Raw genomic sequence first — 72089 nt, forward strand, 5'->3', positions numbered from 1 at the left:
ACATTGATGAAGAATAGCCTCATAGTTGCGAGGACCTATTGATTGATAGATGGTGGAATAGTAGGTAACCAGCAAATGCTTTAAATCATTCTCATCGCGAACTCAGTTGTTGTCATCAGATTGTAGCATCCTTATTCTGTTTTGTTGGCGACATTGGAGTGTAGTTGTATGCAAAAATTTAGTATTCTTGTCGCCCCACTTTAGCCAATTGATACGAGATCTCATAGCCCAAAATCGTTCCTCTTGCTCCCATAACTTGTGAATCTCTGTCTTGAGGTGCTAAATTTGTTGTATAGCATTAATGCAATTGGGTTTATTAGTTAAAGACTGGAGCTGTTGCTGGAGATAGCAAATTTGCTGTTTGGGAGCTGAAAAGTGAGATTTACTCCATCTCGAGAGGGCTGCAGACACCTTAAGTAGCCGTTGAGGTAGCTTATGCCTTGGTAAGTGTGTTGAAGTCCAAGCCTTAGAAATAACCTCACGACATTCCGATTCCTGTAACCAGAACGCCTCAAAATAAAAGGATCGATGACGACGTTTAGAAGGTCCATCCGTAGATAAGACTAATGGACTGTGATCAGAGCCTAATGCGGGAAGTGCTACCACCTCAGTGTCTGGATAAATCTCTTGCCATTCCAAATTACATAGAGCTCGATCTAGTCTTTCCTTGATCAATTCCTCACCCTCCCTGTGATTCATCCAAGTATATGCACAGCCCTTACTAATAATATTCACCAGAGAGCAATCATAAAGTACCTCTCGAAATGCTTGCATTCTATTCGGAGTAGCTAGTCGTTTTCCATCTTTCTCCCAAGGGTATAGTACATCATTAAAGTCCCCGATGCAAAGCCAGGACAGAGTATTAGAGAGTGCAATCTGTTTAAGTTCATTCCAAAAAAGAAGACGGGCTTGATAAACTGAAGGGGCATGGAGACAAGTAACGTGCATAGACCGTCCAGAACAAGAATCAATACAAAGGAAATCAAACAAATGCTGATCTGAACAGTGGAAGGTAATACTAAGATGAGAATGCCAAAAAAGGGCCATACCTCCTGCAAGGCCAAGAGGATCAAGCACAAAAGAAAGCTGGAAGTTAAGACGAGTTTGAAGTCGCTGAAGAACATCGATCATGTTCTTAGTCTCCATCAAAAAGAGAAGGTCAGGCTCTTCTTTAGCCACTAGGGCCTTAAGGGCACGAACTGTCAGGGCTAAGCCCAAGCCCTAGCAGTTCCAACTTATGAGCTTCATTTGTCGATTGGTGGATGTTGAGGGCCAGCCACCAAAGCCCGTTGCTGTAATTCATCCACTAACATAACCGGCGTGTCCATCAACTGATGTTCATCCAAATTCTGCACTAAAGAAGACATCTGATAATGAGCATGGCGTTTCTGTTTCTTAGAAATAGTTGCCTTGGTTGATAGCTTGATATGTTTCTTCTTTTTTAGATTGATATCAGCTCCTGATGATGGTATAAGTGGTTGTTTCTGTGCACATTCAGATCTGAGAGTGTCCTGTGGTACGGGTAAGATGATATTTGCAGTGGACGGTGGAGGTATGGTAGGTGGTAGAGTATTAAAAGTTGAAATAGTTGCTATGTGATGCTGAGAACATGATCCTTGCTCGGCATACTGAATTGCCTGTAGCTGAGTATCCTTCTTTATTAACAAAGATTTATCTTGTGCAGTTTCTGAGATGGTTGCAGCTTGTATAGTGGGGATAGTAAGATGCTGCTCTGATGAGGATGTGCCCTCACAAGGTAGAAGCGCAGGGAGGACAGGAGAAGGAGATGGTGGTTCAGGAACTACCTCGTCATGCTGTACCCCAGAAGATTCATAAAAGGTAACCCAATAGGGGCTAGGAATTTTAACCTCTGGTTGCAACCAAGGCCCATATGCCATTTTCTCCTTACCTTCCATTTTTGCTTCTGTAAAGGGAATATCTTTGCAGTAGGTTGCACAATGGCCAATTTTGCCACAGGAAAAACAGAAATGGGGTAACCGTTCATACCTAAAGTCCAACCAAAGAAGTTTTCCTGCTATGCGTAGTAGTTGTCCTGATTTCAATGGCTCACTTAATCTGAATTCCACACGAGGCCTGCCTATTTTGATTGTAGGATTTTCTTTAAAGTCTAATTTCACCTCCAACACCTTGCCTACGTGCTTAACAGCCTTGCACAGCCTTTCCTCAGAGCACCATTCCACTAGCAGCCCATGAACTTGCACCCACAAATTACAAGTGGTAAACTCATAGCAATGAAGGGGTGTATTTGCTTGCCAAGGCCTAAAAAGTAGTAAATGACTAGAAAATACCCATGGTTCGCCTTCTAATATTATGTTTTTCTCACCCTCCGACTTAAACTTCACTACATAGAAACCATTATCCCATTGAGTAATCTCTACTTCCTCCGTTCACCATACTTGCTTCAAAAACTTCTGTAGAGCTGGAAAATTGACAGAGGGATTGGAAATAAGTTTACCTATCAGCATAAGTTGACACTCCTTTACTCTGTGCAGGGGCGGTGGTTCTTGCCACTCTTCAATTCCGTGGTCAATCCAAAGGCGGCCCATTCGATTGCATAAGGCCGCAAGTCGGGAAGCTTCAGCGTCGTCTTGGGTGTCCATTGACAAAATTCGCAGAAGTTAAGGCAATCAGATGAGAGAGTGCCACAGTATTGATGCCATGCAAGATACGAACTGGACCAGAGCAGACATAGAGTGAAGGTGAAACATGTGCATGACAAGAAAAGGTTAGTAAACAGAGCGATGGATGGTGGGAGCTGTTGTAGGGTGAAGTTGAAGCAAATGCATGGCTAGAACAATAGTTAGCAAACGGTATGATGGAGGGTTGGGTCTGTAGGATAAGCGATGGAAACGAAGACTGGGGGAATTCGACAGGAGAAAAAAAAACGGAGTGGAAATGAGGGCGGAGAAGACGAGGCTGATGAAATTGGCGGTAAGCAGAATGAAGAAGGATGATGATGAAGCAAATCTGGGTCTTTAGTACCGATAATTCAGTGGAGATGCACAATTAGGAAATTAGGGTTAAAAGATGCTGACGACCATTGAGGTCGGAAGGAACTCTGCATTTCGAGAGAAGATTATATGTTTACTCGTGATCCCTAATTGTCACAATGGGAACTCGATTTTATAATCAATGAATTTGAGTGATACTTTTTTACAGGCTATGATGAGATGCTTGACGTGGAAAGGTATTTGCTAAATAAGATAGCAAACCAAAAGAGCTATATGATTTTATATATCTGTTATGTTCTCTCTCTCTGACCTATTTTGCATGGTCAATGAATTATGCGGATCAATACAATCTCATACCAGTCATTATGTAAATCCCATAATGGGAATGGTAGCGCCTCGCCATTTACGACCTCGCAATGTACAATATTTTAAAAGAAACATCTTTTACTTTCGAGCAATCGACATCGAAATATGAAATGAATAATGCAATTTCGGAAATTTGTCCCATAGTCAAAGGTCTATAGAGTCTTTCCTTCAGGGTGCGCTTCTGGTATTCAAGTTGAATTTTTTAAAAATTTGCCACTAATCATTTCCTAGGTCAATTGACAACTTTTAATCCTAGGTGTTGGGAGGAAGTCGACTAATCATCTACAGATCAATGGGAAAAGTTCCAAAAAAGTTCTAAATCTATTGTATTTGTACGAATTCAGTCCTGAACTTTTCAATTGAATTAGTTTAGTCTTAAACATTCTCACATTAATACCTATTTAGTTCATCCGACCAATTTAGGTCGGAAATCGCCAACATGCATGTCGACCTTCCTACGTAATACGACCTGCTTTGATATGCACATCTTAAAATAATTCTTTAACATTTTTTATCCTTTAATCTTTTTTCTTTTTCTATTTTCCCTTTTTTTCTTTCCTTATTTCCTTTTTTTTCCTTTGGATTATAGCCGATACCGACCATTGCCAACAGCCGGCCACAAGCAAGGATCGCCCTCCTCGGCTCTAGCAAGGGCACAACTCACGGCCTAGGCGAGGGCAGCCCTTGCTGGATCTTGCGAGGGTCATCCTCGTTGCCCCCACCGAGTTTGGCAAGGGCCGCCCTCATGCCCAAGTGGCAAGGGTCAAGCCCTCATTAGACTCGACCCTCACTAAAGTCGACGAGGGCTGCCCTTGCCCAAGTCACGAGGGTCATATCCTCGCCAATGACTGGCAAGGGCTGCGACACCCTCACTGGCCATGGCCAATACCGGACACAATCTAAAGGAATTAAAAAAAAAAAAAAAAAAAGGAAAAAAAGGAAAAGACAAAAGTGAATTTTCAAAAAAAAATATTAAAAAAAAGATATTAAAATATTATTTAAAAATGTCCATGTCGGATGGCCGGTGTCCACATCAGCAATTTTTTACCTATATTGATCAGATTGACTGAATTGGTATTAATGTGAAAAAATAAAGGACTAAATAGGTATTGATACAATAGGTTTAGATTTATTTATTTTTAATACTTTCCCCATAGATCAATTGCTTTATGAAAATTAAATATCTTGGTTTGGATTTCGGTTACATGGGAAGAAGGGTTAGCGATAGAGGTGAGCATGATCCGGGTGGACGGTTTCCACCTTAGAACCGAAAACCACTCACTAAGGACTGGTTCCAAAAAAATTGGAATTAGGAATTGCTCGTTGGTTCCATAGACCCACTGAGAATCGGACCAATCTGGTTCCCAAGTGGGTCCATGGAACTAATCCCTAATCCCTACAAAATCGCATTCATCAATTAATATCATGTTGAACCTAGTTTCTACTTTAGAGCACCAAAACTTAGTCGACATTAAATTTGGGTTGAATTGTGAGCTATTGATTTTAATTAAGGATTGAAAACTATAGAGCGAAACGAATAGACAATACTTATTAACTAGAAACTTAATTTCTTTGAAGATCATGGTATGGTCCTCTTAGGATTTCCTGACACTAGGAACATGTGGAGATTTAGACTTTACGTTAAAAGTCATAACTTCCACATAAGTTAAAACATTAATCACTTGATCCATTTTTTTTTCAACGTCAACCTAATTTAATCATGGTAATAGCTAAAGAGAGATCTAATTATGCTCTTAAAATGAGCTGTTTGCTCTTAATTTCGTATCATGACGACATTTATGGACATCTCCAATCGGTCTTCTCCTTCCTCTTCATTTGTTTATTTTGTTTTGGTTCAGAAAGTAAGTAAATTGATTATTAGAATGAAAAAAAAAATAGTAAAGAGTTAATCCTGTCACACACCTAAGAGACAAAATTAGTCAATAATATCTAATAACTACAAATAAACATATATGTACATATATATATTTGGTTGAAAGCTACAAAATAATTAAGTAATTATGATAAAATTTCTTCTTCTTCTATTTTTTAAATATATATACTGGTCTAGTCCGGATTTCGTGGGTGGATGGGCGAGTCCACGTCTATAATCGGGAACTGAACCAATACTCACTGGTTCCACTAAATTGGAAACGCAACAGATAAATGTTATTCATATCAAAGAACAAGTCCAAAGAGACATGCATCTTGTTACCGATATTATATTAGAGATTTTTAAAATTTTCTATATAATATTGTTCTATATTAGAGACAATTATGACATTACCATTCATTATTTATATCAATCAAGATTGCACGAATATCTCCTTTGATTGTGCATATTTTAATTAATATATGTTATTTTAGATAGTTGTCTCATAAGGCCTATATATAGGTTAATGTAATGTTTATTATCATGGATCGAAATACAAAAAATTCCTCTTTTCGCATATCTTTGTTATTTTCTAACTTGGGATTAGAGCCTTCGTACCTGTGGAAATCTAAGTGCAACCCGTGCACATTCAAATAAATCCATCCCTGTCATTGACGCTCAACAGTGTTCATTTTGCGTGAACAAGTCTCATGCAAGGAAGCATTTAATTGAGTCCTTTCCATAATAGTCATGTTTTGACGTTAATTGCACTGACCACGTCTTCCAGTCAAGCCTTTTTCATGGAGGTAGCTTTCTTTCAATGCTAGTTGCAGAGGCGGCATCCTAATAACTATTTTCCAAACAAGCCGTATAGGCTGCTTGATGGTACGATGACAGGCTGCGTAGCTCACTTATTGTTCGCAAGCCAATCGCATCGACTGCTTTTGGTTTCCCCTTCGATTCTCGACCTTTCAAATGTCATTTCGAGAAGTCAACACCACCACCAAACTCACCACCCTCAAACAAGCTAAATCTAGAAAACACTACCTCACATATCGCCCCACCATGGATCAATAAGCTTGCCTCGCTATGTTGTTAAAGAAATAAGTTCTGGATCAATAAGCTTGCCTCGCTATGTTGTTAAAGAAATAAGTTCTTGCGACACCGTTTGACATTAATTCAAACTCTAGTTGACTACTTTAATGTCACCGTCAGCAAGGATGTTAGTGATATTATATTAGAGATTCTTAAGATTTTCAATAGAATATAATCTTATATTAGAGACAATTATGATATTATATTCGTGGCGCTGTTGATTGTGCGATCTTGATTAATATAGATAATCAATAGTATTGTTGCGATTGTCTCTAATATAGGATAATATTCTATAGAAAATCTTAAGAATCTCTAATATAATATCGCTAACATCCCCTCAAACTCAAGGTGACATCAAAATATTCACTTGGAGTTTGAATTAATGTCAAACAATGCCACAAAAACTTGTTTCTCCGACAACATCACGGGGCGGAATTGTTGATCCGTGGTGGGGCGACGTGTGAGGCAGCATCTTCCAAATTAAGCTCATCTGAGGGTGGTGAATCTAGTGATAGTGTCAGCTTCTCTTTTGATTGTGCATATCTTAATTAATATATGTTACTTTAGATAATTATCTCACAAAGCTCGTTTTTAGGCTAATGTAATACTCATCCAATGACAAACAATAGTCCATACACCCTGCATGTGCATGCAAGAACTATGTTCAAATGCAAAATGGCTAGCAGGAATGAATTCGATCCCTTCAACATAGTGTTCAATGGGAAAGAATCCAACGCCAATCCAATCAATACCCCTCATGTATGCAAATAACGGGTGAGTGTCGCGACCTACCCCTCGTAAGGGAAGGAAATATGTTTAGAGGTACTTATTTATAAAATGCGGCTCTCTCAAGTACATACCTCATGTGACATTGGCTTTCCTAATCCACTTGTTCAAAAGGAGTCGCTACTAATAGGGGTGAGTAGTTCCAGGTTCCATATAGATTCCACCGAAACCTAGAAGCTCCTCGTTAAAATAGGTTCCTCATTTTTTAGAACTTAGAATCTATCCTACATACCATAAAACCTGAAAACTACCATATCACAGGTTCCAAGGTTAGTTTCAAGATCTACCCAGGTTTCACTTGTATTTATACACTTATTATTGAACGGCATAAAATATCAGAGAATCACACGGAAACATGAATTAAGAAAAACATTAGAACTTGCTCCAAGTTCTAGTCTATAGATTCCAGATTTCATATTCTAAGTTCCTCCAACTAAGAATCTGAAACCTACCCGTTAAAACAGATTCCTCATTTTTTGGAATTTGGAACCTACCCTACATATCTTGGAACCTGAAACTTACAGGTTCCCACTGGTCCGATTCTCAGATTCCAAGTTCTACCCTAAAACCATGCTCACTCTTAGCCACTAGCCATCATTGAGGGTTGGCTAGAAACTTTACTCAAGATGCAAAAGTGTCGTCTTAATGCATACGCGATAAGAGATTTCGGAATCGAAGACTTGACTACCCTAGTTATTTAACTAAAGCCCTTTTGGTACCTAAACTCGACTATTTGCTAATCAAAGTGGCAGGGCAGCCTAGTGAAAATTATAAGATTCATCTGAACTATTCTAAAAATGAAAATAACAATCAATATATTAAAATTATGCAATCAAGTATAATTGAATTGAAATGCACAAATAAGGACCTAGCATAATCTCTAGAAAGAAAACAAAACAAAACAACCCATATTGTAAAAGCCCTAAAGGCTTGTTCAAATTTGGGTACAATTTTTTATAAAAGGATTTTCATTTTTTTTTCAATAGCTAAGCTAGTTCTAAAATAGAATTAACACTAAAAATCTAATATTTAATTTCTAAGTTTTTCCATTTTTTAAAATTTTCAATTTTTTTAATATTTTAATATTTTCTAATAAAATATAATATTGTTTTTTTAAATCTGAAAATGGGACCTAGGTCCAATCTTTAGCTGTTTGTTAACTATCCAAATAGTGCCTGATTCTGATTTTTTGTTCCCAGGAGTAGTTTTGAAACAGAATTGTGTTTGGTAAAATTTTTGTTCCCGGAAATAGATTTGGAATAGAATCAAGAATAATAATAATAAAAAAGTTGATTCTTATTCCCAGGAATAAATCTAAGAATCAAGTCATTTTCTTCTTCTTCATCAACTGCCACCGCTGCGATTGTCGTTCGTCACCCACCGCCACCGGTCACCAGCAACCGGTCCGACAAGCTCGCTGGAGGCTCGCCTGGCCATCAGCGAGGCTCGCCCAACTGCCGGTGAGGCTCGATCGACGAGGGCTGGCGACGCTCCGATGAGGTCATCGGCCCTTGTCTAGCCGTTCGCCGGACCGGCGACTAGCCACTTGAAGAAGAGAAAAAGAAAAAAATGAAAAAAAAAAAAAAAGAAGAAGGAAAAAGTAAAAAAACAATATTTAAAAATTAAAAGAAAATGATTTGGAATAGAAATTTTGAGCACGATACCAAACGCAATTCTATTCCAGAATCAAAAATTTTGGACAGTTACCAAATGGCTTAAAATGCTTAGAAATTGTTCCTGAGAGCAAAATAAAAAAGAATCATTTCTTATCAGAAATTGTTCCTGAGAGCAAAATAAAAAAGAATCATTTCTTATCAGAAATTGTTCCCGGAAATAAAATCGTTACCAAACGCGCCCTAGATTTAGTCCGATTCGATCTCATTGGTATTGGCCATGGACATTCATTAGACCCTAAAGTCAAGTCCAGTTAACCGAACCAACTTCACAAAATTCAAACCCAACCCCAAAAAAAAAAAATCCAAACCCATTTAATAAACCACGCCCAATTTGCCAAACTACAATCAAGGCACAATACTTAGAACTAAAAGAGAGAATGGGCTTATATGCTAAAGCCCAACCCAACAACTTAGCAACTTCAAAAGTTGAACGAAGCCCACCCATTTGGACCCAATTAAGCCAAGCCTTGCTCGAACTCACTAAACTTCAACTTAAGCCCAACTTCAAATCCCTTTCTCCCAAATGTGTGATATTGGGTGCGTTTGGTTCAACATTCTCAATGAGCCATTAGGGAAATACTGAACTGTTTGACAACCATTTTAAAGTAACTTTCAAGTGAAAGTCAGTGTTTGGAAGGCTGAAAGCTCAATACTAGTAGTAGTAGAGACTAGCTTTGAGCTTTGAGCATTTAGTTAAATGCTGAAATTTATTTTTTTCTTCCAAAACTATCTTCACTCATTCTTCAAATTTCTAATTTTGCCCCCATTATTATTTTTTTAATGACAAAATAATGCTAAAAAAATTAAATATATATTGGTCTTTTGAAAAAATATTTATATATTTGATTTTTTAGCATATATATTTGAATTTTTAGCAGTATTGTCAAAATTTATATTTAAAAAGTTGCATACATTATTTTTTCAATTTTAAACAAATAAAAATTAAAAAATTCCGACGAAGGGTTTAGTCTTTTTAAATATATATATATATATATATATATATATATATATTTTGATTTCTTAGCATTATTTTCATATTTATATTTAAAAAGTTGCATGCATTATTCTTTCAAATTAAAAAAAAATTAAAAATTAAAAAATTTCGGCGAAGGATTTGGTCTTTTTAAATACACACACACACACACACACACACACATACACATATATGTATTTGATTTTTTTAGTATTATTGTCAAAATTTATTTTCAAAAAGTTGCATACATTATTTCTTTTAATTTTAAACAATTAAAAATTTCAAAATTCTGATGAAGGGTTTGGTCTTTTTTTTTTTTTTAAATATATATATGTATTTTATTTTTAGCATAATTTTCAAATTTATATTTAAAAAGTTGCATACATTATTTTTCAATTTTAAACAAATAAAAATTAAAAAAATTTGACAAAGGATTTGATCTTTTTTTTAAATTATATATATTTTATTTTTTTAACATTATTGTGAAAAATTATATTTAAAAAGTTGCATACATCATTTTTTTTCAATTTTAAGCAAATAAAAATTTAAAAATTTCGATGAAGAATTTGGTCTTTTTAAAAATATATATATATAAATTTATTCGATTTTTTTAGTATTATTGTCAAAATTTATATTTAAAACGTTGCATACATTATTTTTTCAATTTAAACAAATAAATTAAAAAAACTAATATTAATCACTCAAAGAGCTTTTCGATATGTTTTTTTATCAAACGGCATTTATCTCAAAATTGCTTCTCAAAGTATAGTTTACCAAAGGGCATTTGCATTTGCCTAAAGTCGTTTAGGTTAAATTGCTTTGCATTTTCCTAATAGGTTTTCAAAATCCAGCCCATTTTAATTTTTTTCTGTTTTCTTTTACTATTTTTTTTTTATTATTATTTCTTCTCTCTGCCTCTTTTTGCAGGTCGACTTCTTCCTTGGGTGGTCTTCCTCGACAAGCTCCCGTCCTCACCGAAGCTCCTATGCTTTTTAGAGAAACCTCGTCCAAATCTCAAGCCGCCACCAAGCAGTAACCCTTCACCGGTCGCCCACTCCAACCACCACTCACCAGCCGACCTCCTTGTGATTTACTCTCGTCATCGGACGACCATTATCGGCCACAAAGCATGAAATACAAAACAATGTAAAAGATGGCGGTGGCGAGCGCAACAAAACGACCAAACGACTAATGTTGGGAATGCTAATCACAAAAACGACACCTCAACATAACGAATCAACACGTGGACACTCGGTTTTGGCCAAAAAGGACAAAAGGCAAAACTAGATGTTGGTGAAGCATTTCGTCGACCGAGTGGTGTGCGACATCGAGCGAGGGCTTTCTGGCTCGACCGAAACTCGAAACAGGACTGGGATTCTCAGCAAGCAACCAACAACGCTTAGCGACCTAGCTAAAGACCTACGGGCGCCGGAGTTCCCGTGAACCGGATAGCCACAAGCCCTGGCCCAATGTACACAAAAGGGCAGCGAACAAAGGAAAAAACGAAGGCTTAGGGCGCGCCCGACAAAATTTCTGTTTCTTGATTTCTCTGTTTCTCTATTTCCCGGAACAGGTTTGGAACAAATCCATTTGGTAACGCAATTTGATTTCTTTATTTCAAACAGATTTCTATTTCAGAAATAGAGAAACCAAGAAATCAAAAGCTGAAATTTTTAACTTCTCGCTTTCAAATAGAAATCGAAACTGAAATCAAACCATATAAAAGAACATTGCGCTTTCTTGCTAACTTAATTTACTCATAACCACAACTTCACAAATTATTGATAATTTTCTTTTTCTTATTTTGCTCGTGTTTTTTTTTTTTTTTTTTTGCATTTTTTTTCAATTTCTTTTGATAACTTCTTCTTTAGGATGAAAGGTAATCGAATGGGTCCCCAATTTTAAAAAACGACCAAAGCTCTTAAATGCTTACTTAAAAACAATTGGGCTCTTTCCTCCTAGAAAAGGCACGCGCGGCCAGTTAAAGAAAAAGTTCTTACGTAATAGATGAATAAAAAACGTGCCTAGAAATTTAACCTTATTTTTTTACGGATTCAAAATTCTTGCAAAATCATAATAATTAAATTGTTACACAATCTTGAATTTTAATTCGAAGGCAAGAGATTCAAGAGAATCTCTCTCTTTGCTATGCAAGGGCCATTAAAGGTTCATTGAGCAACAATAAAGAAATTAAGGATGAGCAACTAGACTGATTCAATTCGAGAATCAAAATAAACCAACCTTCCCTCGATCGGTTCCTAACCATAAACGTTACTTTAAGGTAGAATTCTCATATATTCCTTTACACAATTAATTTTATTTTGTTGATAATCTTGTATAATACTATTTTTTGATAAAATGACAAGGCTGTATAGGCGCCATTGATGGCACCCATATTCATGCTTCCGCAGTACTTGTCTGAACCTACGCAGGATGAGCTTGCAAACAATACATTGACCGAGGAGGTAAACCAAATAAATACGCTTAGGAAAACAATTTCTAATAAAATGGCAATGGATAATAATATACCGGAAATTCCATGAAATTGTATTTTCAACTTTTGTAATGTATTAGTATTATTTCGACTATTATTTTGTATTTGAGGATTTTCTATGTTATTTTAGTATTATTTCGACTATTATTTTGTATTTGAGGATTTCCTATGTTGTTATTTAATCAATTTCTATTCCTAGAAATAGAAATTTTGTTTTGTTATCAAACGGATTTCTGTTTCAAAAATAGAAATTTTTAGTCGTTATCAAACGGGTTCTTTTGCTCAGAAACTTATCCGGGGAATAGAAATTAAGAAATTAATTTCTGATCAGAAATCAATTTCTGTTTCATAAATTTTGTCATGCGCATCCTTAGCAGTTGAGCTTGAGGACGTCTACTAGGAGGGATAGTCGGATAGAGCTCACGCGCGGCCAAGGTATGAGCTTAGGCTCCCTCTCATTCCTTCGTTCAATCTTAGCTCTCACTCTCTCGGCTCCTCTCTGAACTGAGCCCTCCAAAAGAACCCCCTCAAAAACCAGCCCCCTCCTCTTGAACTCGCCCTCTCCTTTAAATGGTCAGCGGCAGGCGTGCATGGTCTCTGCCACCCATCGGCCTGCCGCGGCCGGCCTAATCCCGACCAAAGTAGCTCGTCGCGACGTCCTACTTTGCTTCCCTGTCTTTGTACCTTGCTCCTTTTCTTTTTATGTCGAGAGCATGAGGGAAAAGAAGGAGGGGAAGAGAAGGCTGGGCCAGTCTTAAGCGAAAATAATGGAAAAATGGGCTGCCCAATCGAAGAGAAATAAAAAAGAAAGAAAAAGAAAGAGGCCAGGCCGGCCTACCCCCGGCCCGGTGGCCCAACCTCGCTTTTTCCATTTTCTTTTCTCTTTTTAATTTTTAAAATAATTCATAATAATAATTTTTCAAAATTTTAATACTAGTAATGCAAATGCTCCTAATGTTTATATGCCGTGCAATTTAATGACAATTATTTTTTTAGGGGTTAAAAACTAATCCTTTAATTTTATGTGCGTTAATAACCGATTAAACGGGTTGCCTAAATTTAGGTATCAATAGTAAGTGCAATTTATTAACGAGGACGCATCAAATCCCAACAAAAAAGCATTCAATCAAATGGGCATGATTCAATGCCTAATGACTTCACCTAGCTTTCTTTTTTAATCTCTATGGAGGGGAGGGTTTAAACTAGATTCTCCCTCCCCTCCCTTTTTTTTTCTTGTTCTTTGGCTTATTTGGTTCTTTATTTTCTTTTTCTTGCTTTCCTCTTGTTTCAAGGAGCTTTCCTCTTTAATTCTAATCTAGATCTAGAAGTTTCTCTATCCAGTTTTGAGGAGTTTTCTATCCCGATATAATATGTATAAAATTTTGGGGTTTTGCTTTCCTTAGATTTTGTTGGCATATATAACTCCAGTTTTAGAGGATATCACAAGAGTTTCGTGAAGATTTCATACTCACAAGTGTTAAATTTCTATGCATTCAACCTTGAACCTTTGAACAACGATGGTGTTAGGGATGTTGAACACCACCAACAAATGAAGATCTCAACGTATACTCATTATTGAACATGGATTCAGTGATTAGGCATCGATTTTGATTTGAAGAAATCACAAATCTGCTTTTTGAGGGCTTAACTCCTAACCTTGTTATGATGATTCATCTTCTTATCTGGAGCTTGTTTTGTGTTGAATTTGTCTGGTATTTTTCTTGTTTTGTAGTTGGACTATGTTTCTTTATTGTATATCTATGGAAATGAATGAAATGTTTCTTTGATAAAAACGAAAAATACACCTTGTGTATGCAAACAATGTGCAAATACGAAAAAACTAAGGGGACAAATCCAATCTTATCAAAGTAGCGTTCAATTTCAGTACCAGTGCGCAATTTACAACAACATGCATGTCACACCTCAATTTATTTTTCACAACGACATGGGTTGTCACGACATGCTCCATTCCAATAATGAATTCATAATGCAGAGTTGCACAATCATCTAACTTCATGTCTCAAACCAACATTAAAAAAATTCAATCGATGGTTTTAAAGCATGTATGGTCAATTTTCGAAAGATGGAGTTGATTTCATAAGGAAAAAAAAAATCACATGTCAATAATTTCCAAAAATAAGTATTAAGAAATAACCACATGAACGAGTTTTTGGTTCTCGGACCAATAACCCTACTGGGTCTATAAACCTAAGATCGGCTAATTTGAGATGCAAACAATTCAATTATTCTCCTCAATCCCAATAACTTCATATTTCAGTTAATCGATGTAACATTACTTAAATAATCCATACAATAGCTACGCTTATTTTAGCAGCACAAGGACTTTTTTTTTTCTTTCCAAAATCTAATTTATAAGTTAAGAGAAGATTTTCAACTATATTATTCAAATGTCTAAGTTGATTTTGACATTTTTTTTTTTTTTTTGGTAAAGGTAAGTAATATATTGATTTTGCAAGAAAGAAGACAAGAGGGAGGTCTGGCACCAACAAAAACAGACACTCAAGAAGACAAAAGTCTAGAACGAGTGTAAGGGTACCATGGTTCCCAGAAAAAAGGAGAAACAACAACAAAAGGAAACAAAAGACAACAAAAACTAGAAAACCTCCATCAATCAAAAATAGAAGGATGGATGTTCCAGCTTCATTGAAGTCTTCTATTTTGACATTACGACTACTAATTTTAGAAAAAAAAAAAAGGAAATTAGGCCCTACCCGATCGCTCAACATGTACATACCCTCCTTGGACCTAACTTCATTGATCGAAATTCCCTTAAAAATAAAACCAAGCTTTGTTTATTTTGTAAAAAGTATCATTGACTAATTTAAAAAGTATTATTGAAATAATTAGTAATGAAAAATTTTCCATTACCAACAACAATTTATGTTTAAACATTTTTGTGAATAATGAAAATATTTTTCATTTATTCAATTTTTGTAAGCGATACAAACGATTCTTTTGAGTCATTTTTCGTGAAATAAATGAAGCCCAGGTGAGTCAAATATCTAAGATGATAGATGTCTATAGAGAGAGACAGAGAGCACTAACCTTGAGAGACAAATTGCAAATGAGAGCCCCTACTAGTGCATTTTTTAATCCTAGGCTTATTTAGCAAGGGCTTGCACCGGGCCGGACTTGTAGCGCTGGGCTAAGCTCCATGACTACACAGAATTTACAAATTAAAAAAATTTGCCATAGAATTTAATTTTTGCATTTAAATTTACTGTTATTCTCCTCGCATTCTTAGGTTAATTTTATCTAGTAAAAGCATCATAATTTCCTTTTTACTATTTTCCATACTTATGATGTTTAGCATCGTGACATTTTTTTTCCCTCTCATTGATCTTTGGACCACTAAAACTATGGTATTCTATTAAGTTACATTCATAATTGACATTTTAATTGAAAACTGGGAATGACATGTCTGGAAAAAGCATGGACAAAGTAACTAGTTTACTGGGTATTAGAACTTGATCACCAAGCAAATAATTTAAAAATAAATAAATAAAATTGCCAAAGTGATTTAGCTCAATTGATAAGTTTGAATGTCATTACTAGTAGCCCTGTTTGGTAGGCGATCTGTAAATCCATGATCTATAAATCCACTATGAGACCTTCTAGGTCTATGATATGTCCTGGCCTTGGCATGGGGTAATCTACCCTCCTCCTAAACTTTTTAATACAAAAAAGAATTTGTCAATTGCTAGATATTCCCCTAGATAATATTCCCAAAAATAAGATAATAAGCATATTGTAAAAATAACACTCCGAACCATGATATCTAACATAACAAACAAGATCACACCCAAAAAAATTAGGCTCCATTCATTTTGTAGAATATATTATGTTTCCGGAAAATATTTTTTAGGAAGTCATTTTCCAAGAAAATAATGATATTTTTCGATGTTCGGCTTTGAAACTTAAAAATAAAGTGGAAAATATTTTCACTATTCAATACTGATTTGATTTTATAGGAATAATTGTCAAAAAAATCAAATTTTAAATTTTTTATTGGACCAATTTTTTATATATATTTTTATTAAAAATTGAATGTTTAATTAATTTTTATTTTTAAAAAAATAGAATTTTATTTATTTTATTTTTTATTCTTTCTTTCTTTTTCTTTTCCTTCCTCCTCCTTTCTCTCGCCGCTGCATGCCTCGCCCACCTTGCCACAGGTCGACCAGCAAAAGCCTCGCTAGCTTGTGGCAAGGCTCAAGTTAGCCTATGGCTGACGATCGGTCAAGGAACAAGAAAAAGGAAAGGAAAGGAAAAGAAAAGAAATAATTAAACAATTGATTAAAAAATAAAATGAAAATGTGTTTGGTGAAAGAAAGTGAGTTGGAAGAACTTTTCCCCACTTTTGAACATGTTTTTTTTTTAAATAACGGAAAACGTTTTCCTTAACTTTATTTTTTTTTTTTGAAATGAATGTCGGAAAATCAAAACGTTTTTCTGGAAGTTATTTTCTATGAAATGAGCAGAGTCTTAATCTTAATCTATTTGGCAAGACCAATCTTTTCATGGAATTGTTCATAGGACATCCTACATCAATTCCCTTCGAAATCAAATCGTGAAAGCATAAATTCTTGCTGATTTTTTTAGAAATATCATGTGAAAAACTAATTTTGGAGCTTCTCCCTTTAACTTAACTGACAAGTAAGTAGGACCAATTTATCTGCTTTTCTACACTTGGACATGCCGTTGCGGAATGATAACTGCTCATGATCACTGGAGTCGCTTTTCCTTGTCATCTTTGATAATTATCTTGAAGTGTATCCCACATTGAATTGTCATTAAGTTGTGTCGCCGTTGGCACTATTAGCACCACTACAATCGTGGCTTGTCAACGTCAAATTGCTCACGAGGCCCCAATACCAATTGACGCTGATCAATTACACATTTCTCCTTGCATTATGCAGATTTAAGTTAAACTCAAAGTTGAAGGAACCTTTTTTCTGTAATGATTTTTATTCCTCTGGGTTTCACCAACAATTCTCAAAACTATAGATGGAAGATGTGCAATTATTTAATATAAATGAATTAAAAAAATAGTCTTAATTTTCCCTAAAGCGTATATTGCAGAATATTGCATGCATTACTGTTGTATTTTTCCATTTATAGCCTTGTTTGTATTGGTACGGATCCATCAAATAAATGCATCCTAATAAATACTTTCCTAAATTTATTTACTTTAGTAATGAGAATAATGTATTAGCACTTAGACAATGCTTAATTTATTACGTATTATTTAGAGTGGATACTTTCTTGTGGAACATCCAACATCACCCTTTTATATTAAAATATCAAGTTGTACTTAAACCATTAAGCAGTTATTTGTTAAAATTTTAAAGTTAATTTTTTTTGAACAAATTAAAGTTAATTAGATGGTACCTTTCCGTGCAGGATCAGAAGCACCCGCTCCACTTTTTTCGGGCCGGGCTTGAATTTAAGCCCGAACTTTCCGGCCCGTTCACAGTCTAACAAAGTCCAGTGAAATACTTTAACGCCAGCTAGAGTAGCGGCTCCCCCCCACCCCCAAAAAAATACAGAAAAAACCACCTCTTCCCCTGCAGTTCTGGTCAAATGTCTTCGGAAACCCGTCCGGACCGCCGCGATCAGGACCACCACCACCACCACCACCACGACGGCGACCACCACCACCACGGCCACCACCACGAGTAATCGACCCCATCCATATCCATGGACTTTTTCTATCTCGTTTCTCTTTTGTCCTTCGCCAATTTTATTCAGTCTTCTTGCGTACTCCCTTAATCCTTGCTGAACGATAACGTTGGCCCCTCCTCCTCCTCCTCCATCTGCAGTGAATCCGCAGGAGCAGCTTCGTGGGTGGGGCCGGACGGGAGGGTGTACCACAGCCACGACGGTCTCGCGCCTCACTCCCACGAGCCTATTTACTCGCCCGGCTTCTTCCCCAAGCGAGCCCCGCCGATCCTCTCCAGGGATTTCAACGAGCGGGCCTTCACTGTCGGCATTGGAGGACCTGTTGGTACTGGGTATGTTGCTGATTGACCGTCTTTTTTGTTTTCCTGGTCTAATTGCATTGGAACCGTGCTCTCAAATCGGCACTCCGGAAGAATTCAAACTCGGTTGTGAGTGCTAATTTACTGAAATTTCTTTTTTGGGTAGGAAAACGGCTTTGATGCTGGCTTTGTGTCAATTCTTGAGAGATAAATACAGTCTTGCCGCGGTAAGTATCCTTTCATCAAGAACGGTTTGAAAATTTGAAGTTCATGGCTTTGAGGATAAGCTCTGTTGTGCTAGAGGTTTGCCCCTTAAGAAAGTGAGAAGTGAATTCTTGGTACGGCAATTATGAGCCAAGAGAGCTCATTTTCACACACAAATAACCGAATTTGATCGACTACATCTCTTGTTTGACTTGTCATCATCTAATGTCTCTTGCTTGACCTATTGGACAGCATTAGGTCAATTTCGTGACTTTATATTGTGCTTCTTCGGCTTAATCATGATATGCTCAACCGCCCAACAACCTACTACACGCCCCAAATTATAACGGACCTCCTCTTCCTCAAAATACTATTATTCAATAATATAATTAAAACATCAAGATTTGGTGGTTGAAGAAACACTGAAATTTCAATGTACATCCGATCAACTAATGCTCTGGCCATAGCAGAGCACCCGTGATATTCATGAGTCGTCCAATTAATCTCTTTAGCATACTTGATATTCCTTAGTACTACATTCTGTCACAACATAAATTTTAAGATTTTTTTTTTCCCAAGCTCTCTTGATTTATTATGAGGTTTCTGGCTTTGCATATGCAATAACCATAAGCACGATGCGCTGGCCCCAATGGACTTCTTTCTCATTAAGACTCTTTCAGTCCCCCCAAAATTTAGCTATCTTGTCTTATGCATTGTTGCCAACAAACTTTGCCCTCCATTTAACATGAGAGCTGGACAACAATTCTCCCATTTCACAGTGCCCATTGAATAAGTCACAAACATGGAGCCTTTGCACTTACAGTGCTTTTCAATTCAATATTTTTTCAACAGTTGGGTCTGATTCTGACTTTTGCAAGAAGTTCAGACATTAGTCTCTGCCTCAACAGCCTGTAAGCTTTCCCTAAAAAGGACCACTAGATCACCCTCTTAGCAAAGAAAAGCAAATTCAACTTTCTTGCATTTTGGATGTAATGGAAGAAGTTCCTTCTACCATTGCCTTGTCATGAACTTGGTGAGGACCTCTTTGTGATTCATCCCAAAGAGGACCCGGAATGCATAAATATAAAGTTAGAGAGAAGAGAATGGGATCCTTTCAAACCTTTCTGATCAGTGAGTTACAAAATGAGCTCCATACAATAACACCTGGCAAACAAGGTGAGTTACAAAATGAGCTCTATCCAATAACACCTGGCAAAAAAGGTGTTATGGGAATTCAAGCAAAGCTTCTCATGAAGCTGCTGATCTAAAACCATGAAAACTAGTAATATAAAGTTAGAGAGAAGAGAATGGGATCCTATCAAACCTTTCTGATCAGTGAGTTACAAAATGAGCTCCATACAATACCACCTGGCAAACAAGGTGAGTTACAAAATGAGCTCTATCCAATAACAACTGGCAAACAGGGTGTTATGGAATTCAAAGCTGCTGACCTAAACCATGAAAACTAGTGATATGAGGAACTTTAGGAATCAATGAATTTGATGTTGCTTTACACAAGTTCAATGCTTTCCTACTAGCCATTGCTGACATGACATCCTCAGCGGATAGTTCTGGTGAATCATATAGAGCTGTATTCTCTATGAACAGATGTTTATCCATGATCATGGACTATGCTGTGTAACTGGGAGCCATTAGAACAACTTTGTTCTGTGGGCTGTTCATGCTGTACTACATTGTTGTTGTGATCTGCCACTTTACCCTGATCAATTTTATTACCTACTTATGGAAGATTTCTTATAGAATGATAACCTCTGTCAAAGTTGTTTCTCCAATGACAATTCGTTGAGCTTCAAGCAATGTCAGACCGTGACTTGAAGTTAAGGAGCAAGAAGAGACTGATCTTGTCCTTTTCCTGTTTAGTAATTGCTCAGAATTTCAGCTAGTTGGATTCTAGTGTTCTCTGGAATAAACTTCTTCGGCTGCTTTTAGTGCAAGATTAATAAAACAATGTTGTCTTTTAATTAGTCTCATATTAACATCTCTCTCTCCACCATCCAGCGGCCTTGGCCACCACTGCATTGCAATTGTTGTTCGTATTCTTGCACCCTTCAGATTTCACTTGCTGTCATTCGTCGCCCGTGACTCGTCAACCTTCAGCCCTTCATTCATTAACCTTCAGCCAGAGACAAAGTTTCCCACTGTCTCGCCCTCTATTAATAAAGACAAAGGTGCTGAGGTTGTGACCATTGAAAGGGATGTCTTAGCCTAGGGTGACATCATATCTTGGCTCACAACCTCAGATCCAATGTCGTAAGCCCAAGTATGAGGCTCGAAAAATTGATGGGGCTAGAGAGAGAGGGGGCACGGCTCGTGTCAACAGAGGCTTGGTGGCGTGGGTGGCAAAATTGTGGGTCTTAGAAGGAGTTGGGCCTGTGCTGGCAAGGCATGGCGACTACCGCGGGGGCGTTGCATGGCTTTGATTGAAGAAGACGAGGACTTCCGATGAAGCTCCGTTTCTTGTGAGCTCTATTCATGAACTAAGAGAAAGAGAGAGAAGAGAGAGTGAAGGCACAAAGGAGAGTCAAGAGAGTGCAGGCATAAATGGAAAAGTGAGGAGAAAAGAAAAGCAAATAGAAAAAGGATAGAAAAATGGAAATGATATTGTTTTATTTAATCATGGGTCACATCACCAAATTGCCATGATAAATTGGACCGACAAACGTGACTGGACTGTCACATAAGAAAATCCTGGTGATAATTTGAGGACTTAAATCGCATTTCTTTGCGAGTAGTACCACATTTGTTTAGTTGAAATGTTTAAAACTTGATTGCATTCCATACAAAAGGTTTAGGACAATGGAACAATTTTCCCATTACATTGTTATGCATGGACTCTATTGTCTCTGCTTGTCTGCTTTATCAAGACTGCACTAAAAGAATGACCAAAAGCAGTTTCTTTGTTTCAGGTGACAAATGATATCTTCACGAAAGAGGATGGTGAGTTCTTGGTAAAGCATGGGGCACTTCCCGAGGAAAGGATACGGGCAGTGGAAACAGGAGGATGCCCACATGCGGCAATTCGTGAGGACATTAGTATTAATTTGGGTCCTCTTGAGGAGCTTTCAAACTTGTACAAAGCAGACATATTGCTATGTGAATCCGGGGGAGGTAACTTAGCCTTGTTGCTTTCACTTCAAGCAAAAACAGAAACAAGATAACCCGTTTTTCTCTCACAAAGTAAAGTTGGCTATGCCTACATTGATTCTTTTGTGCCATCTTGCCTTAGTAAACACAATGATAACATGTGGCACTCTTGCAACAGTATACTATTTCATTTGTTGCACTCAATCTGGTTATTGGACCAAGCTCCAAGTGTTGGATAAATGACATGGCATGTTGGAAGATTTGGAAAAACAGGCTAACAATAAATATTTGTAGTCAAAGTTTGTTACAGTTGGGTTTGGAAGATTGCAAAGGCATGCGCATATGATGAACATGCGGTGTGTCTAAGAATGGTGCCTTAGACCTGGTCCTAAAAAAGGAAACGAATGGTGGCTACACTACTGTTTGATTAGACTTGCATCCTCTAAATTCAACTGATCAAAGCATAAAGATGGTTTTATACCGTTTATGCAGATAATTTAGCTGCGAACTTCAGCAGAGAACTGGCAGACTTCATCATATACATCATCGATGTTTCTGGAGGTGATAAAATTCCTCGCAAAGGAGGCCCAGGCATCACCCAAGCTGATCTCCTGGTACATTTTCTTCTCCTTTTTTTGGTGAAATATCTTTATTTCTGTGCAAGTAGCAATGGCATCTTGCTTTCACTCAGGTGATTTGTGTAATGGAAATGATTTTATTGCCATGTGTCTCTACTTCAATATTCCAGGTGATAAACAAAACTGACCTTGCGGCAGCTGTTGGAGCTGACTTGGCTGTGATGGAGCGAGATGCACTTCGGATGCGAGATGGAGGACCCTTTGTCTTTGCACAGGTGAGGGAAGTGTGGACTTCGCAACCCACATCTCACCCTAGTACTTTCCACCTCATTTTGCATTAGTTCCTTCTGTCTCTATATCCATCTGACTTTTTCTCCCACTCTCTCTCTCATGCACACGGATCGTTTCAGACCACTCGGAACAGAGAGCTTTGGGAAAATTTTTATGATGAGTGGTTTTCATCATCTAGACACATCCTTGTTTCTGGAGTTTCTTCTATGCACATTCTGTATATTCATGAGGGCATGCAAATTACTGAATTTGGACTTTCTTGAAAGAAATGATGGATCTATGAACTATATCTTTGCAGGTAAAGCATGGCCATGGAGTGGAGGAAATCGTTAATCACATCTTGCAGGCATGGGAGGTCGTGACGGGGAAAAAGCGGTACTGATCCTGCCATCTAGCGGTCCCAACTGGTCTTTCCTTCTTGCATGCTCTCTGACCGGTCAAATGTTGTGCCTTTGGCTGTTCACTGAAAGTTACTAAACGAGTCTGAAACTTAATAAATTGGTTTCAATAGTGCAGATAATAGACTCATGTTCAATTAGAGAATGGATGTATGCACGATTTATTTATTTATGACGATCATGTAGTTGCATGAATTGGGTAACACGGAGTTATCCGTGCTAGTGGGTATTGATTTACTTTGAATTTGCTATTTAACCCACGCAACACGCATAGAGATGGGCAGGGGATGCAGGGAATCCGTGCCTTGTTGAGTACCACCCTAGATGGGGCAAATTTTCCTGCCGAAATGCCCCAGGTGTTACTAGGCGGGGCAATCGGTGGTGACTGGCTGGTCTAGGTCCCGCCCCTGTCCCGTGTATATTCTTTGAAAAAATATGTTGTCTTTGATATTATTTATATATTTGTGGTAAATGAAAGTATGATAAAAATACCTTGCTTTTTATAAGAGATACAAAGTGAGAAAGTTCTTCAGGTAAGCAACTTGTTCACATTGTCCCGCAACATCTAACTTGTGAAAGTTGGAACTTGTTTAACTCTATGAAACCAACCATTCTTTCCTAAAGTCACCTAAGATGTCATTCTTGAAAAGCAAACATAAGAAAAATGTCAAATGACCATTGCGAACGTGATATTTAGTTCTTTTCTGGGCAGAAGCTTATAAGTCTAGAGTGGTGCTTCATCGTCTTAGTGAAGGCCGGGGCAAGATTTTCATCCACGGGGTCGGGAGGGGAATGTGATCCCCCAACTCCATTGCCGCCCCGTCTCATACCCATCCCTAAATTTAGCATCTGACCGGCTACTAATCTTTTCTGCAGAATCAAGAGCCTTTCATCTTTTTAGGTCAGTGAACCACTTATTTAGCCACCTTGAATTCGGCAGTTCATGCTTGTGTTTCGAAATGACATGATTCATTAATTTGTCACATGATATGTTCCTTCGTTAAGAATTGTCTGCGCCATGAAGGATCTCGTTGTCCACAACATAGGTGGGTCCGCCCTTGTCACTCAGTGCCTCAATGCCATCCACCTCCTTTTTGCCCCCTCACTATCCTAGATTGTTGGCTTCGACATCAAGTGGCACTTGAGCTTCGTGCATGGTGTCCACCACCCCATCGTCACCCTTCACCTCCATGCCAGTTTGGAGGTGGAGATGACGGTGGATCCGACGAAACTGGCGGTGAAGGAAGGGATCGGAAGAAAGTAGAGAGGGGATTTGAGATGCTATGGAGGGAGCTAAAGTGGTGAATTCTAGATAACGACGAAGATTTTATTGGACAAATAAAAATTTCTAATATTTTTATCATAAATTGGATTGTACCAAATATGAGATGGGATTTTTAACGATTCGTAACATATTTGGAGGATTTTTATTCATTCTTATCTTATTTTATCTTAATCCAAATCCGGACCATTAAATCCGAACGAGTATAAGAACCCCTTCTCCGTTGTTTCTCCTCCCTCTCTCTCTCTCTCTCTCTCTCTCTCTCTCAAATAGCAAAAGAAAGAGAGCAGACCTGGACTTTCCAAGGCAAGCCGAAAAAAGGAAAAGGAAATGACGACCGAGCTCATAGCGACGCATCGGGACAACGCCGAGGTCTACAAAGGGGACTCTCTGTGCAAGCTCAAGTCCCGCGAGCTCCTCTCCGAGATCAACCTCCCCAAGGACCCTCTCCCCCTGGATGACATCGTCGAGGTCGGCTACAACCGCTCCACCGGTTTCGTCTGGGTCCAGCAGCGCAAGCCCAAGGTCCATCGCTTCCACGCCATCTCCTGCAGCATCTCCTACGATGCTGAGATCACCGCCTTCGTCGGGGACCGCCAGATGATGCGGCTCACCGGGGTCAAGAGCAAGGAGCTCCTGTTCTAGCCAGGCGCCAGCGACCAGCTGGAGGAAGGAGGAGTAGAAAAAAAGAAAAAGAAAAAAATTCAAAAAAATTAAATATTATTAAAAGTTATTTACGTCAATGTTGATCAGGCCACATCAGTCTGCTAGTGTCCAGTCAACAAAATCCGACCAAAATTGACTAGGAAATGACTGAATTAGCACAATGTAAAAATATTTAGAACTAAAAAAGGTTTAGGCCTAAATTGGCACAAAAAAAAGTTTATGATTAAATTGGCACAAATACAAAAGGTTTGGGACTTTTTGACTAAAAAAGGTTTAAGACTAAATTGGCGCAAAAAAAAAAAAAAAAAGGTTTATGATTAAATTGGTATAAATACAAAAAGGTTTGGGACTTTTTTTATACTATTCCCGGTGAAATTTGGTCCGATTTCTTCTTTCAGTTGGCTTTGTTTTTTTGGCAAATACCACTGACTGGTATTTACTACATAATTTAGAAGTAATAATTTGACATAATCATATAGAAGTAGAAAACCTAAAGAAACGAGCAAAATTTAGATGATTATAAAATAAGGGTGATGTTCCTGTGTGTCATCACATCCCTGTTTCCTTTTCTATTTTTGCTGTAATTAGAATGTTTGTTCATTAGAATTTAACTCGGTTTCGTGTCATGTCTCAATTCCTTCTTTTTATAAATGAAAATTGATGAAAACCAATCAATTCACGACATTTTTGAGTCAAGCTTATAGTGTTTGTCATATTTAGTTCAAGTTCGGATTCCAACTTCTCTTCACAAGTTCATATTGCGTTTCAATAATATTCTTCTATCTGTCGGATCATGTTTCATATTTCTCTTAACAAATTCAAATCATATTTGCATTAGTATTCTCATGTTGTAATTCACTTTTAGTTTTTTTCGTTTTAAAATTTATATGAAATTTAATAGAGATTAATGAACTTCTTTTTTAAACTGCAGAAAAGTAAAAAGTGCGCAAATCAAAATATTATTTGGGCGTTCCAGAGTTAATTTTCTTCTTTCTTGAATTCATATAAATATAATATATCAATTTTACCAAACTAAGCTATTCTCAGGTAGTAACAAAAAGTTTATATGTCCATTGGCCAGTGAGAAATATGAGCAAATTCCATATCAACGACAGTAGACCAGCAATGAAATTTAGGAAGAACGCAAAAGGGTCACGAAATTCTCAGCTCTCCATTAGGTAATTTTTGCATGAATTTACACGAGATGAGGAACCACCACAAGAATCGTCATAAAAAAAAAGACCCTCTCGTCTACATAAGACCCCTCACTTTCCGGGGACGAAGTTGGTGGCGTAGGCCCAGGCGTTGTTGTTCACCGGGTCGGCGAGGTGGTCGGCCAGGTTCTCCAGCGGCCCCTTTCCGGTCACGATCGCCTGCACGAAGAACCCGAACATGGAGAACATGGCGAGCCGCCCGTTCTTGATCTCCTTCACCTTGAGCTCCGCGAAGGCCTCGGGGTCGTCCGCGAGGCCGAGCGGGTCGAAGCTGCCGCCGGGGTAGAGCGGGTCGGTCACCTCCCCGAGGGGCCCTCCGGCGACGCGGTAGCCCTCGACGGCGCCCATCAGGATGACCTGGCAGGCCCAGATGGCGAGGATGCTCTGGGCGTGGATCAGGCTGGGGTTGCCGAGGTAGTCGAGGCCGCCCTCGCTGAAGATCTGGGCGCCGGCCTTGAACCACACGGCCTCGCCGAACTTGACGCCGTTGCGGGCCAGGAGCTCCGGGAAGACGCACCCGAGGGCCCCGAGCATGGCCCACCTGCAGTGGATCACCTCGAGCTCCCGGTTCTTGGCGAAGGTCTCGGGGTCGGCCGAGAGCCCGGCGGTGTCCCACCCGTAGTCCCCGGGGAACTCGCCGGTCAAGTAGGACGGGGGCTCGCCGGAGAAGGGGCCGAGGTACTTGACGCGGTCGGGGCCGTACCACGGGCTGCCGGATGAGACCTGCTTGGTGACGGTCTTCCTCATGGTGACCCTCCCCTTGCCGAAGAGCTCAGGGGTCGACGGGGAGAGCTGCACGGCCTTGCCGGCGAGCGAAGGCGAGGAGAGGGCCATGGTGGAGGCTGCCATTTTCGCTTTGGATACGAAGGCTTGGTTAAGTGACTCAGAAATTGATATGAATTTGGCTAAGTTTCGTGGAATATATATACTGGGATTGGAGCGATATGAGGCTTATCTTGTGATATCTCTATCTCTCGTTTCATTGGCTGCTCAAGATTCCGAACTCGTCTTTGCTCTAATCCCACGTGGCTCTCTCTACTCCACCAGTTCGTGCGGTCCATATCAGTTGTTCCTAGATTTTTTTTCGATTTCTTTGATGGCTGTTGACTGCATGTGATGCCGTGATTGATTGGTCCGCTTGCATCGTCGAGGATTTTAACACTATCGATCGGTCAGACATTTTATTTGGAGCTTTCAGTAGCTACCGCATGATTTTTTAATGTCCATCGAATTTATCAATTGACTGGTGGCAAACGTGCCAAGTTTTATCTTATTTGTGTCCTTTATTCGCATCGTTTTGTATCATCATGGAAATAAATGGCCGTGATTACCGATTTAGATTTATTTCAAGTTAAGTTGTGTTGTGTTGTCTTTAAATCGCGTTTTCATTTGATGTTAGGAATTGTCTTGCAAAAATCCGCTAGCAGAAAAAGTCAGTGCATCTCTGGGTTATGCATTTCTGTGGTTCGTTTTCTTTTTTTGTTTCTTCTTTGTGGAAATAAAAGGATTAGAGTTTAAGCAGACAACTGTTATGGAGAAAAACAATCTAATCCAGCTGCCTCGTACTCATATCATATTCTTCTACTCTTCTGAAAGACAAACTGAGATTGAAAAAATGGTGCTAAAAATGATAAGATTTCCCTATCCAGCTTAGGCTCAGTCATGGGAGGGGGCTTCACTTATCAGTGAGATTAAGGTCACATAATCCTGAAAAAATAATTAAAAAGGACAACCCGGTATATTTCATTAGCTTAATTAGATGGAGTTACTAATTTGACAAGTTTGAAGACTTAATTACGCATTTTAAAAGTTTTGAAAGTTTAGTCTTACTTTGATTGGTAAGTTTTAGAATTTTCGACGTGGTTATTCGGCCAATAATGAATGTAAAGGTTTAGGAAAAGACCAGGTCCTCGAACAGGACAATTAGATAGGGCCATCCAACCGCAAGTGGCGTGCTCCAATGACAGCATGGGTGGGAGATTCTTGGTGAGAAAATAGTGGATATGAGGTTGCCAAGTAGACCAAGAAAATGCAAATCTAAGATTAAGACCTTTCAGATGTAACAGCCCTTTTTTTCTATATTATTATATTAAACCAACAATATCTCTTATTTTCAAGAGATCAGCTTTTTTTTTCCCAAAAAATCATCTATTGGTTATGTTATGAGTATTCTGTCAATGGTCAAGTGGGTAAATTCAATAATTATATCTTATCTCTAATGTACTTCCATTTTAAACTTTGAATTTTCTCTATCTAACAATTTAACAAACAACTTTACTAAGGAAATGTAAGTGTTAGAAATGTTTTTCTCTTTCTACTTATATGTGTAAAGTATCCTCAAATTATGACAACAATTTCTTCCTGTCAATTATAACAAGAATGATTCATCATCTTAACAAACTTTTTCATTTTAATTAGCATAAATATTTTCTATTTATCTCTTAGTTCCTTAGGCATCTGATTGGATATAGAGGTGGGTATTTTTTTTAACACTAATATAAGGATTGAAATAAGAATTTCAAATGTATATTTTATTGAACACATATATTGGAGATTTTTTAGGTAACTGTTTTTTTTCCTGGTCGAAAGGTAACTGTCCAAGTATATCGGATTATCTCTTAAATCTTTAATATTGAGAAGAAATGATACTTTTGTTATTTAAAGGGGATACCAATTTTGAAAGTTGGCTTTATTCCACGGTACATATTCAAATATTTCATACTGAAGCTCCACTTGTTTCACGAAATATGAATTATTTAAAAAATATTTTCCTAAAAAATATTACTTGTATTGCTAATAATTATTAGTTAATGAAAAACATTTTCATCATTAACAATAATTAATATTTAAATATTTTAGTAGAAAATGAAAAAAAAAATTTGTTCATATATTTTTGTAAGCGATGTAAGCAATCATCTTTAAAAAAATATTTTCAAATTTATTTATTTCTCGTTAAACAGAATCTTCAGCGGTTTTGCAAAGTCCTTTAAATTTTTAACTTGTTGACACACGTTTAATGTGACTCACGGTGATGCCACCACTGAGCACAAGGGCTTTTGCTTTTGCTTGATCAAGGCAAGCTCCCATGGCCCTCACGCGACCATTTGCGAGAGCTAGCCACCCCGTCGAGACACCGATGAAGTTCACGGGCCCTTGCCGGCAAAAGCGGGCCAAAAAAAAAATTAAATTCAGCTTCTATTCTCCTTTCCTTTTATATTTTTCAATTTTTGCTAAGGTGCCCGCGCATGTGTACGTACAATCAAATCTACAGAGAATATATTAGGAGGGACACGACTTCGCTTAGGCCATCCACGAGATGAAGATAGCATCACACCGACTTAACTCCCGCTCATTTCGTGGGAGGCCATTATCAGACAGCACCCATCCCGTAAGTGCTGGACCTCACAAGTTCATGCGCGTGTTTACGTGGTTTTTCATATCACTAGGTTCCTTTTGTTTCATACTTGTTTGCCTTTCGCACTCGAGTCCTTTCTCGTTTGAATTTGGCCAATGGATTCATCATTCATCCCGCATTTAGATTCTGTTCGTTTCGCGAAAAATAATTTCCGAAAAATGTATTTCGAATTTTCCTACGTTCGTTTCATGGAAAATTAATTTATTGGGGAAAATATTTTCCATGAAAAAAGAAAATCTCTTAGATTAGGGGCAAATGTTTTCCACTTTACTTTCTCTCTTATCTCATACATTTATAAATCTTCACTTCCTCCTCTCAGTTCTTCTTCTTCTTTTCTTTTTTCATTTGAATTATTTTTAATTTTCTTTTTCTTTTATTTTATTTTTCTTTGTTTCTCGTCTTCTTCTTTCTTGGCTAGTCGTCAACTGTTGCCAGGAAAATCTCGAGCTCGTCGATCTCAAGCCCATGCTTTGCACTCTTGCTTATCATTTTCTTTATTTACTTTACCCTGCAGTTGTACATTGTTCAAGCAAATAGCTCTACATGCTTTATTTTTTTATTTTTTTTATTAGAGCACAAAAGACACGGGGCGCGGGCCACTCAATTGGAAGATTCTCATTAGGGCTGTACATACTTTGCTTCTTTTCTCTTTTGCTTCTTTTTAAAATCCACTGAACATTTTTTAAAGTAGATAAGTGTTTGATAACAATAAGGAAACAAAGATATGAAACAAGTTTGTTTGGATTTAAATGTAAATTCATATTTGATGTATTTTTAGGTCGGTAAATGATACATGCATAAGTGGTGAAATCTTATAAAATATTTTCCTTACTGAATACCGGAAAATATTTTCCGAAACATTTTTAAATTTTAGCTGAACACTAGAAAATTGTCATTTTCCCTGACTTATAGGAAAATATTTTCCGGAAATGGCTAATTTTTCATGAAACGAACGTACCCTTAGTTTTATGAAATTGCATCGGGGCTCGTTATGAGACAAACGGCCATTTTCGGGTGGGAAAAACCGGTTTTCGAGATTGCATGCGTCCAATTAATGAAGAATTACTAAATGGGCCTTCCATTCAAAGCCTTAAAGCTGCCCGAGAAGAGACCTCTATTCATTACATCTCATTTGATGCAAGGCCCATTTTCTTAAAATTGTTGAGACCGCATCCCCAGCTTGGCCCAAGACAAGTGAATCGTGCTTTTCGAACTTGCATTGGGCCTTCATATTTTTGGTGTAGTTTTTACTAAAGGCCTTTAGGGCTCTAAAGTCCAGGCAAATGTAAGTACCGATTGACAGTTTTTTTGGAGAGTTTTGAGAACATGTAATGTATTTCCAAAGCCCTCTAAAATCCCTTAACAAACGGCAGATCTAGGGAATTTTGACTTTGCATTTTCGAAATGCTAATACTCTTTTTCTTCCAATTTTGACTTTAGCATTTTCTTTAATAGTTCCATATTCTTCGGAAAATTTTTATATACACTCGGAGCATGTGAGCCCACTCCATCTTAACCTTTAAATAAGTCATTTGATCGCCAATCAATACACAAATTTGTTGGATCACTTAATAATTGTTTGTGAAGTGTTTAGTGGATTCTAGTGAAATGATTACATAAAAGATGCGACATAGCCCTATGTAAAAGAAAAAAAAAGAAAGTTGTACAATATAGTGTAACACCCTAACTTCCCTCGTTTAAAATATTGTTCACCTCGGCTCATTCTATGTCATGACTTATGTTTTTGTCTTTTAGTGTACACGTAAGCACTTTTCTAAAACATATTCCATTCTAATAGTGTGCTTATCTAAATATGGTTATAATTAGAATTCCAACACTTAATGCTATACATAAAAAGGTCCCTCTTTTGAGTTAATTTCAATTTCATATAAATTAGCATTGATACTACAAAAACCCTAAACTACGCTTACTACACAAATACCCAATTTTTTTTTATATTACTAAAAACCATAAACTTCCCACGGCACAAATACTCCAAACTTCTTTTTCATATAAAAGTCATATTTATACCAATGTGACAAATGTAACCTGCATGAAATTGAAATAAGGAGTATATATAACACACATGTATAAGTTTGGATTTTTTTATGACATACAAAAAGTTGAGAGTATTAGTTTAAAGTTTTTGGTGGCATAAAAAAAATTAGGGTATTTTTATAGTGGATATAGTTTGGAGTTTTTTATAGGGAGTTAATATTATGAAAAACCCTAAATTGATATCTCTATAAAAAAATTGCTATAAACTAATTTTTTGACTATAAAAAATACAACCGATATATCTATGATAAATTTACACCACTAAAAATTCCAAACTAATACAGTTGATATAAATTTACTTTTCATTAGCTTCCATTAAATTGAATTAATATCTTGAAAAATAAAAAACTTGATACATCTGTGACAAACGGAGGATAAAGCCCCAAATTGATGCACTAGTCAATTATCACATATCATCTAAATTAGTAATTTGATAGTAAAATTTAATGAAAATTAGCGGATTATAAATTTAGTACATGTGCACTGGAGTTTTTGATGGTCAAAATATTAAACTGAAGTAAATTTATTATATTTGTATCATTTTTAGGTTTTTTATGATATTAATTTTTTTTAATGGTATTTGCCCTAAAAATTAATGAGGAATCCTTCGTCCCGTTCAGTGTGCGGTTGGAGCCAAGATGAGCTTTAGATGGAAATATTGGGCTAAGGCCATGTAGTTAGAAAGCCAAGCTTAGTCCTTCTAGGATCGGGCTGAACCCAGCCCTGTTTTGAAGGATCGCACATAAAGTTATAAGAAAGATGCGTGGGCTTGAATACCGATCTAAACCCGATCTTAGGGCCTGATTTGGTTTGAGTTTGCCCCATATGATCACTTCAAGAGCCGCCCCTCGCCCTTTCCTCGATCGGAGTATGATCGGGCACCCGACTCGCCCAAACTTTGATGAAACATAAACGGATTGTAGCCTTGTGGGTAGCAAGATGAACTCGAAGCCAATTGTTAAAAACCCATAGGCCGCATTTAGTGGTCATAATAAAATTCAAGATAAGATAAAATTTATCTTATTCCGCATTTGGTGCATATTTAAGATAGTATGAAGTCAGATATAAAAGGAATATAGACTATATAAAATTATTTCATAGGAAGATGAGGTAAAGGTGAATAAGATTTCTAATATCCATAATAAGAAAGTTTTTTTCTCAAATAACAAATTCCATAAATTAACAAATTAATATTATATTTAAATATAAATAATATTTGAAGTTTAATATAAGAATTTCATTGCATATTTTAGGTGTTTTAATATTTTAGGTATATTAGTACAATTTTCAATTTAATAAAATTTTATTAGAGAATGATGGAAGGGGAAGAAATTAAAAAAGAAATTAATTAAAAAAGAGAGGAAAATAAAGTAGATAAAAGTATCACGAGAGATTTTTACAATCTCTATTTGTAAAATTTGTGATTCGTATAAGTGTTTATACCAAACAATATATATAATATGTTATGAATTTATCTAACTTTATTATTGCAAATCACCGACTAATGGATTGGATATAGCAAAATTCCTTAATTTCATATCATATTCCATTTAGTTTTATCTTGATTAGAAATTTGGATAACCAAACGTAACCATATAGGTTGGAATGGGTGGATTAGTAATTTTATAGTATGAAAACTTGACATTCGACCTCGATACATATTTCGACAAATAAAAAAAAAAAACACTTGATACATATGAATACCGAAAACGTCCTTGTTTCCTTTATCGTCCTCAGGTTATTTAATAAACATACACACTTTGTTCAAACTCCACTGAGGTTTAGGACTTTTTAAAATTCACTCAGCGGATACAATGGAGACCTGAACTTAATAAATCGTTTATTAAACTTTTATGCAATTTTCTATCATTATAGTAAGAGAGATGCACAATGCATCAAGTTTAATTTGGTGTAATCTATTGCATGTTTAGTGCGGGAAATTTGCTTATTAAAAAGTATTGAGGCGGGTCGCAAGTACTCGGCGCTTCATGCTTGCCGATCACTTTAATGAGACGGGTTTGGAATTGTACATCAAATTCAATAACAAAGTTTGGGATGGGTCGAACTCTCATCTAACATTTACATTTGAGTCTAATATTTGGGGATGATCAATTCCTAGATTGGGCAGATTTCATCCTAAAATCAAGAATTGGACCTATTCGATCCTTAGATTGGTATGATTCTCGAACTAGAGTAGCCTGATTTAGGATTTCAATAATTTCCTTTTCTTTATTCTTGAAAAAACATACATTTGAAGAATGGGTGATTGGTTCCTAGTTTGATTCCCAAAATTGAGAACTGGACCAGACTAGCTCCTAGGGATCAAATTAGTTGGTCCTAGGACTAAGAATTGAATTAGACCGGTGGTGTGATTGTGTTTTGGTCCGATCCAACGAAATTGGATATTCTTTTTCATTATCTGATGCCACCTATTATAAGGAAATTAAAAAAAAAAGATAGCCAATTTCATATTTTTGAAGAATATTTTTTTTTTTTTATAAAATGTAGTCACTCCGATTTCCCTTTTGGAAGAAAGACTCGGTTTGTCCAAATATTAGTTTCAATTTTAGGAATTGGAAACCAAATGGTTCGACTCGATTGAGACGGTCCGTTTTGCAACCCTCTATGTATCAGCCAGTCTAATATGATCTCGATGGTTTAGTTCCATACTTGAAATTAGAAATAGCCCAAGATTGGTTGGTTCGAAATTACTAAGTTTGTCCCAGAGTCTACTTTTTTAACTTGAAAGTGGGAGGTGGGTTCGAATCCCTATTTTTTTAGGAGTTGAGGTAGGGATGATTTATTTTTTTGTAATGAGTTTTTTTTTTTTTTTTGTTGGTAAAGTTCTGTAATGAGTTTTGATTCTTATGTTTTATAAAGATGTTTTATAAAGAGGTAGAATAAAAATTAAAGAGTAAGTGTTAAAGTAGAAACAAAGTAAAATCGACAGAAAAAAAAAAAAATTAGTTGGTTCGGTCCAATCGAATTCCCGGATCGGTTAGAATCCCCGGCACCCCCTGCTGCTGCGTTCCCCACAAAGCTCCCCTCTTGCGTTGCTTGGAAGAATGAAAAAGGAAAACTCCACTCTCCCTCCTTTCCGACTTCGCCACTTCCCGGTGAGCGAGAGGGACCCCACGACCACCGCTCGCCGGCGATGAACAAGCCGAGAGCCCTCGGTCCGCCGCAACACCACCACCTCCGCAGCACTCCCTGCACCCGCACGCACCAGATCGGCGCTCTCCTCGTCGTCGTCGCCACCTTCTTCCTCACCAGGCTCTTCGACCACTCCTTCGCCCCCTGCTCCACCGCCACCGCCGCGATCGGCCGGGACGGCGCGCACGAATCCGCCGTCGCGCGGTTCGATGGCGGCGGAGCCTTCGCGTGGCCTCGCAGAGGCTACGGGGATCGCCTGTCGCTCAGGATCTACGTCTACGAGGAGGACGAGGTCGACGGGTTGAAGGCGTTGTTGTCCGGGAGAGACGGCCGGATCTCGCCGGAGAGCTGTGTTAAGGGTCAGTGGGGCTCCCAGGTACTTCAATTTCGGTTTTCAAATGTCATTTTAGTGCTCATCTGGCGATTCTGCTCCCTGATGGCCGTAATATGCGGTTACAATTGCGAAATGATGATGCTCAGGATTGGTCATATAGATTTCTTTAGATGGAAGAAGGCTGGTCCTGTAGCAGCAAGCATGTTTCTGTTGCTTCCTGTTCTTAATTTCCGTTTCGGTGCGATATTTGCGTGTCTGAGTGATTCTTAAAGATCATTGTGGGAACTTTTATCTGAAAGAGGAAATGGGATTCGTTAATGAGGTGTTTTTGGACCATGCCTCCAAGAGCGTTGATCATGAAAGGAAGGTAGCAGTCTTTCCAGAGAAATTATGACGGCGATGCAGTATTTGGAGCTATTGTGTTTGGTGTTCCTGTAGTTTACGGATGTCTATTTATCGGTTATGGGGCTTTGTGGTTTCTTCATCGTCAATGCTGGGGATACTAATTAGTAGAAGTTTCCAATAACAATGCAGGTGAAAATACATAAGCTCTTTCTAGAATCCAGATTTCGTACGAGAAAGAAAGAGGAAGCAGATCTTTTCTTCGTGCCAGCTTATGTTAAGTGTGTTCGGATGATGGGAGGCCTCAATGACAAAGAGATCAACCGGACATACGTGAAGGTGAAAACTCTGTCGGTGTTTGGAAGAGTTCTCTGTTGTTTATTCAGGAAAACATTTTTGAGAAGAAAAACAAAAATTAATTGCAGTTGTTTGTAGTGCTAAATAAGTATGAGATTTTGAGGATTTAAATTTTTTTTTGTCTCCTTGTTTGACGAGATAATTGGTTCTGCATCAGATGTTTAATGTTTTTTAGTTATCTAGGTGAAAATAATTTAAAGCAGCAGTTTATGTCTGAAAAGAACCTTTGTTTTCAGAGGCAGCAGTTGGAATTTATTGGCAAAGAACTAATTTCAAAGCAACTTTGATTTTCTTTTGCTGTTCTGAGGAAACTCATTTTGGTAAAGAATTCAAAAAAGGGTCCTTTGTTGCTTTTCAGTGGCTTTAAGTTGACATGGTTGTGTGGATGCATATTGCTCTTTTTGTTTAGTTGATCCTTGCCTCATTCAGTGCAGGTTCTGAGTCAGATGCCTTATTTCAGGTTATCGGGAGGTCGCAACCACATATTTGTCTTTCCCAGGTACCCATAGTTCTTAGCACTCTGTGTGAGGCAGCTGGTTGAGTTTGTAGCTCAAAGTTGTATAATGAATTGAGACTCACTTGTAGACTTGTAGTGTTTATCTTGCTTTCCTGATTCTTTACATTAAAGTTTGTGTTCTCGATGTTCAATTTGGCAGTGGTTCATGAATTTGCATTGAAACTTAAAAAAGATCTAGAGCTACTTTACCAATGATCCAGCCTTCACTGAAATTTGATGATAGTATTCACTTATTCAGCTTTGTCAGCTTCCTCATGTGGTGATCAATTGTCGTTCTTTTGTGCAAATGCAGCGGTGCTGGAGCTCACTTATTTCAATCTTGGGCGACATACATTAATAGGTCTATAATTCTCACCCCTGAGGTACATTACTTACTTTCCAGGACATGTTGCTCTGAAATGGTTTTTGTGATAGGATTCAGAAGCTACACGGTTGGCTTCTTGTACTTTCTTTATGTTTTAGACTTTACTAGTCGTGTGATGAAGTATGTTTTTCTCTTTCAAAATTTGTCTGGGTTAGAGACATGGATTTTGTTTCAAGTGTCTAGTGGACTTAGCTTTTGTCAAATGACATCCCTTATTGTTGCAAAGCATTCTCTTTATGCTCCCTATTCTTGACCAATGGTGTAATTTGGTTCTATTAGCGAGTTTAACTCTTTCTTCCTGGCGTATTATAAAGGCCCCAGAATTAGGGTTCTTATTTAGTGATCTCGGAATCAGACTAAGGCAAAAGATGTGAACCAGTGTGTAAACATGGATAATTGACTTTCTGCTGGTTGTGTCTTGTGGTTGACATTTTCTTGTGAGCATAGTGGACACGTGGACATGTGGTTTGCTCTCTTTGTTGTTCTTAAGGTAACTGAAAGAGACATGAGAACAATTTTTTGTTAAAGTTGAGCTCCACCTTTCAATTTTAATCTTTTGTGATTGCTTGGTACTGCCTTTGATGCTCTCCTTTGTAGTTTGTTGGATGAATTTTAGAATAAGCAATGCTGCATGTGCTAAGAAATCTTACTCTTTTTACTAAGTGATATGGCATTTTTTATTGGGTTAAGAAGCCAATGATTCAAAGCATGGGCCTCACTTATTTCAATTCCTAGTCTAAATTTGCCACATATTTTAGTGAAATTATTCGCGCATCTAGTATTTTCTTTTGGAATAAGTGCACAGCCTTTTTTTGTATTCAATGTACAAGGAGGACACAGAGTTGATAATAGTAACCGGATGTTTCGTCCATTTATACTTCTACATTCATCAATGTTCTGGGAAATTATCAGATGTTGGTTTTTTCTTCATGCCAGAACATGAACATCTTAATTCTTCTGTTTTCGTAATTGTCCTTGTTCTACCAAATTGAGTAGGTGACAGAAGGAAAGAAAATACAACTGTGTCCTGTTTGCTTTTAAGATGAGAATGCTTGAAGAGATTTATCTTAGTTAAAGTTTTTGAGGGACTGTGTATTTAGAAATACTAGAATTTGTGGTCGAGTGATTGGCTATCACACTCATACATAGGTGATTTCCTTCAAAGGAATTGCACTTTGACGATTCTAGTGATTCTAAAGTAATGTTACTTGAGATGAACCAACCAAATATTTGGCAGACCTGAGTTTTGACAATGGCAATTTTGAATTTTATCTGTTAGTGCAGGGTGATCGGACTGATAAGCGGGACTTGAGTGCTTTTAATACTTGGAAAGATATCATCATTCCTGGCAATGTTGATGACAAGATGACCAGTGATGCTGCGGTCCAGCCATTGCCTTTACGGAAAAGGAAATACTTGGCGAACTATCTTGGTCGTGCACAGAATAAGGTTGGCCGTCTTCGGCTGATAGAACTTGCAAAGCAGTTTCCAGAGAAGGTAATTCTTCTGCAATATCCCAGTTGGTAATTAATAGAATCTGGGTTAGGAAATCAATGTGATGGAAACCAAAATGGTTTATTCTCTGGATTGTCTCATGTCTTCTGTTTTCATCACTTCCATGTAGACTTCACAGTATAGTTTGAACCATGGGTGGTGGACTAAGATTATCTGTTAGGTAAAACATCATCATCATTAGGGAACTTGAAGCAGGACAGCCCCTCAGAAAATTGCTAAGGAGTTGGCAATTTCAGTGTATAATTATATTGCTGTCATAACATTCTGAGGATATGTATTTTAATATAGATGGATAATGTATAGCGTGATAAACCAAAAGAACCATATGAAGTGGCTTGCAGTTTTCTGGCTTGCAGTTTTCAGCTATATTATTGAGAAACAACTGAAAACATCTTTTGCTGTGTTCCATGTACATATGAAGTTGTCCAACACAGAGTAAAACTCCATATGCATAAAATGAATAGCAAAAGAGCTTCAATAAAAATAGTATGATAACGTAGAAATGTAAGTATATGTTGTATTATGACTATTAATTTCATAAACAGCTGGAATGTCCAGAGTTGAAGTTCAAAGGGCCAGATAAATTGGGCAGGCAAGAGTATTTTGAACACCTGCGGGATGCTAAGTTCTGCCTTGCTCCACGTGGGGAGTCATCCTGGACTCTTCGCTTTTATGAGGCTTTCTTTGTGGTAGGTGCTCTCTCTGTAAGCTCATGTCCAGTCCAACACTCTCACACTGGCACATGGCATAGATACTAGCATTTACTATGTGTAATGTAGAGAATCTCCATGATTTGGTTTATAGGAGTGCGTCCCAGTGCTCCTGTCAGATCAAGCAGAACTGCCTTTTCAAAATGTCATTGACTACAAGAAGATATCGATCAAGTGGCCATCTTCTCGAATAGGGCCTGAGTTGTTGGAGTATTTGGAATCCATACCAGGTTGGCATCTCACACCTTTTTTCAGGTCTCTCCCCTCATAATTGATCATCAGTTAAAATGTTGATTCTATTTCGTGTCAGATCAATCCATAGAAGAGATGATAGCCAATGGGAGGCAGGTAAGGTGCTTGTGGGTCTATGATCCTGAATCGAACCCGTGCTCTGCAACTAATGCAATTTTGTGGGAACTTCAAAGAAAAGTGAGATATTTCCACCAGTCTACCGAGACATTTTGGCTGCACAACGGATCATTTGTTAACAGAGACTTGGTTGAGTTCTCTAAGTGGAGACCTCCTATGCCTTTACCCTGAATTTTGTCCTCCAAAGTTTTTGCATTTCTCACGAGCCATTTATAGTGTTAGCCTACGTGAATACTAGTGGTGATTACTCATGAACCAAGAATTCTTTGTGCTCTAAAATCAAATAGCCATTGCTCTATTTTTGCTCTCTTGGCATTCTGGTTACTTTCCTCAATGATCGTGTGCACTTGCCAGTGACCTATTTGATGAAGTTAATGTTTGCTTAAGTTGTGTTCCGTCTTCCTAATCTACTTGCTGGTCTTTGTTTATCATGGTCACGCAACATCGGTGGATATGCTTGAATTTGATGCTGTCAATAGATGACTCCTTCAAGCTCACTTGGATAGAGAAGAACTTGGTGTCTGACATGAGTGTTGTCCAAAATAAATGGCAGCTAATGTAAGTTTATAAGCAAACACTCTTCTACAGTAAATAATCTGTCATGCAAAACAAATAATATTGTGGAAACACTAAAGAGCAGTAAAGCAAAAGTCTGCTCAAGTGACTTGTATGGTTTGAACTACTCCACTGCATTCTCCAAATTTGCTTGACAGGATCCTTAACAAATCCACTAAAGAGCAAATTTCTTATGTACATTCAAGTCACTTGATGACCACGAGCAAATTTGAGTATAAGAGGATTCAACAATTTGTAGATGCAACCTTCTTCATAGTTCAAACCCCCTGAGGACGGCTTCGTTTGGGAACCACTTCCCAAAGCCCTTTAGAGGCCTAGAGATCTTTGGGCAAATGCCAATATGTTTGGCATTAATTTTTGGGTTTGCATTCCCCAAATGCCAGCTTCACAAGGCTAAAAGTCCAAGGCAGGTTGGGGGGCTGCCTTGGGCTTTCAGCTTATCGAAAATGCTGACTTTGAGGGACTAAATTTTTTTTCTTCCCAAATTATCATCATTGATTTTTCGTTTGTCCGATTTTGCCCTTATTATTCATCGTCTTCTTTTGAGCGAACTTCTTCTTCTTTCGCGATCGGTTGTCGGCGAAGGGCGGCAGTTGCTGGCAACCGTCACCTAGACGACTGTCGTTAGGGGTGGCGTGATTGACATCGGGGGTGGGTCGCGGCGAGGTCCGGGTCGCCGGGACCCAGATTTGGGGTGGTGGGGTCGCGGGAGGACCTTGCCGCCCTTGATTTGGGTCGCGCGACCTTGCCGGCCCGGATCGGGTCGTGACGGCGTCGTGCGACCTCCCGTGACCTTGCCGCCCTAGATCTAGGGGTGGTGAGGTCGCGCGACCCCGCCGCGACCCAGATCTAAGGCGGCGAGGTCCTCCCACGACCTCGACGCCTCGGATCTAGGTTGCCGGAGGTTGAGGCGGCGTTGTGTGACCTCGCCGCCCCCGGATCCGAGGTCACTAGAGGTCGCGGGAGGTCGTGCGACGCCGCCACGACCCAGATTTAGGGTCGCCGGTGGCCGCTGCCCTTGTCGGTCAATCTTTTTTAATTTTTTTTTTGATTATTTTTTTTTACCACAAAGATGCTTTATAAATATAATTCTCCAAACATTATTTTGCTCAAAGTGCTTCCCAAAGGGCTTTAAAAGTACAATTTACCAAATACAATTGCATTTTGAAAAATACTTTTAACTCAAAGTTTTTGTATTTTTTTAAAGACTTTTCCCAAACAACAGGGCATGCTTTTGACAAGAAGATAGCAAAAACTAGGAGTTCGGACGGTCATACAGATTCTGGTGCATGAATAGAGGTCGAGCCTTACTATTCATCGATAGGGCACCCAATTCACCGAAGCACTATATTTTGTTCTGGGCAAGGACCGAACACTACATTCAATCGAATCGAGTTTCTGGTTCTAAATTTCTCGGCGCTTTTGAACAGTTGCTTAAGGCAAAGTCAATGCTGGTAAAACCACTTTTTGCAATATCTCCACAAGTGCCGCTAAAACCACTTTCTGGTTCATTATCTGTCATTATTTCAAGCCCAATTAAATTTCAACTCAATCTGGCTTGAACGCCTAAACCGAAATCATTAGCAAGTCATGATTTTGTACTCATCAAAGCCCGCAAGATTAGTAGTCAGTACATATTTGCATCTCAATTAAGCATGGTAAGTGAATGCAGCTCCTGAAGCGACCTGGCCGAGAGTGTTAAGGAATAGGATATACTGATGTTATACAATGCACATGCATCCATTTCATGTTATACACAAACTGCGAATCATGTTTGAAACCACACTTGCATCATACCATCTAGTATACCTAGCATTACTCGGAAAAAAAGAAAGAACTGCCTGTATAAATAAGCTTCTACGAAGAATGAATCAAACCAAACCTATACAGATAGAAAACGTACCCATTCGTCACCTATCTTACCAAAACTACTCCATAATCCAAGTAAAAGCAAAACTTTTGTCGGACCAACTCCATTCCTCCAACCCTACTCAGCAATATGATATACCAGTGTTATAAGAGCAACAAGCCCAGATAAACTTCAATGAGGGCGAAGCCAAACCGGTAACCTGTCAATAAGCATATGAACTGGGAACTCAAGCAGTATGATTGCAGCACCATCTTCTGTGACTTGATTAGGCCCCAAATATCGACTTCCCATGGATTAGGAATTCAAGATTCCTCTTGCCGTGTGTCTTGTCTTGTTCGATCAGCTGGTCAACTAGGAACAGCACGTCAATGGTGACTTTCCATGAGATCAGCAAGACTGATCTTCCCACAATTGCCAGTGTCCAGCATGTCAAACTTGTTGCAGATCTGCAGAATGTCTTTCTCTGATACCTTCCCCATTTCCTTAAGCTTGTATATGACATATTCAGATTTACTGCAGAACACAACAGAGACAAACTCACATTAACGCCAGCTCCATACAGGATCCATAACGAATACAGCGGAAAGGCACCCGGAAGATGTGAGAGGATTATGATGAAGACGAGGACTTAATCATTCAACAGTAAAGTGAAATTGGGTACTAGTACTTGGGTGGTGGACACAAAACATACTCACTACCCGAGAAGGAATTGTCTAGAGCTGGGGAGCGGGGAATGCCGGATCAGGTGCATCTGAACCATTTGATCATATGGGTTCCACGCAGGGCCCACATGACCAACGGCTCAAATAGACCTGGCCCAATGGAGAGCCGGGTGCAGGCAAGCTTTTCTGCACATTACTTGGATAGAATGAAATAGCGGCAACGTGGAAGCTGCCTCAAAAGCTGCCGGTGCAAATCTCAATCGATGAAAGTGAGAAACATATGAATTAATGGGGTTAGAAAAGTCCAAAGATTCTCCTGCGCTTATATATACTCTCTTCTAGAGAGCCATTCATGTTGAAAATCAGTTTTTCCTCTTACCATCAAAGATAAAGTGACGCACTTTTAGTAAAGAACTTATGATCTCTCTCTATGATCAAATTCAACACGTTCAAGAAACACTAATACTTTCTGTGGGGGAAATACTACTTCCATTGAATAATATCATCGATGACTTCCTCATCTATGAAGACAAAAAGCCATAAAAGGAAAGACAACAAATACACACACATAACTACGACCTGTCTAAAAGTAGCAATGGGAGTTCAATTTTCATAATCACAAACAAACAAAGAGATAATAGCCACGAACCAGAATAGCTGAAATTCTAAAAGCATCAATGTATTACCACATAGAGAACAGAAGTAACAAAAGACAAAGTGAGAACTCTAAAGTTATTCAACAATTCAAACAATCACGGACAAATTAATTGTACCAACTAAAGGTTAGTCAATTGGCATTAAACATGCTATGAGCATCTTATTTTGATCATCTTCAGTCAGTATGTTATTTACCAGAATTTTTTTTGCTAAAACTGCAAATTGTTTCAGATAAACAGTAGGCAGTTGTCAGAAAGAAAAGTGCAAACATATTGTTCAGTCATTTGAGATACTGTTCATTTTGATGTCGTATTAATTCTGCTCATGGTGAACTCATCTCAGATAACTGATCCAAGGAAGGGAAGTGGGGATGGAGTGAGGAGTGAGATTAAAAAATGTCAGCGGCACTCTGTTGGAAAAGATGCCAAAGAGTGAACTTGATTGGAAAAAAATTCTTAAACTGGATAATAGAAGAACTGAGGAACTTCTCCCCATGTTTGACTATGCATAAATCCCATGAATATAGCGCAGTAATCTGCAGTTTTCTTAAAGGACGAAAATATCGGAATTGGTGACACGAACTTCTAATTATTGATCGTGATATTAACAAAGAAATACAGTGTTCTAATAGAAATTCAATCTTTGTAAAGCATGAAAAAAATAGAAAAAAAGGAGATTTAAGGTAGCTAGTGCGACCAATTATCAAATAACTTTTCCCAGAAGATATATAGTGCCCACCCAGATGAAACTCAACTCAGAATGTGCATGAACTTGCAGAGCACTAAACCTTTTCATGCGTTACACATGCACACATAAACACAGTGTCAAGAATAATTTCCACAATCTAAACCAAGGTGAGCAGGACACAAATCTGTCATAGTACAATAACTTAATCAGCACTAATAAGCTATTCTCCATTGCCTTCTGAGAATGATCCTCAACGCTAGATAATGCTCAAAAGTGAAAGCAGACTTATGGACACGTTGTGTTGCTATTTAGTAAAGGAATTCATAATGTGCCATAAGGATTTATCGTGGTAAAGGGAACAAAGCATACCTAACAAAGCCATTGTTGTCAATGTCAGCTGCCAGGAACTCGGCTACGGTCATATCATGACTAAGCACCCACTTTGCAATCCTCCTTTGTCGCTTATCAACTCTTGCCTCGGCCAAATAGAGAAATGCACGCGCAACCGCCAGTGTCGATACTAATAACCAGATCGAAGCGAAAATACGACCAGGCATTGATGTGAATGCACGGTCCCCATACCCAACCGTGGTGACAGACATTACCGAGAAGTAAAAGGAATCTAACCAGCCAAGCCTCTCAACAAAATGCACCGCAGCCACACCAATTCCAATACAAAGAACCACAACACCTAAGGCCAATGCCACCTTCATCCTTATCCTCATCCTCCCCTTTTTCAAATCGACTAAATAGGATCCTCCGGAATGCTTCTTTTCCTTCCTATCCTGTGCCGCCCTCAACAGGTAACTCTCTTGCAAATCAAGAACATAACTAACCATCCCAGACAACAATATATCGATAAATCCAAACCCCACCAATACAAACATTATAGAAAACATCTTGGTTGCAGTGCTATTCGGCGTAATATCACCATACCCAATCGTGCACATAGTGACAATGCAAAAGTACAGAGCATCCACAACAGGGTGAGTCTCAATAGCTGTAAAGTTATCACGGTTGTACCAGTATATGGCCACACCGAACAACAAATAAGCAACTAAAAGTAACACCGCCTGACGGACAATCGATTGTGAATTGGACTGAGGCTTCGGCGGAGCAGGTTGGCAAGTAGCCTCATTCAAAACCACCATTGCCGGCGCCGTCTTGGCGCGGTGCAAATTGGATTTCCAGCCCACCACATTATAATCACCCAAGCGAGACTCCTGCGCAGAAAAAGGCAATGATGCGAACAGGTCTTGAGAAGAGGATGGTCTGGACGAACTCCCGGACAGAGTCAACGCATCGACGATCTGCGAAGCGTCCTCTGGAGACGGAGACGGCCCGAAAATGAGGCGGTCCTTCAGGTCCGACGGCGTGAGGGGAACAGGGATGGAGATCTCGCCATCCTCAGGGAGCGACGAGAGGGACGGCGGCCTCCTCCTGGGGCTCGAGAACGGAAGCAGAGGCTCCTTCTCCATGCTAATACACTATTATTACCACCACCCAAAATCACATCCGCAATACTTACCGATCGAATTACACCAAACCCATCAACCTAAAAGGATCGAGCTCGTCACACGGAGTGTGGAATCAGGGGAAGAAGAATAGGAAACAGAGTTCCAAGCAGAGGCTCCTTCTCCGTACTGATGTGTTATTACCACCACCCAAAATCACGTCCACAACACCAACTATGCCGATCGAATTACGCCAAAACCCATCAAACTAAAAGGATCGAGCTCATCACAGGGAGTGTGGAAACAGGGGAAGGAGACCAGGAAACAGAGTTCCCTCCCAAAAATAACGCCGAAAACGAAGCGAGGAGCCGAAAGGACGACTTGGGTCGATCGATATTCTCACTCTGTCACGAGAGATCCGATGTCGAGAGGGACTTTGGATTCATTCACGTTCTTCGACAAGAAGAGCGCGTGCACTCACAGGCATTGACATGAGAGAGAGAGAGAGAGATGGGGGGAGACAGAGTGGTTCGGTTGTGTAAACGTGCTGTTCGGGAGGAGAAATTCCAAGTGCGGTGATTGAGGGCGGTGATAGTCAAGCGCCGAATGATCCGCGAATTCAATACGAGTTGACGAGAGAGAGAGAGAGAGAGGGAGGGACTGCGATGATAGATGGTGATGACCAATCAAGCGCCGAATGGTCGCATTTAATGCGAGCGGATAGAGAGTGAGAGAGATCGGGCTTTTTGTCTGTTTGCTCGAGATGATGATTGATGAGAGGGAGATTCGGGCCTTTTGTCGGTTCGTGGGTTTCGGGGATTCATATGACACTTTTTAGGAATGATGAGCCATCGGTCCAGGTGGAATTGGGCACCGGGCCGGAACGACCCTAGATATTGGTCTGTTCAACCGGTATAATGCGATTATAATTTTGGTATTTGTGCCAGAATCGCATCTAATTGGATCGAGAATAAGAGAGAAATTTCATATTAGTAGTATTAAACTTTCAGAATTTGAAATATCGTTATTATCAATAGTACTCAATATGTTCTTTTATTACTACGACTAGTTTTAAACTTATTTTGGTGTAGGTCAATATGTATCCATTGGACTGCACCCGCAATATGTATATGTAGGGAAAATTCAGTATACCATGCACTTTGAAAGCCTCAAATTAATGAATTACCACCTTTTTATGCCTGTTTGTAGTTTGCTCTCGAATCAACCCTTTTCACTTACCCTACATGATGACATAATCCGACCTCTTTTGTTAGGTTTGGCATATTTCTTCACAAATAAATGATTTTGTTTGGCATGGGTAATCATGTTGGACTCTATCTATTAGAAGGGAGTTTTTATTTTTGCTCTAATTGGAAAAAGAACAAAAAACGAAACAAAAATAAAATAAAAAGAATTGGCCATTCCCAGAACTAATAGGGTAGCTTCATGTTTTGGGTGGAGTTTAGATTTACTTTAGAACCGCTCGCCTCTACTTTGTAATTTGGATTTGGGTGGAAGGCACGTGCTTGTTGTAGCGGGTGTACCGACCGTCGCTTGTAGGGCTCAGATTGGTTGGCCCAGCTATTTGGTCCGGTCAATGCATGCAAACCGAATTGGACAGAAAAGGAAGCTTTGAGAAAGCTGATCATATCTTCGGGTCGAGTCAAAGAGAAACGGATGTTTAAACACTAGATTGATTGGACAATTTTTGGAGGATCCTCAAATTGATTGGTTTATTTATTTATTTGTAAGGGATTGCGATGCGGTTGGATAATGTTGGGTACGATTTATTTGCCACGAATTGCATCCTCATCCTCTTCTTTCGTTTTTTGGGTCGTCTCTTTAGATGGAGAAAAAGCGAGGAATAGTTATTCCAAAACAAAAGGCTGTGAAAAATCCATTTCCTCCATTTCCTTTCGGTTTTGGAAGGAAATAATAGTGGTGAGTCCACAAAAAAATACTTCCCTCGTATTCAAATTCATTACTTCCACTTCCATTCTTTTTCTCAATGCAATGAAGAAAAGCACTTCCCTAAAGTTTGTATTTCACTTCACTTCCCGTCTTTTCCTTTCCAACCAAGCTTGTAAAGAGAAAATCATATATGAAAGCGATAAGATATGCTTTACTTAGTTTTGCTGAAAATAGCCCCATGCAACAAAATACCTTTCATTGAAGGTTGATCTTTGATTTTTATTGAATCGGATTCCGTGGTATTTTAACGAAGAACTAAAATTAATTACTCTAAATGAAAGTAAATGTATGAACTGGAAAAATAAAGTGATAAACTAAAAGATACTTAAGATGCCTTTGGGAAGACTTTTGGAAAAAGCTTTTAAAGAAATGCAAAGGCCTTTATTTAAAAGGTTTTTGAAGAAATGCAAAGTCTGTTTAGTAAACCATAATTGAAAAGTGCCTTAAAAAGCAATTTTGGGGAAATGCCGTTTGGTAAACACATATTTGGAAAGTCTTTTAGTATAGCCAATTTAAACTTTTTAATTTTATTTTTTAAATTTAAAAATAAAAACAATGACCGTTTTTTATATTTTCACACTGAGGTGTAATGTAAAAGAGATATATAAACAAATTCATAAGTAAAAACTCACATCAAAGCCAACTTTTTTTGCAATTGAAAAAAGAGTAATTTCATTATAATAAATATGGTTACATATACATTAAAGAAAGAAATAGGTTATCATTGAAAATTACAATTATCCTCGAGTATTTACTAAACTCATTGTTATTTGATCACGTAAACGTGCCATTTTAGAAAATAAATTATTATTTGAAGTACTAGCCTTGTCATTTGTATTATCAAGGTCAATTATATATCCATAATTGAGATTCAAATCTGTTCTTGCAAAATGTCTATCATTGACGGTGTTTCATCATATATAATTATGCAAAGTTATTACTGCTATTATTTGCTTTTCAAATGAAAAACTTAGAATATGCTTTAGAATCTTCCACTTCATTTTCAATACATCAAAGGCTCGCTCAATTTTAAATTGTAGTGAGGAATAAGCACGATTGAATATCTCCTAATAACCTACAGGTGTAGGATCTTGTTGAAATCCTGGTAAATGATATCTAACTTCTTTATATAATCCCAAATAATGTATTGGATTTGGATATCCAACATCTACTAAATAAATTTACCTACACAAATTAATATAAATTTGATCAATATAGACCATATTAATACATATTAACGTACAAAAACCACTAATTAACAAACCTGGAGGAGGATGAAGAAATTACACATCACGTCTCCCTAGGGCTTCACAAAAAATACAAGTATCATTGGCTTGTTCCTCCCAACTAGCCCAAATGTAAATGGATTCTATGTTAAAATTACACACCATTAAGACATTTTGAGTCGATGTACATTTTTGACCAATAAAAGGAATTTGATTTTTTGTAGATATTATCGCTAGGATATGTGTGCCATCAATAGTTTCAATGCAATCTTAAAACATAATGCAAATATTATTGTATAATCAAAATTTACATTTAGTTCTTTCTTTCTATTGTATAATTGAAATGTACCTTTAAAAAATTAATAAAATTTTTAACTATTTTTGATCTTCTCTAGAAAATTCCTAAATTGTCAATTAGTTGGTTGAATCAAATTTTTTCCTATTTCACATACTTTATCGAATACTAGGTTGTGGTTTCTCTAGAACGTTAAAAGTGCTCTTATGTTAAGTTATTACATATACCATGTCCTAAAATATAAAGACATATTCCAAACATTTCTATAACATCGATATTCCTAGATCTTTCAAGGCAAAAGCGTTCACTAAACATGCATTAAATTATTAAATATAATCTTATCCATTCTAAACATTTAATAACACTTTGTCAGATTAGTATTTTTGCTCTTGAACTCTCCTAACCAAGCATTTCTGTTTATGATGATGTTATACAAGGTTTTTTGTGATTGTATATTGCCTAATAAGCGATTACGGATTAAGTAATTTCCGCAAGTTGCTAATATTCATTGTCCTCTTTTTATTTTATTTTATGTATTTCTCTTTCAGGAGAATCGTCTATATTTATCTAAAGTAACAAAACAGTAAAAAAAATGATGAATAATTATCCATTAATCAAACAATCATCATCCATAATATATATGTAAACTCCACCCAATCAAAAGAATACAAACTAAGAACATAGGTCTCGCATTAGAACATAATTAGAAATAGAGTTCACAAGTAGTGCAAATCACTAATCGAAAATAAGTCTCACATTACAACATAGATTAATATGAAAGAGCTTAAACAAGTAACTAACATCCTAATGACGACTTTTATGCTCTTCCAACTTAAACTTAAGCCACTCCACTTTTTTTTCATTTCCATCCAAGTTCATAAAAATCTACCTATTATCTTTCTTTTTAGCAAAATGTGAGAGTGCAAAGAAGAGCAACTTTTTGTCGTAATTAATCTTAGGTGTAGCTTTCAATGTTTGCATAATTTCTTTATAAGGATCAAACTCCCTTGCAACTGATATTGCATTGCTCTTACTTTCAACAGCTAAACAAAATCTGTCAATTTGCGATGCTAACTTAGTAGGTCCAGTCAATTTTTTTCTCTCTTTCCTTGAGCTTGCTTCATTGAACTTTGTACTATTTTTTTTATGGCTCTTATTTTGACTTGGTTGAAAATTCATTTCACCTACATCACACTTTAAAGTATCATTCGTAGATCCTGCATGGCTACTAATATTAGCTTATGTGGCCTCAAGATTCTCATTATTGCATAAATTTTGTGTAGGATTCCAGTTAACACTTATAGCAGCAACCGCACCCTGGAATATTTTATCTAACAAAACTTCAATATTCGGATGTATGCCTTTTATTCAAAAGACTATAAAATATTTTCATGAGTTGTATCATAAAAGATGAATTTACAAAAAAAAGTGATAAAGGAATAGATAAATATTTGAACTTTTCTCTCTCATCATTTATCACTCGCATCCAAGTTTTTCTTCCTTAGATTCCATCCTTATCCTGTTTCCTTTTTGAACTAGTTGTTTCTATTTTTTCTATTCTTTCTTTAGATTATCCCACTTACTCTTCATTTATTTATTTATTTATTTTTTTTTTTTGTATTTTTTGCCCATTAGCTCCTCAAACTTGTTGATTATAATCGTCCATCCATCTCTTTTGTTGCTCGCAGGACGATTTCCTTTTTCAATTTGTTTAATGCACAATTGACAAAAAAAGTTTCTACATCTTCTACGCTCCAATTTACCTTTTGATGAGCTTTCTATCTTTCAATAAAAGGAACACAAACACATTTGAAAAATGAAAACAAATGAGATTAAAAGAAACATATCTCTATATGATTAGTCAATTAGTAAAAGCACACGAACCAAAAGGTAAAGCAAAACATGAATGAACACATACATATGTAGATTTTGACATAACATTAAGACAAACCTCAACCGAAAAGCAAAACATCCTCGAACTAAGATTAAAAGAAACATATCTCTATATGATTAGTCAATTAGTAAAAGCACACGAACCACTCGCAAACACAACTCTACAGGCACATGCATACTATGATTATTTAATCAAAGATTAATTTTTCCTAATATTCCAATCAAGTTCTAACTAAGCAAGAATTGCAAAAGGAGGAATCACAACCGAGGGCTTGTCTTGCTATGCCAGGATGACCTATTCTAACACAAGGCAAAGAAAATGAATGATCAAAGTAGCCAACAATACATAGCCAAAGATGCAAGAAGAGCACTCAAGAATTGACCAAAGCTAGCTAATGGGATTGCTCCATGAATGACACATGCACTGTGATATCCTCAATCCATCCTAATTTTCGAAGCGGGATTACAATGAGGATTGGTAGATCATCAAAACACTGAGAAGGCTACTTTGGGGGGAAAACTCGAATTTTCATCGATGGATCGCAAAAATTCGGAAAGGTAGAAATAGGCCGCAGATGAGGAGTGATGTTGGCCCAAGCCCACAAGTGGGCCCAATGGGCCCCACACCTAAGAATAGGTGGCCCAATGGGCCTCATGCCTAAGGAGCCCACGGACCCTCCAAGCCCATTTTGACCATTTTTGCAAGATTCTACATTGAATGCTCCATGTGCTTGAATAGTGCCATATATTGGTATATTGACCCTTTAACCTCTCTTTAAGTTTTGGACAAAAGGGCAAGAGTGGATATGCACTAGGGAAGGGGCGGCCACAGGGGTTGAGGAGAGAAGATGAGGTCACACCTAAACCTAGCCTATGCCCTATTTTTTCATGTGCATATCTAAGGCATTAATGGCATTGGATTTGTTGTCTTCATGAAGCCTTCTCCTCTAAGTAAATGCTAGGTTGAGAGAATTTTAGAGGATCGGAGGTACATTTCATCTCATTCTCTTTCTCCTCTTCTTCTTTCCCTTTTGAATCACACGCCCACTCTCTCTCTCTCTTCTCACTTGCCGCCTCTCTCTTCCTCTTTTCCTCTCATTTGGATCATCGCAAGCTCGGAGACTGTTCACCAATCCTTGTCGTTGCCGCTGTTCCTCAACCATGACGCCACCCACAGCCCCACCTAAGTTATTTGAGGGGCGACTAGCCTCCGCCGAGCACCATCACTGTTGTCTAGCCTTTGCCACTCCTTTGCTGTCGCTTATCGAGTTTAGAATTGGGAGCGGGTGGCTTTCTAACCCCTATTTAAGGTTGTGATTGCACTTTGGACTAGGATTAGTATTAGATTAAGGCTAAGTGATAATTTTGTTATGTAATAAGTAAGTTTAAGTGATAGGTTATTGTAGGTTTTCGATAGGTTATCGTAGGTTTCCAATAAGTCGTCGTGATAGGTTATTGTAAGTTTTCGATAGGTTATCGTAGTTTTTGATAGGTTATTGTGATTCTCGTTAGGTTATAAGCCATTTTATTATTCGATAAGTTATTGTGATATGATATGTTGATATGAGAAAAGTTATCGAATAGATTATATTGACACGTGATAGGTTGTCATAATAGTTATACTTAAATGCAATGACTTACCTTACCTTTAGTAAGTATTCTTTATGCTATGAATATTAGTGAATTTGTGCATTGTTGGATGCTAAATTTAGACATGGTGTATGCTCATGTAACTCTTATAATTGAAAATGGTAAATTTTTATGGCATTCAATGATTGTAGCCAATTAATATATATGTAAGGACATGTGGAAAGATAATATGTTGAAGTGTTTAAGTAATGTTATGATGTGATGTGATATTAGATACAAGTATGAAATGTTATCGCATATTATATGGGCATTACACACTCCTGCATCAACTAATGAAAAAGATATGAAATGAGCTTAAGTGATGGTATGCTTGTGTGATTACTTAAATACCTTGATGCATATGATTATGTGGGGTGATGGAACTATCCTGATGTGTATGATTATGTGGGATGATACCCAATTAAGTTCAGATGCCCCTATGTCAACGGGATGATGTTTGCGGATGGATTTTAGAATGAAACTCCTTAATTGGAAGGCCATCCTGAGGCGTATGCATATGCATGATGATGCCGTGTCCGATGGGACAGGATGATACCTGATTATGCCGGAAGATCATCAACCTTCGGGTTGGCTGTGGCCTTGAGCGGTCGTAATAATCTTGACATATATGTGTGAATCATGCATGGGAATGATATTTGATTATGTCTAGATTATTAATGGTATTTGTGTATGATTATGAGGCATTGTACGTTCTTATTTCTGCCTCATACGTATGTGATTTATTGTGAGAATTGTTTATTTACTTATGGGATGATGGCTTAGAGAAGGTTAGATAACTGTTCTTGTTAATAGTTAAGGCAAAGCAAGGGCTTTGCTATTGATTTTTCATTGATGGATAACTTGCACGTTTAGGCCGACTCCGAGGTAAATTACTTCTCTACACGAGGATTAGGGAGCTTATTTATAGAGGGTTATCTCATTGTTGTTTGTTTAAATGTTTTTAAGGCCCTAAGCATGTCTGAGTTCTATCGAAACATTCGATTTAGGGTCCTCATCGAGCAGAGTTAGGAGGTGACTGAGTATCTTATTGAAGGGATCCACTCCTCTTACGAACGCTACATAACCACAATCTAGGTAGATGAGGGGCTTTAGAGCTTAGTGCTCCACCACTTTTTGAAGTTGTCCTCATAGTACTAGAGGTACTAGGCTTACTTTCAAAATCTTTTGGAAGTGTGTAGTCGCGCTTTTGGATAGTGTTTATGAAGTGGCGTAGTGGGTGATACTGAAGTTTGTGTTACTTAGGTTGTATGAAATGATATTGCTTTGAATGTACATATATATAAGCGTGTTTTATGCTATCCCTATTAAATGGTTTGGTGATTGTATTTTCGCTTCCTCTTGTGTATAAGTAAACGATAACACGAATGGGTTGACGATGCCTCTTGGGACATCGCATTCAAATGGCCTAAGTGAACGAGGGTTGTCATGTACCCAAGGGTCGGGGCATGTCCTACACTGTCTCAACCACAACCAATTTTTTAATGTGAATAGTTCTGTGTAGCTTTCGTTCTTCACTTTTTTCTCATCCAGGTCATGCACGGATTGCCAACCTATTGAATCAGCAAAAAAAAGGGCCCTCCTCAAACCCAAAAGCTAGAAAGACCTTGGTTTCAATTTAAATGAGAGAAAAACGGGTTTTTCTAAAGATACACCCATTAGGACCATACTCCTATCTTCTTCACGTCTTGTAAGCGTTCTGCTTCAAAGAAGCCAAGTTTTGTTTTTTATATGTATACGGCAACAAAAGACACGATCCGTCTTCGGGTTTTATCTTCCATCTTCATGTTTCACTTGAAAGGTAAAACATTTATGTTTTTGCATGAAATCAACTACCATTCTAGTGTTTTTCATGCCACTTTTTACGATTGCACTATTTTGGAACCTTCCCTCAAACTCCCCCCTCCCCCACCCTCTTGTTAGATGCACCATCTTCCACATAGGTATGCCATATTTTCTTGATCGGAAGAATTGCAGCTTAAAATTTCTTCCTTTTTTGGAGAAAAATGCAAAAATTTCGATTTTCATGAAATTTCGCTCCATTCTCATCCCTCAAGTCCTTTCTCACTTTGTCTCAAAAAGTTTCCATTAGTCAAGCATCGATTTATACTCATCAAGCATGACATTGAAAGTATCGTTCATGAAATCACCATATGCTTACAATCACAACTAGAAAAAAGTATAATAAGAAGGAATCGAATCAAAAGAACCTGGGTTTAGGACAAGACAAGCATGTAGGTTCTCAGCAAAGAGGGAGGTGAGCACAAGAGAGCTGAGTGATTCAATTCAGTAAAGAGATAGGGCACCAAGATAGAGACGACCACAAGAGAAGCTGGAGATTGATGAGCGAAGACGGGAGACGACCAAAAAGTGGCAACTAGATAGAGCAACGAAACTAAACGCGTAGTGAAACCAGAGGAGAATTCCATATGAGCATAATGAGAAAATGGCTTTCATTTAAGGTTTTTAGCTAAATAAAGGTTAAACTTGGAATTTCATTAAGTTGTGAGGGCATCAATGACAATTACATAAAATTCATTAATGGGAGCCATTGGCTTGTTGAGAATGCTGAAATGCCCAATGCAAGCTCATACTTGCCTTGGGTTTTCAGTCTTCTAAATGCCTACTTTCCCTCAAGGATGTCTACAAATAATTCTCTCAAACACCTATTTTCAGCCCAAGAGGCTTTAGACGCCTAAGGTGGCTTGGGAAAGCCATTCCCAAACACACTATAAGTTCATAGCTATTTCATTATGTACATGTACTATGTTAGGGAATGCATTATAATTTGAAGTACTTGACCCCTCATTTATAACATCATGATAAATTGAAAATCCATACTCGATATTCAAATATGCTATTTCAAAATCCGTATCAATTAATTTTTCTTATAAAATTGTGTAATGCTATTGTAGTTATGACAATCTACACTTGCTTTTCATAAGAATAACTTGGCATAGTAGTTAGAATCTTCCACTTCATTTTTAATATGCCAAAGGCTTGCTCAGTTTCTGAGTGAAGCGAGAAATGGGCACGGTTGAATACTTCTTGATGACCCATAGGTGTAGGACCTTATTGAAACTCTGGCAAATAATATCTAACTTTTCTATATGGCACCAAATAACCCATGAGATTTAGATATCCAACATCTACTAAATAATATTTACCTACACAAATATAATATAAATATAATTAAAATATGCCATATAAATACATATGGATGTACATAAACCATTAATTAATGAACCTAGAAGAGGATGGGGAAATTGTGCTTTACGTCTTCCAATGGCATCATGGAAGATAAGAATATCATGAGCTTGTCTCTATTAATCGGCACAAACATAAATATATTCCATGTTAAAATTACATACAGTCAACACATTTTGAGTGTTCTTTTCTTTCCAACCAATAAAGCGAATTTACTTATACGTCGGTATCACTGTTAAGATATGTGTACCATTCTAGTTCAAATGCAATCCTAAAACAAATAATGCAAATATTTCATGATTTACGTTTAGTTTTTCATTTTTATTGTACAATTGTAACTTACCTTAAAATATGAATAAAATTGTAGACTTTTCTTGATCTTCTCCGGAACTTCCCAGAATTGTCAATCAATTAGTTGGATCATATCTTTTTCCGTATCACATACTTTATCTAAAACTAAACTAAAGTACCTACTTATGGTTTCCCCATAGCATTGAAAGCACTCTTGTGCTACCCTATTACCAATACCGTGTCCCAACATTCCAACTATTTCTACAACATTAATATTCCTAGATCCTTTAAAATCATAGCATATTACTAAATCACATGTTAAATTATAAAATACATCAATATGCATTCTAAACATATTATAACACCTTATCGGATTAGTATCTTTGACCATCAACTCTCTTATCTATGTATGACTCTTATATGATGTTATAGAAGATTGTTTGCAAAGGTACGTTGCCTAATAAACAATTAAAGCATTAGTGATTGAGAGAAAACCCAAGAATTCATCTTCCTCTTGCTCACAATTTTGCTTTTCTTGATAATTATCCATAATTGCCTAACTTAACAGAATATATAGTTAGAGTAAGAGAAACGATGAATAATCTTGAAAATCCATTAAGAGAAACAATAGTATAAATCAACATATATATGCAAACTTAACTACATAAAGAGGACCCCAATTGGAAACAATTTTCACATTAAAACATTAATAGAAATTAGGTTCATACATAATTTAAATAGAGTTCATACATAAAAATAAAAAAACATACTAAAGAATTCAAATAAAATACTATAACAACTTCCTAGTTATGACTAAGTTGTTCTATCTAAAGCTTGAGATACTTGACTCTTAGAGTATCACTATTCAAGCTCATGAAGACCTACCAATTGTGACATCCCGATTTTCCAATTCTATTTTCAATAAATTGAGACGGACATTTCGTTGGCATGCATATAGTTCTTTTCCTTGAGTCGGCCACTCATGTGAAAACTAGTCTATCGGGTGAAGCCGCTAAGAGTTTCTAATGCATCAGACTCGAGAATTTGATCAGGAAGCGATCTTTCGACAAAGCTAATCTGCAAGGGTCATTGCGACACAATTAAAAATCGATTAGAGATCGGAGATAGGTCGACTCGACAAAGGCTTGTAATCAGGTGTGGGTGATTCTACCAGATTGCACAATTCTTGTCGATCGGCACTGGACCGACTTTTCTATCGATTGGGTACCCTGTGTTCGTATTTGAAACCTTGAGATTATGCCGACAACCGAAAGTCGCCAATGTTTCAAAGATGTACATTGTGGCTTGAGATGATCAACCACAGGTCAAATGCATGAAAGTTTCTAAAGGCTACCCGGTAGGTTGGGCCGCGCTAGTATCGTGCCAAAGTGAAATTAACCGTGGAATTGAGATCGAATTCAGAAATTGGAAGTCTGGGTGTGTCACAAATCATTTTAGGATCATTGACTTATCTTTGGAAGATTTTTCATGCAATCAGAGTTTTTCAGCAATTAAATCAGAAAATGGCTAATTTGGCTCAAGAAATTAGTAGGCTCGTCTCTGGTTGCGCTTTTGGGACTTAAGTTGATTCTATGGACAAGTGAAGACGTGAATTGAAGTGTGGTGACATTGAATTTATTTTATGGACTTCAATTTGATTCAATTGGAAGAGAATTGATGAGAATTGAAGAAATTGGATGTACAAAGTTTCATGCCCCGTGAAAAAATAAAATGCACCCATTGGAAGAGGTTATGGGGAATTAAGTTAGTGGAGTATGACATCACTTGGTGATGTCATGGTGTGGGGGCAAGAGGGCATAAGATCATGACAAGTGGAGGGTAGGGTTTTATTCTTCAAAAGGTGGGATGTCACCTCCAACCCATCTCCATCATCTTCAACCTTGGGCTTCTTGGAAATAGGGAGGAGAGAGAGAATCGAACGGGAAGAAAACCAGCTGCTCGTCCGCCCGCCCGCTCGTCGCCGGCCGCACCTCCACTCGCTCGTCGCCGACCGCACCTCCGCCCGCTCGCCGTCGCAGCCCCCCGCGAGCTGCTCCGCCGCTCCCATCCCTGCTTCGTCCGCGCGCCAGCAGCCATCGCCCGTCGTCCCGAGCTGCCGGAGCTTGTCCCCGCCGCCGTGAGCTGCCGTTGACCTCGCCATCGGCCCGTCCAAGCCCTCGCCGGTCTCCTCCACCGTTACTCCGCCCGAACCGGTGCCGGATCCGCCTCTTCTCGGCCTCAACCGGAAGTTGCAGAAAATGGGTATGGCAGCCCATGTTTGGCCCGTTTTGGCCGTCTTCCCGAGCCCGGATGCTCGGCCCGCCTTGAGGAAAGTCGATCCTCGCGTCGTCCCCGTCGTTTTGGTCCGCTCGGCTCGCTAATCCGGTGAGTTTAACTCACTAAACCTCGCTTAGAGGGTTAATTATGCTTAGGGAGGTTTAGTTTATGTTAAGTATTATTAGGTTGTTAGTTTAGGTTAATTAAGAGTAGATTTGATTAAGGTTGTGGTTTAATTTAAAGTGTGCTTAATTAAGGGTAAGTAGGTTTATTTAAAAAAAGCCTTGGTTTGACTTAAATGAATTTACTTTTGATTTATTTAAATGTCTCGAAATTATTATATAATTTAATAATATATTTTATTCGAAATTAATAAAATATTATTATTTAATTATTTTCGGAATAAATTTAATTATTTATTAAATTCCGAAAATTTTGTCGGGACCCTAAATTCTCAGAATTTCGTGCCGGTCGCTGCTGTGTAGTCAGATTTTGAAATTGATCATTGTATATTATAAATTGAATGTGGATTGTGAAAAATATGAATATTATTATTAAATAAATTTTCGGAATAAATTTAATTATTTAATAAATTCCGAAAAACTATTTTGGGACCCTAAATTCTCAGAATTTCGTGCTGATCCCTGCTATGCATTTAGAATTTGAATTTGATGAATGTATGTGGCAAATTGAGTGTTGATTGTGGTAAATAGAGATTTTATTCATAAAAACCCAAGTGTCGGGTTTTGATGCAAAAATTGGTTTTAATTATTATATTCAATAGTGGGGTTTGAAAGAGTGAGATATTGGCTTTTTGATTCGAAATTAGCGTGTCCCCACACACGTAAGTAATTTATGGAATATTTTTAATATGGAGAAAAATGGCCGGGATCACTATTTTAAGTGGAAGCATTGATTGAAATATAAAGTGTCCTAGGGCCGAGTATGCTTTGACTGTGTGATAACTAAGAGGAATCGTCCTGGGCTGTTGAGCCGGACTTGCCCCTATATGGGATGCCCACGCGGTGGTTGCGGGTCGCAGTTGATTCTGGGACCATGCTCCTTCGGGAACGCCGTCGATGTACTGACGAAGCCGCGCTCCAAGGTGGGGAGGCGATGCCTGGCTATATGCCAGTAGATAGCCGAACTGCGAGTAGGCTATGCCCTTGTGTGGCAGTGAATAACAATTGGAATGCATGTTGAGTGAATTTGATGTGTCGGATTATGGGACGGAATTGTGTGGCATGGAATGGGACGTGTCATAACGATTTAGTCTTATAATCAGGACCCCGCAATTGTTAGTTATACGAAAGTGAATGCGTTCCGGTTGTTTAAGTTCCTATTATTATTTGTGATTGAGTGATTTGAATTGCGCTAACCTGCAGGAAGAAATTGAGGCGAGGTAAGTTCTCTGTGTGATGTGGCTAGGCCACCCGGGGCGTATTTTCTTTCTAATAGGGGTTTAGGGGGTTGAACTTGCTGAGACATCGTCTCATCTCGGTTGTGGGATCAAAATTTCAGGTCCCTGGTGGACGGAGCAACCAGATAGCTTTGGTTGGCTTTGAGGAGTTGCAGACGTGAAGTCATAAGGGTTGGAGAGCGTGTCCTGCTATCCCGGTTGTAGGATAGTTCCCCTTTTGTCGAGCTGGTCTATTTTGTAGAAAGTCCAGTGTTGTATTTAAACCCTTTGTGTTTGTAAATGAGTGTTTGGTATTGTGATTGATTGCCTGCTTTTCTATCCCAAGTTAAATGTTGTCAGGGGATTTGTTTCGCTTCCGCATGCGTAAAGAAATGAATGGGTCGGCGACATATCCTGGGATGTTGCATTTTTGATCGACCGTAGTGGGATGTGCGAGCGCTCGGGGTTCGGGGCATGACACCAATTGTCTATCATTTCTTTAAAATGTTTGATTTAAAAAACGTACAACTTTTCATCTTGTACAATCTTCGATATGCCATCCAACATAGATATGAGGTCCTTGTAAGGAACAAATCCCTCATATGTGATGCTTGATGGGGTGAGTGATTCAAGAACGGAAATTTTTATAAGGGGATTTTTGTGGTTAAGTGTATGGAGTAGTGTATATGATAAACACACAAAAAGGAATAAGAAAAGATAAAAGCAATCTCCTTCCAAGGTATAAAGGCAGCGCCACCAACCGAGGATGAGGATCGAGATCTACGAAGTTCACCACCAAGGCCTAAAGCTTCCACCAGCCAAGGATAAAGGACTTTGGGATAGGAGAAGCTCACCACCAAGGCCTAAAGCTTCCACCAGCCAAGGATAAAGGACTTTGGGATAGGAGAAGCTCACCACCAAGGCCTAAAGATTCCACCAGCCAAGGATAAAGGGCTTCTTGGCTCACCACCAAGGAGTGATCTACGCTCCAAGGATAAAGAAACCGAAAGGAGCTATCCGCCCTCCAAAGGAGTTCACTCAAGTTGAGGAAATCTCATCACTCTCATTCATCAAATTCGTATCTCCCCTACATTGGAAAGTTTCCTCTATTTATAGGAGGATTTCAGCATTAGGAAATATTAAAAACAAATTTTAATGACCTAGGAACTTAAACGTTCGACTCTTCAGCTACATAAAATAAAAACACCTAGGAACTTAATAAAAAGCCATTATTAGCACGGGAACTAAATGCCTTTAATCGTTGGCCTTCCACATTCTCGAACCGTTAGCTTTTCGTGTTCTTGAACCTTTGGCTTTCCATATTCTTGAACCGCATTCGTGAACCTTTAGCCTTCCCAGAATTCGAGCTCCTCCCTTGACCAGAAAATAATCCTCCTGAAACTTCATCAATTGGTCATAGAAGACATCTAAAGTGACCTCCCATTGATACCTATCGATATACCACAAAGTACCGATAAGAAATTTAACATTATTCATTCAAAATGATCCATTCGAAGAACATAATGCCCAACTTCTTTATTGGCTTGGATAAGCATCGATGGTTCTGAGTTGGTCGATGGAGCTACGTTGGATGCACCCGCATCATCCTCCTGGGGTTGTTTGAGATTTGTCCTCAAATCAAGAAGGTTTTCATCCTCTAAGTAAGGAGAAAGGTCTCCCACGTTGAATGTTGCTGAAACTCCAAACTCTCCCGGAAGGTCAATCTTGTAAGCATTGTCGCCAATTCGCTGGATAACTTTAAAGGGACCGTCAGCTCTAGGCATGAGCTTGTTCTTTCGACGAAATGGAAATCTCTCCTTCCTCAAGTGAAGCCATACAAGATCGCCTGGTTGAAATTGAGTCTTCTTGCGATGTTGATTAGCTTTCTTCTTGTAAGATTCGTTGGCCTTTTGAATGTTGGATCGAATCTGCTCATGGAGCTTCTTCATTGATTCAGCTCTTTTCTTGCCATCAAAGCTCACTTGAGAGTTAGACGGAATTGGAATCAAATCAATGGGTGTGAGAGGATTAATTCCATACACAACTTCAAATGGCGATCGACCAAGAGTATAACTTGGTGATCGATTGTAAGCAAATTCAGCATGCGCAAGCTTTAAATCCCAATCTTTCAACGATTTACTCACCATACCACGAAGAAGAAGAGTGGTTAGAGTACGATTTGTTACCTCCGTTTGACCATCCGTTTGGGGATGACAAGCTGTGCTGAATAAGAGTCTTGTACCAAGCATTCTCCATAGAGTCCTCCAGAAGTGGCTTAAGAACTTGGAATCACGATCCGACACAATGGTCTTTGGTACTCCATGAATGCGAATAATCTCTTTGAAATATAATTCAGCAATATGAGATGCATCATTAGTCTTGTGACATGGCACGAAATGAGCCATTTTAGAAAACCGATCGACGACCACCATGATAGCATCTTTTCCTCTTTGAGTTCTTGGTAGAGCCACAATGAAATCCATGCTAACATCCTCCCGGGCTGCAATGGTACCGGAAGTGGAGTATACAAACCTTGATGGAAATGGCTTTTTGATCTTTGACAAGTTGCACACCTTGAGATGATAGCATGCACATCTCCACTCATCTTTGGCCAATAGAAATGCTCTTGAAGAACCTCAAGAGTTTTGTTAATACCAAAATGACCGGCCAATCCTCCACCATGCGCTTCTCGAATTAGCAATTCGCGAAAAGAACTCTTCAGCACACATAATTGATTTCCTTTAAAAAGAAACCCATCTTGCAAAGAATATATACCTTGAACTCCCTGCTTGCAATTGTTGATGATAGAGGAGAATTCCGCATCTTCAGAATAAAGTTCTTTAATTGATTGAAATCCAAGAATCCTAGAGTCCAGAACCGCAAGCATAGAATATCTTCTCGATAAAGCATCTGCTACAACATTAGTGTGCCCTGGTTTATATTTTGAGACGAAAGAAAAGGATTGAAGAAATTCTACCCATTTTGCATGTCTCGAATTAAGCTTGCGTTGGCCACTAATAAACTTAAGCGCCTCATGATCAGAATGAAGGACAAATTGCTTTGGCCTCAAATAATGACTCCAATGATCAAGAGCTCGGACAATGGCATAGAACTCTTTGTCATAAGTTGAATAATTCCTCTTGGAATCAGATAACTTCTCGCTGAAATATGCCAATGGTTTTTGTGCTTGCACTAGAACAGCACCAATACCAACTCCGCTTGCATCACACTCAACTTCAAATACTTTATCAAAATCAGGAAGTGCAAGAATAGGGGACTCACAAAGTTTCTGCTTGATTATGTCAAAAGCGTTTTGAGCAGCCTTTGTCCATTCAAAAGCACCATTCTTCATGCATTCAGTTATAGGAGCCATGACGGTACTAAAGTTTTTGACAAAACGTCGATAGAAAGAAACAAGTCCATGAAAACTTCTTACATCAGAAATTGACTTCAGAACCGGCCAAGTCTTCATAGCTTCCACCTTGGTTTGATCAACAGAGATTCCATCTTTGGAAACCACATAACCAAGAAACACAATGCTTGGAGAGAAGAACTCACATTTCTCCATTTTAGCATATAGTTTTCGTTCTCTCAAGACATTAAAGACCTGTTTTAAATGAGAGATATATTCCTCCTCGTTCCTGCTATAAACAAGAATATCGTCGAAATAAACAATGACAAATCGACCAATAAAAGAACGAAGAACCTCGTTCATAAGTCTCATGAAGGTACTCGGAGCATTAGATAATCCGAATGGCATAACCAAACCACTCATAAAGGCCTCCCTTGGTTTTGAAAGCCGTCTTCCATTCATCTCCTTCTCGCATTCTGATTTGATGATAACCACTCCGCAAATCTATCTTTGAAAACACAGAAGAACCATATAATTCGTCAAGCATATCATCAAGTCTAGGTATAGGGTACCTATACTTAATGGTAATGTTGTTGATGGCCCGACTATCAACACACATGCGATATGTACCATCCTTCTTAGGCACAAGTAGAGCCGGAATAGAACAAGGACTCATGCTTTCTCGAATGTATCCTTTGAGGATAAGTTCATCGACTTGTCTTTGCAACTCCTTTGTATCCTCCGGATTGCATCGATAAGCTGGCTTGTTTGGTAGCGGAGCACCGGGGATCAAATCAATTTGATGCTCAATACCTCTTATGGGAGGTAATCCAAGTGGCAAATCCTCCGGAAACACAACTGCAAATTCTTTCAACAAGCAATGCATTTTTGGATTTATGGGTCGCTCTATCTCACTCTTTTTCTCGACCACAAGCAAAGCAAATACATTCTTTTGTTTGCTAATGGCTCTCTCAACCCGTGTCTCACTCAAGAACAGATTTTCCTTACAAGTGTTTCCCTCCCGGGTTGATTATTATGTATCGAATAAGGACTCAATGGTAAAAGAGTAATGCCTTTTTGTTCCTTATGAAAAGAGTATGTGTTTTTTCGACCATCATGCATAGCATTTATATCAAATTGCCACGGTCTACCCAATAACAAGTGGCATGCCTCCATAGGAATCACATCACATACAACCTCATCTCGATAGTTCTTCCTAATCGAAAATGATATAAGAACGCGTTTGGTTACCTTGAGTTCATTCCCTTGATTGAGCCATTGGAGCTTGTATGGTTGAGGATGTTTCGTTGTTGGAAGCTTCAACTTGTCGACAAGAGTTGTCGAAGCAACATTGGTGCAGCTCCCACCATCGATGATCACCGAACACGCCTTTTCGTTAATAGTGCAACGCGTGTGAAATATATTCTCCCTTTGCTCTTTATTAGGAGAAACTTCAACATGCAAGGCTCTTTGGATGATCAACAGCTCACCATCATCGGCTTTCTCCAAAACTTCTTCCCGATTAGATTCGGAAATATTTTGGTCTTCATTGTCAGCCTCTTGAAGTGCCGAATTGATCTCCTCAATTTCTTGAAGAGTCATAACTCTCCGATTTGGACAATTTGCTTGTAAATGCCCAAAACCATGGCACTTAAAGCATTTCCTTGCATCACCTTCAAACTTCTTTTGGACTTCTTTGGAAGGCTCTGCATTCTTTCCCTTGCCTTTGTCTTTTGTCGACGTACTCTCGCCCTTGCTTGACAAAGCACCCTTAAAATAGGATGTCGCCTTTGTTGAGGTTCTGGAGGAAAACCTCTTGCTCTTCAATTGTTTTTCGACTTTTATGGCTAACTTGCATACATCCTCAAAGGACCAATATGGTTGAAGTTCAACCATATCAGCGATTTCTCGATTCATGCCGCCAAGGAAACGAGCGATGGTCTGGAACTTCACTCCTCATTTTGAGTTGTTCAAACTCACGAATGTATTCTTCAACGCTCATCCCATGTTGCCTTAGGGAGTTCAGTTTGAGGAAGAGATCTTGCTTATAGTTGTCGGGCAAGAACCTCTTCTTCATCAACTTCTTGAGTTTTTCCCAAGACTTGATTCGGCCTTTTCCTTCCCTTGCTCGTTGATGCTTTATATTCTCCCACCATAGAGAAGCATATTTGGTCAGCTTTAGGACAACAACCTTACATTTCTTCTCATCCGAATAGGATTTGAAGTCAAAAATTTGTTCGGTTTTGTGTAGCCAATCCACAAAGTTGTCGGGATTAAGATTACCGTCAAACTCAGGGACCTCCACTTTAATGTCTCTTTCATCCTCCTTATGCCTCTCTCTCCGTCTTCGTCTTCGAATTGGAGATTCAGAATCACTAGAGTGCAGAATCGTTCGGTTGTCTCCAGTGGACTCGGAATCGCCATCAGAATTTTGACGAGATTCAGAATCGTCACGCCGGTTTCGTTCATTGGGACGCCTTGCTGGTTGTCCTTGTCTCGCCGGATTCTCTAGAAGATTGAGAACTTGCTCCATTTGTTGTTGAAGATTTTGGATTGCACGATCTCGCCTTTCGTTGTGCGCTTGCTCCAGAGTCAAGCCCCTAGGAACTTGTTCATCCATAAGGAATTTGTAACAAAAGAAATAAAGGAATCACTCAAATGAGTTGAACCTTGAGCTTTGATACCAATATTTTGATGCGTGATGGGGTGAGTGATTCAAGAACGGAAATTTTTATAAGGGGATTTTTGTGGTTAAGTGTATGGAGTAGTGTATATGATAAACACACAAAAAGGAATAAGAAAAGATAAAAGCAATCTCCTTCGAAGGTATAAAGGCAGCGCCACCAACCGAGGATGAGGATCGAGATCTACGAAGTTCACCACTAAGGCCTAAAGCTTCCACCAGCCAAGGATAAAGGACTTCGGGATAGGAGAAGCTCACCACCAAGGCCTAAAGATTCCACCAGCCAAGGATAAAGGGCTTCTTGGCTCACCACCAAGGAGTGATCTACGCTCCAAGGATAAAGAAACCGAAAGGAGCTATCCGCTCTCCAAAGGAGTTCACTCAAGTTGAGGAAATCTCATCATTCTCATTCATCAAATTCGTATCTCCCCTACATTGGATAGTTTCCTCTATTTTATAGGAGGATTTCAGCATTAGGAAATATTAAAAACAAATTTTAATGACCTAGGAACTTAAATGTTCGACTCTTCAGCTACATAAAATAAAAACACCTAGGAACTTAATAAAAAACCATTATTAGCACGGGAACTAAATGCCTTTAATCGTCGGCCTTCTACATTCTCGAACCATTAGCTTTCCGTGTTCATGAACCTTTGGCTTTCCATATTCTTGAACCGCATTCGTGAACCTTTAGCCTTCCCAGAATTCGAGCTCCTCCCTTGACTAGAAAATAATCCTCCTGAAACTTCATTAATTGGTCATAGAAGACATCTAAAGTGACCTCCCATTGATACCTATCGATATACCACAAAGTACCGATAAGAAATTTAACATTATTCATTCAAAATGATCCATTCGAAGAACATAATGCCCAACTTCTTTATTGGCTTTGATAAGCATCGATGGTTCTGAGTTGGTCGATGGAGCTACGTTGGATGCACCCGCATCAATATGCTAGAAATGCAGCGGCGATGGCACTCTTACTTTCAATAGTGGAACAAAACTTGTTAATTTGGTTTCCAAGCAATTGTGTTGAGTTCAAATTCTTGTCTTTTTTTTTTTTTTGGTTGAACTTGCTTCGTTGAAGTTTGCATTGCTCTTTCACTGGCCTGAGTTTGAATTGGTTCATCAATATTTTCACCCATATGACACTCTAAATTATGATTAGTAGATCCTGCAACATCACTAATATCAGATTGTGTGACCTCAACATTCTTATCAACACATAAACCTTGTGCAGGATTCCAAGTAATTCCTCCTTTAGCAACTGTATCCTTGAATATTCTATTGTAAAGATCAGGAGGTATGCATTTCATCCTAAAAACCTTAACCTTAGAATCGGCCTATCATAAAAAGCATTTGAGTAAGTTGTATAATTGAAAATGAGAACTTAATCAAAAAGTAAAAGAATAAATGATAAACACCTGAATATTACTATAGCTGATTTTGTATGATTTTTTTATCTCTTCAGATTATACATATGTAGTTTGACCAAATCATACTTAAGCTAATCTAATTACCTATTAAACGTCATTGACTCTTTAAGTAGAGTTTAGCAAGTAAACTCACCAGTTTTGCGGGCCGATGAGTTCACGGCGATGGCGACATGGAGGTGAGTGGAAAACAAGCCTGCGGCGACACCAAGCGAGATCCGAACGGGGCCTAAAACGGGCCTTGAAGTCTCAGCTGGGCTGAAGCTTCAGGTTCTAGTTGTGGCTGAAGGGGGCTGTCCGAGGGGTTGCTTGGCACGGAAACGGCGAGGAGGCGAACCAGGTGGCTACAGCAGGCGATGATGGTGGCTCCGGCAGCTGAACGGCGACGGATGGTGGCTGGAATAGCCTAGCAGATGGTGATAGGCATGGGATGACGGCTGGGCTCACGAGGACGTGCAGATGCGCGAGCGAGGAAGCAGGACAGTGCGATGGCTCCGGGTGGCAGCGACGGCTCATGATGGGCGCGGTGGAGCTCAGGTGGGTGTGCAGCTTGGCGCTGGTCTCTCTCTGGATTTCTTGAGCTCAAATAACCTCAACAATGGAGAAAGCAACGCTGAAGAAGAAGAAGAAGACAACTGCTGAAGAGGGGGGCCACATGAGATAGCTAGTATAAGCATCTAGAGGGGGGGGTGAATAGGTACACAAATAAATTCTCGAGATACGGAAGCAATTTTAGGCAATTGATAGAAAAGAAAATTCGATCAAAGCGAAGTAAAGGTTAGGGAAGAAAGAAATGAACACAAGATTTATAGTGGTTCGGCTTATTCCAAGCTTACGCCCATTCTTCCGCATTGACAGCCCACCAGCTGGATTTCACTATGAATAAAAGAGAAGTTACAGCATAGCTTTTCCTTGATTCTACAGTGTAGATGATCTACCACACTTCCTCAAGGTTTCTCACGAATATAGACTCTCTTTTGTTTACACGATTTTGCTCAACAAATGAATTGACAAGGAACAAGGAGCTTCAGACTTTGGAATTCTTCTATCATGCACACTCTCGAACACCTGGAACATCTTCCTTATATACTCCTTCATGCCATCATACCCGTTGTCACTTACCAAAGGAATTCCTCCAATCTACTCGTTGGACGGAATCAATTAGGAAGATCATTCGAGCTATTAAAGGAACATGTCGATAGCCCATCAATCCTGTTTGCCCATACAATCAGGATCTCGGTTTCCATAAGTAGAACCTTCCAAGTATACTTTGCAAATCATCGGATCCTTAATCTTCAAATCAATTATGATCAAACAAATGATTCCGTTATGTCATATCTAGCCAAGAGATCTTCTCCAGTCGATAAGGCTACATCCTTAATGAAACATCCGGTTACGGATAGCCTTTCTTCAACAGTTAGAAACTGTCAATGAGGATAGACTTTGAGTCTTAAGTCTCGGCTGTCCGGAGGTCTTCGGACTTTAAATAGCGAGTCTCGCAAGCCTTCGAACTAGATCGATGAAAACGTTTTGTCAACTTCAAAACACTTCAAGAGGATTTCTCCAACAATCTCCCCCTTTTTGATGGTGACAAAACTTTCCTGCAGATTTGGAAAACTTTGACCTGCAAAACATTTCTCAAACACATATGCATATCTTATAGATAAATGGCTAATGAATAACACTAGAATCTGCAACCACAGAAGATAGGTTAGTCCAGTATGCAGTAACGCCATCCATAAGATATCAATAGTTAATAATAAACAGTCAAATCCAAATCCCAAATTTAGTCCATATCCAGACACACAAGTCAAGTCAAAACAAACCACAAACCAAACAAGCCAAAAGTTTGACAAATTTAAGTTCAAAGTTTTTCAAGTCTCACAACTCTCCCCCTTTTTGTCAGCATAAAAATTTTGAGATAAAAATGAAGTCAAGGATTCTTGGGAACACGAACAAGCTGAAAATCTCCCATCGACTGAACGATGCCTTCCAGCCTTTTAAAGTCTTCCTTCAGCTGAGCAACATCCTCACCCTTAGCATTAGCCTGAATCTGAAGAGAAAGGGCTTGGATTTGATCATTTAATGAACCCGAAGAGACTTGTCCTACATTTTGCAAGTTCTGAACTTCACATCCCAATGCGTATATTTGATCTTGCATCTCCAAGAGAATATCCATCACTTTGCGAAAGTCTGCTGAATTGTCTGTCTGCGTACTAGCATTAGCATGATCTGATGGAGTAAATGCAGACGATGGTAGATCGGCATAATCACGCAGATTTGGTGAAGAAACCTCATGACCTTCCTCGGGAACCGAGAGGCAAAAACCTCCTTTGGATCTGCCGGGGATCGACGACTCCCTCACTTGGTTGCGGGATTTGAGCACATTCCTCTTTTCTCTTGGACTCCCCGTGTTCATGCCTTCAGGTGGAGAGTGCTCCTCATGTTCTCCTTCTTCTTGATCTCTTTTCTCTTCTTCTTCTTTTTCAACTCTCTCTTGCTCAGCATCTCTTTCTTCTTCTTCTTCTCTTTCCTCTGATTCTTTTTCCTCTGCCCCTTTCTCTGCTCTTTCTTCTGTCTGCTGTTCTGACTATTTTTCTGGAATAGATTGACTGAGATTCTTCAAAGCAGAAATAGTGATGTTTTCCTCATCATCTTCATCCTCAACGAGGAGAGCTCTTCTTCTCTTAGATGGAGCATCCATGGGCTCATTCCCTTTCCTTTTTCCTGAAAGAGAATTGATGAGATTTGACTCGGAGTCTTCTCCTTAAATTTCTCCAATGCCTTGCTTAGTTCCTTCAGACGCATCTTGGTCACCATTTTCAGTCCTACCACCATATGATCGCATGATTGAGCACAAAGAATTTGCGGAGGCTGAATATTCAGATGTCTGAATAACTTCGTCACAAGACCTGGAGAAGGAAGTTGACCTCTGTCCTTCATCACAGCTCTATACATGTGGAACATAATAGTGTGAGGAAGAGAAAACCTTTTCCCAGAGATGATGGCATACATTAGCTTTGCCTCTGAACTCGAGACATTAGTTTTGGAAGTTGATTTCGGTCTGAGGCAATTGATTACAATTTTGTGCAGCAAAATGTTAAATGCACTCATCCTTGAATAGGAAATCCTTCACTCTGTTCTCCTGTCCTTAACAAGTTCCAGAGTAGTACGAGCAATAGAAACTTTGATCCGTTGATATCTTCCTCTCTCAACTCCTAACACATCTGCCCACATATCCATATCCACAACAAAGTCTTGATCTTTGACACTGAAGGAGAATCTATTCGCATCTAAGAAACTAAGATTTGAATAGAAATATGCAGTTAGTTGAGGATAGGCCTCTGTGGAGTTAGAGCAAAATTTCTCAAGTTGAAGATGATCGAACTTTTCCCTCAAGTTCACATTTACAGCATCCAGAAAGTCAAAATCCACACTCCTAGGGTTTATCACCCCACGCTTCAGCAATTTTGAGTATAGATCCTTCTGTTCCTTCGATCTAAACAACTCTCCCCTTTTTCCTCGATTTTCTGCTGCAACTCCCATTCTTGGTTGAAATTCGCTGTATAATTTATCATCATTTCCATCCACCGGATTAAATCCCCAATCACGAGGGTCACTTGGGATATTCGCAAGGATTTCTTCTACCACCCCCTTACGAGCAATTCCCAAACTTTCCATTTTTCGCAAAAAGATATATTCATTTCCATATCCTTTGTCCTTAAGAAAATCATCCACATAGTTCAACGGAGTACCAGTCCCTTTCAAAGCACGATACAGCTTATAAATAAAAGAGGGCGTTTGAACTCTTACAGGGTCTGCATCTTCAATGATTTCTTCATTTTGATGAAGATCAATATCTTGAGGACTAGATGGAGGAGAATGACGCTGTTGAGAATGTTGTGGGCTCTGCTGCTGATTCGGAGACACTTCTTCTTCAGTGAGATCGAAGTGCGTAGGCCCCTCACTCATTCGCTGTGGTCCCCTGCTTGCGATCCTCGAAGACTTTCTTGAAGACGACATCTTTCTTAGTCTTTGAAAGATTCCTTGCTTGACTTTCCCAAGAAAGATGACAACTTTTTCGAAGATTAAATAAGAGAGGAAAACAGGAATGGAAGATTGGTGCTTTTTAGGGTTTTGGAGTTAAGCGAGGAGAAACCGATTGTATATAAGACAGTCGTAAGGAGGGGATACAAACCGTCGTAATGGCAAGTGAAAAGATACATTTTAAAAAAATAACTGCCTTTTTCGAAAAATGGTCACATCAAAATAACTTCTTTTTCTAATGGAAACGATGCAATAATTTCGTCAATTAAAGATAGCGATTGAGATAACAATAATCAACACGGTTGATGAACGTACCTTTTCAAGATGAGATTAGAGAGAGAATAACTTACAGTCAAAGTCTTGTAGTCAAAGTCTTGTTTGTCTGAGTCTGAGAGTCTCTAGACTTTAACTTCTTCAAACCTCAAAATGTTGAGTCTGGAACGGATAATTTCAAATTGATTTTTCTCCAAAGGCTTTGTAAATATATCCGCCGCTTGGTTCTTTGAGTCAACAAACTGAATCGAGATTTCTCCATTTTGAACATGATCTCTAATGAAGTGATGTCGTATCTCTATATGCTTTGCTCTTGAGTGAAGAATTGGATTTTTGGTGAGATTGATTGTGCTGGTGTTGTCACATTTAATCTCCGTGCATGAATCTTTAATTCCAAAGTCTCTTAGCTGTTGTTTTATCCACAGAATTTGTGAACAGCAACTTCCAAGAGCTACATATTCTTCTTCTCCGCTATAGAGAGAGCTACCGTACTTTGCTTTCTTGAAAACCAAGACACCGTCCCGCTCCAAGTAGTTGACGGTTCCCGATGTGCTCTTTCTATCAACTCGCATCCTAGGCTAAGTTTGCGTCTCGAGTACCCAAGAAGAGTAAAGTCTCCTTTTAGGATACCGAGACCGAAGCTTGAAGTTGATGCAATATATTTGATAATACGCTTTGCAGCATTTAAATGTGATTCTTTAGGGTCCGCTTGAAATCTGGCACAAATGCAAACACTAAACAAAATGTCGGAGTCTAGAAGCAAGTAAGATAAAGAAGTGAACCGATGATACTCTGTATAACTTTTGGTCGACTTTCTTTCCTCCTTCATCTTTATCTATCTTCACGGAGCTTGACATTGGTATATCGGCCTTTTTGCAATTTTCCAGTCCAAACTTCTTCACAATATCATTAGCATATATTTTTCTTGATGAATAAAAGTTCATTCCTTCAATTGTTTCACTTGAAGTCCAAGGAAGAAGGTTAATTCACCCATCATGCTCATTTCAAATTCATCATGCATAGTCTTAGAGAATTTCTTGCCTGAGACTTTCATTAGATGATCCAAAAATAATGTTATCG

General features: G+C 38.5%; 5 protein-coding genes across 5 annotated transcripts; 3 read left to right on the plus strand and 2 right to left on the minus strand.

Annotated features, from left to right (window-relative positions):
- The first annotated feature begins 17770 nt into the window (after positions 1 to 17770).
- LOC104444822 (urease accessory protein G) lies at positions 17771 to 23050 on the plus strand. Its single transcript, XM_010058578.3, has 7 exons — positions 17771 to 17934; positions 18079 to 18270; positions 18404 to 18464; positions 21369 to 21570; positions 22039 to 22160; positions 22295 to 22399; positions 22714 to 23050. Exons 1-7 carry the CDS (start codon positions 17840 to 17842, stop codon positions 22795 to 22797), a joined length of 861 nt encoding a protein of 286 aa, XP_010056880.1. The 5' UTR covers positions 17771 to 17839; the 3' UTR covers positions 22798 to 23050.
- A 1375-nt stretch (positions 23051 to 24425) lies between these two features.
- On the plus strand, positions 24426 to 24740 carry LOC104446737 (hypothetical protein). The gene has a single exon (XM_010060557.1). It carries the CDS (start codon positions 24426 to 24428, stop codon positions 24738 to 24740), a length of 315 nt encoding a protein of 104 aa, XP_010058859.1.
- A 1171-nt stretch (positions 24741 to 25911) lies between these two features.
- LOC104444821 (chlorophyll a-b binding protein of LHCII type 1) lies at positions 25912 to 26880 on the minus strand. The gene has a single exon (XM_010058577.3). It carries the CDS (start codon positions 26822 to 26824, stop codon positions 26027 to 26029), a length of 798 nt encoding a protein of 265 aa, XP_010056879.1. The 5' UTR covers positions 26825 to 26880; the 3' UTR covers positions 25912 to 26026.
- Positions 26881 to 34533: 7653 nt separating this feature from the next.
- On the plus strand, positions 34534 to 39416 carry LOC104444820 (probable glycosyltransferase At5g25310). Its single transcript, XM_010058576.3, has 8 exons — positions 34534 to 34977; positions 35470 to 35616; positions 36069 to 36133; positions 36444 to 36513; positions 37800 to 38012; positions 38576 to 38719; positions 38835 to 38970; positions 39051 to 39416. The coding sequence occupies exons 1-8, from the start codon at positions 34603 to 34605 to the stop codon at positions 39278 to 39280; spliced, it is 1380 nt and encodes a 459-aa protein (XP_010056878.2). The 5' UTR covers positions 34534 to 34602; the 3' UTR covers positions 39281 to 39416.
- Positions 39417 to 41383: 1967 nt separating this feature from the next.
- On the minus strand, positions 41384 to 45667 carry LOC104444819 (two-pore potassium channel 3). The gene is made up of 2 exons (XM_010058575.3): positions 43931 to 45667; positions 41384 to 42068 (listed from the first exon to the last, which is right to left on the minus strand). Exons 1-2 carry the CDS (start codon positions 45037 to 45039, stop codon positions 41921 to 41923), a joined length of 1257 nt encoding a protein of 418 aa, XP_010056877.1. The 5' UTR covers positions 45040 to 45667; the 3' UTR covers positions 41384 to 41920.
- Between the last annotated feature and the right edge of the window lie 26422 nt (positions 45668 to 72089).

Source organism: Eucalyptus grandis, chromosome 5 (genome assembly GCF_016545825.1).
Source record: "Eucalyptus grandis isolate ANBG69807.140 chromosome 5, ASM1654582v1, whole genome shotgun sequence".
NCBI lineage: Eukaryota > Viridiplantae > Streptophyta > Magnoliopsida > Myrtales > Myrtaceae > Eucalyptus > Eucalyptus grandis.

Excerpts from the sequence above, each read along its gene's own strand:
- LOC104444822 (XM_010058578.3), top strand. The coding sequence starts at position 17,840 with ATGTCTTCGGAAACCCGTCCGGACCGCCGCGATCAGGACCACCACCAC. Across the intron at positions 21,571-22,038 it reads GCTATGTGAATCCGGGGGAG|ATAATTTAGCTGCGAACTTC; the intron begins GTAACTTAGCCT and ends CCGTTTATGCAG. Across the intron at positions 22,161-22,294 it reads TCACCCAAGCTGATCTCCTG|GTGATAAACAAAACTGACCT; the intron begins GTACATTTTCTT and ends TCAATATTCCAG.
- LOC104446737 (XM_010060557.1), top strand. The coding sequence starts at position 24,426 with ATGACGACCGAGCTCATAGCGACGCATCGGGACAACGCCGAGGTCTAC.
- LOC104444821 (XM_010058577.3), bottom strand. The coding sequence starts at position 26,824 with ATGGCAGCCTCCACCATGGCCCTCTCCTCGCCTTCGCTCGCCGGCAAG.
- LOC104444820 (XM_010058576.3), top strand. The coding sequence starts at position 34,603 with ATGAACAAGCCGAGAGCCCTCGGTCCGCCGCAACACCACCACCTCCGC. Across the intron at positions 34,978-35,469 it reads AGGGTCAGTGGGGCTCCCAG|GTGAAAATACATAAGCTCTT; the intron begins GTACTTCAATTT and ends ATAACAATGCAG. Across the intron at positions 38,013-38,575 it reads CAAAGCAGTTTCCAGAGAAG|CTGGAATGTCCAGAGTTGAA; the intron begins GTAATTCTTCTG and ends TTTCATAAACAG.
- LOC104444819 (XM_010058575.3), bottom strand. The coding sequence starts at position 45,039 with ATGGAGAAGGAGCCTCTGCTTCCGTTCTCGAGCCCCAGGAGGAGGCCG. Across the intron at positions 42,069-43,930 it reads GACAACAATGGCTTTGTTAG|TAAATCTGAATATGTCATAT; the intron begins GTATGCTTTGTT and ends TGTGTTCTGCAG.